The sequence below is a fragment of the Macrotis lagotis genome, chromosome 3, assembly GCF_037893015.1.
Source record: "Macrotis lagotis isolate mMagLag1 chromosome 3, bilby.v1.9.chrom.fasta, whole genome shotgun sequence".
Taxonomy (NCBI): domain Eukaryota; kingdom Metazoa; phylum Chordata; class Mammalia; order Peramelemorphia; family Peramelidae; genus Macrotis; species Macrotis lagotis.
The window spans coordinates 194,714,329-194,786,417 of record NC_133660.1 but is presented as its reverse complement, the minus strand read 5'-3'; the positions used below and the strand labels follow the sequence as shown (position 1 = coordinate 194,786,417).

The 72,089-nt window shown below is 38.0% G+C and overlaps 1 protein-coding gene across 1 annotated transcript; it reads right to left on the bottom strand.

Annotated features, from left to right (window-relative positions):
- Positions 1-19,204: 19,204 nt before the first annotated feature.
- On the bottom strand, positions 19,205-62,485 carry LGI2 (leucine rich repeat LGI family member 2). The gene is made up of 8 exons (XM_074229692.1): positions 62,289-62,485; positions 60,096-60,167; positions 56,090-56,161; positions 50,794-50,865; positions 43,575-43,646; positions 42,680-42,849; positions 35,809-35,973; positions 19,205-26,145 (listed from the first exon to the last, which is right to left on the bottom strand). Exons 1-8 carry the CDS (start codon positions 62,483-62,485, stop codon positions 25,328-25,330), a joined length of 1,638 nt encoding a protein of 545 aa, XP_074085793.1. The 3' UTR covers positions 19,205-25,327.
- Positions 62,486-72,089: the final 9,604 nt, after the last annotated feature.

Below are 72,089 nucleotides of genomic sequence, written 5' to 3'. Positions count from 1 at the left end.
AAGTTATATACAGGACTCCATAGGAAAAGGGGGAAAGGAAGATGCATACCAAGGGAGAAAAGGAAAAATGATGATAGTAAGATAGTGAGATTCTCTGTATGTTCTCATCTTCAATTGGCATTGTGCTGAGTGCATCAAGCCCTGGAGCGTTTTACATTAGAGTCTCCTAAATGAGATCCATAATCACTCAAGAGAATTTGCCCTAACCACCTACACACAGGAAAAACTAAGTGGACTGAGAATGATAATTGTTTATCCTATGATATACAATTGGATGTAGAGCCCGTGGAGTTGGTTCATCAGTATACACACATATGTGCATATATGTGTATCTATATAGTCATATATGGATATGCATGTGTACTTTTACAGTCATTTCATATGGACAATAAATTGCAAATGTCTAGAACTGAACAGGAAGAAAAAGTAGGTTAGATGTTCTTTGGGAAATTGTACAGGATTTTAATGATATGTACCCACTTGACATAAACCCCATATTTTTAAGAATAGCATCTTCCAGAGATCCTCTCTGGTAACTAATCAAGGCATAATCACACCCCTGAAGAGTCAAAATTATAAGTCACACAAAGTCAATGGGGAGATGTTTGTGTAAACAAGCTGGACCATATTATCTATAAAGAAATATACAAGAATAAAATAAATAATTTAAAGGATATCATCAAAGAAATCTTTGACCAGAAAATCAGAGCAAGTCATATTAAGATAATTGAAGTGTGATTTCTATGTGCTTCTTTGGTAGTAATGCAGCAGGTAAAAGAATTTATGGAAAGGAATAAAAGAAAAGTTGTGCAGATTGAGAAATTGTGAATAGGTTGTGATTTGCACCATCAGAAGGAGCACTCATATTGACGAGAGCACAGGGTACATTCAAGAATAGGAATGTGTACACAGGCATACCTACTTTGAAAGTCTTGCTAATCCATCTTGGAAATATAACTATTTTACCCACCTTTCAAGGATTAATTTGAACATTTTTTTGTAAATCATTTTAATTTATTTTAAACTTAAATACAAAATTGAGAAAAATATTGCATGTATACAGCAGAAATTTCATTTCAAGAAAATCTATATAATACATATGATAAATTGTTATCAAAGCTGCCCAGCTTTGTTTCTTTGTAGATTTTCTTTTATTCTCTTCTATGTTCTTTTTATTTTATTTTAAGGCCACAGTTAAGCATATATATATATATCATATATGTAAAACTATCATACTATGCTTATTTCCACTTGTCATCTGTTTCTCTGAAGGTGGATAGCATGTTCCTTCATAGACTTTCCATGGTTTTCTAAATCTAACAGCTCATCATTTCCTATACCACAACAGTAGTCCAACCCAATCACATCCTATCTGAATGATTGTCTATGAAAGTTTTTTTCCCAATTTTCTGTATTCCTCTCATTCTTGGCAATACTAGTTTTATTTATATAAGAAAATTTTAATTTAAAATAACTGAAAATTAGGCATTTTGTACTTCAACAATGCTCTTATCTTATGATATAGTTTAAGGTCTAATGCCACTGAATCTTTACATCTTTCCCCCCTGATTTCTTTGAAATTTCTGACCTTTTGTTCCTCTTTTCTCCAGGTCACTACTAAGATTCTTTCCTATTCTAAAATATCAAGATTCTAACCCTTGGTTATTCATCTGAACCCTCCACCATTTTGGACAATGACAATATTATTATCTGTGTATATGTATATTATGAAGAATTTTCAGAGAACCAAAAAAAAATCTACATCTTCAATGTACTTCCCTTATGTTTTGAAAAATGACATCTGCCATTTGCAACTTAGCCATAAAATTTTGTATTTGCTTTCTCTTTCATCAAGGGTCACTCACAACATGGATACTTGCATGAATTTGTTTTTAAATTTACTTTATGTGTCTTTTGGAGGAGACTTCCTTTCTATGGATGAGGAGAAGGTTGTTTTGTTGTTGCACTGTTGTTATTGCCATTTTTCAGGGCACTGGTCTTGGAGTCAGGAAGATAGGAGTTCAAATCCAGTCTCAGACGCTTGATACGTAGTAGCTGTGTGACCTTGGGCAAGTCACTTATCACTGGGGCCATCTCCAGTCATCCTGATTCATGTCTGGCCACTGGCTCCAGATGACTCTGGAGGAGAAAGTGAGGCTGGTGAGTTAGCACAGCATCCCCCACAGATGCTTGTTATGGCATCACCTTCCTGATGTCATGGTCTTCTTCAAGAATGAAGGACAAACATCAAGTCATTTTTTCAGTCATCACTGATTCTTCATGATGTCATTTGGGGTTTTCTTGGCAAAGAAACTGGAGTGGTTTGCCACTGTGCCACTTAGTGCTCAAGTAAGTAGCAAATAGTAGCAGTGATGAATGAAATTATGATACTTTCTTGAGTTGGGCATTCAAAAATTGAGATCTGTTCTCCAAATACCAATATAGCCCTATTCATCCATGTTCTACCTTTATTTCATGTGAATTATCTTTTTAATACCTCTGGATCTATAATTCAAGTTTTATCTGTACAAGTAAATACACACACACACACACACACACACACACACACATGGCAACATTCTCATTATCCAGAATAGTGAGGAGTTTAGATAAGTAACCAAGGGTTAGAATCTTGGCATTTTAGAATAGGAAGGAATCTTAGGAGTGACCTTGAGAAAAGCTTCTTAATCTTTATTTACTTATTTATTTATTTTGGTGAAATAGATTCCTTTGGCTGTCTGGTAAAGCATATGGACCCTTGGTCAGAAAAAATGTTTTTAAAAGAATAAAATAAAAGGAAAATAAAGGAAGCCAATTATGTTCAGATAATTATTTTTTCAAAATTCACAAACTCCTTGTTAAGAAACTTTGATGTAGTCCAACCCTTTCATCTAACAGTTGGAAAAACTATGTACTCAAAAGATGAATTGACTTGCCTAAGTAGGGACATGACACAGAAAATCCTGAACTTCCCTTTCCCCAACCAGGCAACTTAGAAGATCAAGCCCAGAGGTGGTCACACCAAAGCTGTCTCTGGTATTCCATATTATATCCATAATCTAGAAAGTTACTTGGAAAGGAATCCCAAAGAATAAGAGGTAGGAATGTTAAATTCACAATCTTCTCTATTCCCACCCCGTGATTGTGTATAATGTATGTATAGGAATCAACACTCTTGCCTGGGCTGAAAAAAGATTCTAATGGGGAATATAACCATGTACAAGCTATTGGGGTGTGTGTGTGTGTGTGTGTGTGTGTGTGTGTGTGTGTGTGTGTGTACATTCACACACACACAAAATAAATTGCTGTCTTAGGTTGGTGGTTCCCCACCATTAGTACCGTTACTTCTGATGGCTATTTCTAGGGCTGCAGGCATCAAGTGTCATCTTAGCCACACTCCTCTGCATTTAAATGCTCCCCCATAGCCCAGATTCCCCTATTCTGAGGGAGGTTTCAGGCCAGACTGCCCCAAATGTTTTCATTTCGAATGATGCATCCCAGCTCATTTTGGAAGCTTTTAAACTTCAGGGTGGACAGCATGGCCCTTGGGAATGTGCTTTCATGCACCAGGAGTTGATTTTAAACAGCAAAATATGCCGCAGTCAGTCATAGAGGGAAATAATAATACGACTTCAAAAGAACAGAGCCCAAAAGAAAGGGTGTTATTAATGGGGGAAAATTTTAAAGTCATATTAAAGAGCCTCAAGTCTAGTGGAAAAAGCCAGGAAATGGGAACAAAATTAGCATTATTATAGCTTTTCATGGTAACTTACCCTGGTTTTTTTTATGGTGGCTTAAAGAGAGAGAGAGAGAGAGAGAGAGAGAGAGAGAGAGAGAGAGAGGAGAGCCAAGATGATAACAATTTATCCTACCAAATACATTACATATCCAGAATGCACCTGAGATCGCAACTGTATTTAAAATGTTTTCTTTTTTATTTCTGCTTTATGAATGTTTATACCTCACAGGGGTTATTGGGAGGGAGAAAGCAGCATTTTGTGAGGAATAGTAAATAGTGAAGCATTTCTAAGTCTTTCAGGGAAAGGTGCCTTTTCAATACACAGTATTATGATTATTAATTTGCAGTTTAATATTCCAAACAGGTCTAGGTCTTAACAAAAGCTACACTGCTGAGGTGGAGCAAACACCTCTCCAGAACATTGTTGATCTGTGAGGAGGGTGAGTCACCTATCTGGCAAGAGCAGGTGGGAGAGTTCAAAACTAGGTGAACCATTTATCGTCTACCTTGTCATGTCTTCACACACAGGTTTTCATGACTGCTTGTTACTGTTTTTGGTAATATCTCCTGAACTTTTCCCCCCTAAGTCCTGTTTTTTATTCTGAAAGCCATGCCTCCTAACTTCCTACACCTAAAACCTTCTTCTGCTCCAGCATCCAGGGAAAATTTAGTTGTGAGGTGGGAATAGGGTAGAGGGTAAGAAGGGGATTTAAGATTTGCCTACTAGAGGATGGTGAACGTAGCCTGGAGGCAGAGTTTATGGGAGGAAACTGAAGAACTGGAATTCCAGGATGTTTAAAAGGATGAAGATTTGGAGAGGATGGCCATGAGCCATAACTAAAATTACTAGGGAGTAGCAAGAATGACCCAGAGGTCTACATCAACAAAGAGCTGAATGGGATGAACTTCCCCCCCCTCCCATTAGCAAGCATTTCTTTTCTCTCCCTCCCACATCCCCCCTACCTTGAACAAGAAAAAGAGTAACAAAAATCTCACAATAAATATGCATCGTCAAACAAAGCAAATTCCTACATCAGCTATATTCAAAAATGTATGTCTCCTTTTTGCATCTTAACTTCATCACCTGTCTCTAGTGGGAAGCTGCTTCATCTTTAGCACAATGGACTATAAAAGAGCAAAGATAGTTGCTGGGGGATGATGACAAATCTGGTGGCAGAGAGGAAGAAATAGGTCATCTCCTTTTCCTAGCACTGTGTAACAGATGGCCAAAGAAAAGGACCAGTTTGCCTTAAAGAAGATGTTAAGAGATGTGGTCACTTTGAAACAATGTAAGAGTTTAGAAGTACCAGATGATGAGAGGAGTATGAGTAGATATATAGAATGAATGGGACTTTGATTAACAACCAAAGAGTGTTCCAGAGGGCACAGCAGGAAGGGAAGGTAGAGGAGGGTACCGATGAAAATCTGTCCTGAGAGTTTAACTGTTCAGAGAGGGCAGTCAGGGAAGAGATAGCAGGGAATGGGGGTTTTGCCTAAGTCAGGAGTTCTTAATCTTTTTTGTGTTTGAATAGTCTGGTGATACCAACAGACCCCTTATCAGAATAATGTTTTTAAAGGCATGTACTATAGTATTACAAAAGAAACCAATTATATTGAAACACAGTATAAGCTTACAGTCCCCTGTGTCAATTAAGTCTGGAGAATAGTTCAATACCTTTTAAAGAAATATTGCCTCAATTGCTTAGAATATTTCTCCCACCACAGATTCCCTTTGGAAAAGAGGTTTAGGATCTCAGCATTATGCTATGTGAGGACAAACTGAAAGAACTGAGGATGTTTAACTAAGGGAAGAAAAGTCTAAAGAGAACACACATTAGACCTTCAAATACTTGCATTATACTTCACAAACTCATCATGTAGAAGAGTTCTTGTCTCCAAAGGGCAGAAGGAGGAATTGGGTAGAAGTTGCCAATATAGATATTTCAGCTCCATATAAGAAAGAATCTCATAATAACTAACCTTAAATCAAAGCTGGATAGGCAATCTAGAGATATAGTTGATCCCTCTTCCCTGGAAGTCTTTACATAACAAGATCTGGATAACCACTTATGGGGTATTCTTAGAGAAGATTTTTGTTTTGTTGTACACAAGACTGAAAGGACCTTGAGGTCCCTTCTAATTCAGATTCTATGTTTTTGTGAAAAGACACAGATACAAATCACATAGAATGAAAAGACATGCATGGGATTGTGGTCTGTGTTGAGGAAGGAAGTATTGCTTTCAAAAGAATCACAAATCCCCCCAAAGTAAACACATATACTTGGAGAAATACATTATAAAAAAAAATAGGCATGTAATGAAGCCTCCCTATCTTTTTTTACTCCATGATTAATGTGCCACTTCCATCATCCCAAAGGTCCAATATTTCTTAGCACAAAGAGTTGAAAAAAAAGAAGATATATGTACCTTTATTTAACAACTATTTGAGTACTTACTCAATGTGGTAGCTATAAAAAATGAGTAGCAAGGAGTTGATATTTAGAACCCAAAGGAGTTCTTAGGTTTTAGAGTTGAAAGGAAACTTAAAGATCATCTAAAACAACCATCTCATGTCATAACTGAAGAATCTAAGACTCAAAGAAATTAAGTGGCTTAGCCAAGATTATAGTACTAATAAACACAGAGTTCGAATTCTAACACAAGTCCTCTGACTCTAAATTTTGTACTCATTCCACTGTATCATAGGGGGCAGTTGTGGCAGGCACACAGGAAAAGATAATTAGTAACATATGCTATCTCTATCTAGTTGGAAGATGAGAATGTTATGCATGAAAAAATAACTAATGATATATGCTATCTCCATTATCTAGTTCTGAACTCTCACTTCTACTCCTATCCCAGTCCTTTACTCCTTCCATAAAATTCCCTTCTCAAAGTTTTTGTATCGGTTAGATCTCTACCAGTTTTTTGGTTTTGTTTTGATTTATTTGTTTTAACATTCTATGCTTCTATGAAGTAAGGTCATCTTTTTTCTATGTCCTAATGAATCTTTTGATACTAGATCCAAGTTGTTCTTTTCCATGTCACCAATATTGAATAATTCTCCTTGATTTGTCCACCTATTTTCCCTGAATTAGACCTTCCTTTTCTTTGTCTACAATACAGTACAAACATTTAATAGAGGCTTCTTTTTTTTTTCTTTTAATCTTTCTCTTTGTGTTTTCTGAAGCCGATTTCTTTAGAAGTCTCCAATTCCAACAAAATTTTATCTTCACCACGTTACCAACATAGAATATTCCCATTGTCTTTTTTTGTTTTTAGGTTTTTGCAAGGCAAACGGGGTTAAGTGGCTTGCCCAAGGCCACACAGCTAGGTAATTATTAAGTGTCTGAGACCGGATTTGAACCCAGGTACTCCTGACTCCAGGGCCCATGCTTTATCCACTATGCCACCTAGCCACCCCATCCCATTGTCTTTTGTTGTCTTTTTGTTGTACAATATTCCCATTGTCTTTTCCAAATCTCCTCATGATCAAGTCACTTAACTTCTCCGGACCCAAGTAAAGAGAATATAATTCCCCATCCTGCACTCTGCAATCCAGTCAAATGAGGAGATGAGACTAAGAAATCCTTTATAATACTTTTTAAACTCTGATATTATATGTTTTTCTGTTTATAAATGTTCATATGACCAAACTTCCATTGCATTTAGATTATTTCAGCCCAGGCAGACTCAGTCTCTCAACACATATGTCTGAGGGAAGTGTTTGTTCTGTAGTGATACATGTATATGTACATGAATGTGCATACGTGTATGTACAGATAGATGATAGATGGAGATAGTACAGATGATATAGATTAGAGACAGAGCTAGAGATAGATGATATCAATTGAGATAGAAATAGATGATATAGATAATATCAATAGAGATAGATGATATAGAGATAGAGATAGATATATTGATAGAGATAGATGATATTGATAGAGATGATATGATAGAGAGATAGAGATAGATGATATCAATGGAGATAGAAGATATCAATGGAGATAGATATAGATGATATCAATAGAGATAGAGATAGATGGTATAGCTATAGATATAGGCAGGAATGTTATACTTTAAAGTGAGAGACTTCCAGCTTGCCTTTCTCCATATGAGCAGTAAGTCTAGGAGGTTTCTGGGAAAGGTAATACCACTGAGCTTATTCATTGGACTATTTCATGGAGAGACTTGGTCTGTCACATATCTACTTATGGGAAGTATTTTTAGTGACAAGACAGAAGGGTTGACAAGAAACAAACATTTGGAACCAATCCTGAAGAGGAGAGCTCCAGTGTGAGACCCACTGTCAAACTAGGTCAGCCTCAGGCACAACTACTTTTGACAATTTGCTCCCGAAGGTGACCTGGGTCTGTGCATCACTTTGCCCACAAATAAGCCATCTGTGATCTTAGAATCACAGGACTCAAAGGGACCTTGAGAGACATTTAGCCCATTCCCCTGCCTTTAGGTAGGCCCATATCCAAACTAACCCAGAGGAATGAAAAGCTCTCCTCTTTTGTAAGAGATTCAATAATATTTCTCGTCACCCATTTCAGTGAGGGATAAATTCATTTTGAATTATTAAGTTTGCTGCATTCAAGGTGATTATATGGAGAAAAAATAAACTCAAGTTCCCCTGTTCTCACCCAGACTCCTTAATGAGGGATGATCTGATTCCCTTCCCTTGAGAGCTTGGGGTATATCTAATTGTTTAGGACCTTGACTTATCACAAGTGACCTTGCTCTTGCGGTCTGGACCAAAGACATGCTCAGAGAATGTTCCACCAATCCTCCCACCCAGCCTACAGACTCCCCTTCTCTGTTCTGTACCTCACTTCCATTTATTCCCTTTGATAAATGAAGAAGTTAAGAAATAACTACACTTTTGTTGTGTGGTCAATATTGTCTGTATCACAAGAAATTTTACAGAGAAAAAATGGATTAGAGAATTGGTGTTCAAACTTGTTTTCAGGGCCCCCTCTTAAAAGTTATAGAGGGCTCCAAAGAGCTTTTATTTCTCTGGGTTATATATAAGTTATCATATTAGCTGGTTATCATATTAGATAGTTATCATATTAGAAATTTAAAATCTTAGTTGTACATTGAAAATAGCTTTGACCTCACAGATTAGATCCTCTGAAATAGTCTCAGGGACCACACTTTGACATCTATTGGGTTAGAGCAAATAGCAAATGGGGTAGAAGGGATATCTTAAGAAAATAAGAGAAAACATTCAGCCCCTAATGTGAGGGGGAAATCATAAATCTAGGGATACAGTCAGCTCAAGGTGATAAGCAGAAATAATAACCAGAGAAAGATTGGTAACCTACTGCAGCATTTTTTTTAATCCCTTAGACTAGTCAAGAAGACAAGTCCATTGGAACGGATATAAGCCAGCTCAGGATGAAGACAAAGAACAACTTGCCTTCAGTGAATTTCCTTTTGGATACTTTTGCCACTGTATTTGTTGCTGCATTCCCATATCTCCCTCCCATTTTAGCAGTTTTACAATTCAAAAACATATTTCCAGAATGAAAAACTCTTCTTAATCTTCTTATTTATTACTCACTATCCTTAAAAGCCTTCATCTTATTTAATTTCAGGAAACGAAGTAAATTTTCATTTACCTTTTAAAAATCAATTCTGACCATATGAGAATAATACTCCTATGAAAAAATTCACACACAACCCCTTTAAGGCTTTATGTATCTAAGGGATTCAGAGAAGGAAGTGACCAAAAGGAAATTTCTGCCCAAGAGAATATTCTCCCTGGACTGTTGGTTTTAGTTTAACTGCTCTTAACACAAAATACTTTACAATAAAACTAACCCCCTCCTCTCCCTCCCTGAGCTAAATTTAAGTGAATCTTCAGTAGGAAACAAAGCTGAGGTGATGGGAGGAGGGATGTATCTGAATGTTTCCCCACAAATACAGAATTCATTTTTCCTATTGCTTACTTGGCTCAGAATCATATACCTGATAAGCAATTCAAAGGACATATCAGTAGGTCAGCCAATCAACATTTACTTTTTCCTTGCTAAGAGTTCCAAGGCAATTTGAACCTGTGCCACACAATATGCCTCTAACCATGCAAACAGAATGGACTTTTAGATGGATTCTAGCAATATCTTGGTGTGGATGCAAACTCCAGGATTCCCCATACTGCCTAGTCTCCCTACCCAAAACAGAACCTTTAAAACCCCTGCTCAAAATCCTAGGATCTCTTAGGATCACTAACTATAGCTTTCAGCCTTGGAAATAAATACCACTGGCTCACTAGTTCATCATTTTCTTTCTTTAAAATTGAGGTGCAGAGGTGAAACAGGATGTATCTACTTATTACAAAAATATAAAAAAAATTACAATATGATTTGTTGAACCCTAACTTCTGATAAATGAGCCTTCTAAGCTAAATGCAGACCTGAGATTGTTTGGAATGCACTCAAATTTCCCTAGAAAAACAAAACAAAACAAATCTCTGTTTTTGAACTTAACTGTTTACAGGTATGCCTTATTATTTGCCATTTCTCCAAAATGTATTTGTTCTTGCAAAACATCTTGCTTTGAAGGGTAAAATAAATTTTGTTTTTATTTTTGTTTTTAACACCTCAGTAGATAAAGGAAGAAAGAATTAGTCCTAGAATAAATAGGATCAAAGGATTTTGCACTGGGGATATCTTTGAAACCAACTAGTTCAAGCTTCTCATTTTACAAATGAAGACACTGAGTTCCAGAGTTGAGAAAGGATTTATTTGCCAAAGGTCACAAAGAATGAGAAAGAGAAACATTTTTTCAAATGGTTTCTGACTTCGTATATTCACCTTGGAGTTCCAGACAAGTTGTGAGTTCTTCCCAATCCCCAAGTGCAGAAAAAAACAGAAGTTTGAGAATTCTCAAATATCTCAAAAAAAAGTATTTTCCATTCCAGGGATATACCAGATCCTTCTTATAGCACAACGGTGTTCCAATACATTTATATAGCATAACTTGCAGCTATTAAAAACCACGGTTTTGCTTAGGGGGATAAATAAAAATAAAAAAGCAGACTGTTCACTTATAGAAATGGCCACAAGAGGGAGCTCCTAGGGTCCCATGCACTCGAAAGGGAAGAAGTGGGGAAGAGCCCTCTACAAACACAGAACATTGAAACTGAGAAAGAAAACTTGATTTACAAAGTCCAACATTGTTAGTGGTGCCTCTTATCTGACCCATAGAAGTTTCCTTCTGCACCATTAACCTGAATTTCTCTCTGGAATTGGGATTTCAGGCCTATCAGAAGGAGCTCATTGGTTTTTAGCATCAGTTTATCTGGGGGGACAGCTCCCCATTTCCTAAGGCAAAGAGAAGAAATTCAGAATAAACAACATTAGAAATACAGAAAGTGTGTAAAGTTAGCATGGAGCCTCTGACCCTGTTAAATGGAGGTGGAAACCTGGATGGCAGTTGATTATTTCAAAGCACCAATCTTCATTTCACAATTGCTTCCAGAGAATGCTGTTTGTTATCTGCTCATTCCACAGGATATGGCTGGGTCTTTTTCAAGCTATGTTTGAATGGTGTCTTCATTTTTTTCCCTCCAATCATTTTGCTAAATACTTTGGAACATTATGAGATTGTGGTTAATGATAGACCATAATTAAGCTTAAAGCAAATTTTCTTTAGGAGTAAAAAGACTCTGAACTAGTTGAGAATCCAGATTTTTTTCAGACTGTAATTTGCAGCCCTGTCACAAAGCAGGTACTTTTTCAGCATGGAGTCCAGTGATGAAGAAGGAAGCCTATTGGAGGGATGTAGAGTTCTCCTTGCACACAATATTCCTTCTATGGGAGCAGAATGGACTCTTAAATAGCTAAGTATAGCTTGGGCTGATTACAGGCCAGATACTGCTATTGTACATCATCAGTTATCATTGTCAAGGCTGCAATTTCATCGGGATGTTTCTTTGTCAACTACTCACAGCTCATTTGAGTACAGTAGTAAAAATATATGATAAGCCCAGAGACCTTTTCTGATAAGACCCATGTCCCTATCATATCACACAATGGGTTTCAACAGGTCTATGGCTTTGGAAAGCTTTTGCCTCTAGAATGATGTTTCATTCATATATCTTAACTCCAAAAACCTAGGGTAACGGCACTGTCCTGAAGTTCAAAATAACTTTGAAGGAATATCCATGGTCAACTAGTCAACTGGAAAGGAGTACCCTGAATAAATGGGGAGCACTAGGAAGAGAGCTGGATATTTAGTTTGTAGACCCCCACTTATGCATAAGTGGAATATGCCATTTATGCAGTGAAATCTAAGTGGTGCTAAAATAACTGACCTACCCTAGTATCTGAAATGTCATCAAATAGAATCCTAAAATATGAATTCTAACCATGGAATTCAAGAGTTAGAAGGAAATTTAGCTGTTATCGAGTTCAGATGAGACAATTGAGCACCAGAGAGGCAGGTTATGCAAGTTTACATAAATGGAATGGCCTTTTAGGGATTGTATTTGCAGGTAGAGGATGTTTTCAGAGATTGACTACTTTGATTTCTGGGAAATATCATTCAGTGTCACTTCTATAGGAGGCACTAAAATCATCTTGAACTTGGGACTGGAGAGAAGATTTATTCTCAGTTTTTCAAAGTGAATTGAGTGAGCTTGGGCGAAGTGATAGGATGAAGGCTGAATAGGGAAGATTGAGGATGGGGGAGGTTGTGGCTGATTGGCAACTAGAATTTTTAATGTAAGTATATATTTTTTAAATTACATGTAAAGATTGTTTACAACATTCATTTTTATATGATTTTGAGTTCCAAATTTTTCTCTCTTCCTTTCTTTCGTCCTCCAAATGGCAAGCAATTTGATATAGGTTATACATGTGCAACATTTTTATATTAGACATAATTTAGAGAAGAAAGAGAGCAATAGAAAGAAACCATGGGGGGGGGAAGCTAAAATAGTATACTTGATCTGTATTCAGCCTCCATCATTTCTTTCTCTGGATGTGGAGAGCATCTTCTAGAGTGTTTTGGAATTGCCTTGGATCAATGTATTTCTGAGAAGAGTTAAATCTATCATAGTTGCCTGTTGCATACAATGTTCTCCTGGTTTTGCTCACTTCATTCAGCATCAGTTCATGTAAGTCTCCAGATTTTTCTGCAATTTGCTTGCTCATTATTTCTTATAGCACAACAGTATTCCAATACATTTATATAGCATAACTTGCAGCTATCAATTTGAATAGTTATGTGTACCACTGCTTCCACCTCTTGGAACCCTGACGGATGTGGCTGAACACTTCTTTCAAAACTTCAAATTGCTGGGTTTTCTCCTGGCTTGAGGCAAAGACATATGGAAGGAACTTCATTGTTTTGATTTTTATAAATCCTTCTTGTGAGATACTCAGTAGCTAAAGAAAATTAAGCCATATGAATCTGGACACTAAGTCCAATGACCTAGGGATAGCAGATTTAAGTAGTGGGAAGAGACTTAGTAAAAGTGGCAGCTAAGTGGTGCAGTGGATAGAATGCAGGGCCTGGAGTTGAGAAGATCTGAGTTCAAATGTGATCCAGCAAGTTACTTAATACTATTTGTCTCAATTTCCTCATTTGTAAAATGAACTAGAGAAGGAAATGATAAAGCACTTCAGGATCTATGTTGAAAAAATCCTAAAAGAAGTCATAAAGAGTTGGAAACAACTAAAAACAACTTAACAGAAATAATGACCTCTAATGAAAAGAGATTCAATGGCTTGCTTAGGGTAACAAAATCATGACTTGAACCTGGTCTTCTTTTAAACTAACTTTACTAACTAACAGTGTATAATCTTGAGCAAATCTGTTATTTTTTCTAGCCCCAAGTTTCCTTATTTGCAAAATCTGGATTTTTGACTAGATGAATTCTATTAATGTTAATAACATTGTTCAATTATTAATATAAACTAAAACCACATTAGATTATTCATTTACTTTGATAAATTTGCCCTTTTAAGAGTCTCCTGTTAAAATCAAAACAAATCCAAGGTAGATCACTCCTTGTTCTGTTATAATCTCTGCATCTGATCTCTCTTTTCACTACATTCTCCATATACCAACTAAATTTATATTCCTAAGGCACAGATCGGATCATGGGACTGACTCTTCCACTTAAACTTTGATGATTCCACCATCAATCTCCTCTTCCTGGCATTTAAATTATTTCATAACCCAACTCCTTTCATGAATTGCCTAGAATGTCTTCCTTCCTCACCTCTATCTTTTGTACCTCTTATCTCCCATCATGGTTCATTGCAGGTACCATCTCTTTCAAACCATCTTTCCTGATTCTGCTTTGTTGGTATCTCTAAGCTCCAATCATTTTGCATTTATTTTGCAAATATCTTGTATATCCCTATCTGTGAACCTTCTATAGGCCTCTTCCATAGTAGACCACAGAATAAACTCCTTGAGGTCAAGAGCTATCTATCCTGCTTTTGTACCTGTCTCCCAAGCACAAAGTATAGTGCTTTGCAAGTGCTTATGCTGTGGCACAATAGAAAAGGCATTGGACTAAGGGTCAGGAAACACATGAGATAGTTTTGAGAATAAAATGAAATGGTGCTTTACAAATGTGTAAGGGTGGAGTTAATGGACTCACTCAATCATATCATCCTATTGCACTTGAAGTAAGTGATAAAACACCCAAAGGAACATTATCAATCCTAGATCTTAGACTAAGTAAGAAAAGTACATGAAATTGGATGTTGCATAGAATGTTACATAGGAAGAAGGATTCAGATGAATTAAGGAAATTTGGCCACACTCCAAGGGATCATCTATAAACAAACAGATCAGGTTAGGACTGGAGTCATTCAAGAGATTGGAACAATAAAACTTTTAAGGAGGAACCACATAGAGGATAAATGAGAGACATTGCTTCTGCCTTAGCTTTAGTTTCCTTCCCTATCACCGCTTTTGCCTGGAGGAGGAGCTGATCAGCTTCAAAGAGTCTGGAGGATGTCGGACATTCCATCAGCATCCTGTCCTAGAAACAGTCCCAGACAAGCTAGTGACACTGTCTGCATTGAAAGTCAAAGAAAGACTGGGTCTTTAAATTCATAAGGAACTAATAAAGAAACTACACTGTGCCTTAGGGAACACTTTGAGTACCCCAAAATGGAAGGAAAGGGCATCCAGCAATAAGAAAGAATAAATTACTCCTTTGTTATGTGTGTTTTCTAAGTTTGATGCTACTTTCCCCCCAGACTCTACATATATTTGTTGGAATCTATATTATAGACTTTTGGGAGGGAACTAACTGCTCTTACTGTATAAACTTAGCAAATACTTGTTTTTAAAAAATTACTTAAAGTTGGTTGGTTGATAATTTTGGGGAGAAGCACCCTAGAGTTGGCTTAAATCAATGATTGCATTAGAGAGTTCATGCACTCCTCAGGGATATCCCTAGGACCCTTAGGGCTAGATGTAGCCTTACTCTCAGACCTGAGTCGCATGTATGAGAGTAGGAGTTGGGAGAAGAATCCTCTTAACTTATATGGGTTACGTAAACTTTAAAGCACTACATAAATATGGGTGCTTATTAGTTTTTGTCCTCACTACCCTTTATTATCCAGATTGTGGAGGCAAGTAGAATGGTCAAGGCTAGCAAAGGTCCTCCTAACTTTGGCCAGGCTCTGTGGCGCAGAGATGTCCTAGGGCTTCTGGGCTCCCTGTGGCATCCGCAGGTAGACTGTTCTTTCCTCTCGGTGTTGTTCCCCACCCCTTGCTGCCAGTTCCTGGTGTGATCAAGTTCTCTCACTCCAGCCTCACTCCTATTTAGCACTGCAGTGACCCACATTGGATAGAATTCTGCCAATGGATCCTGACAGCAAGTGCCTTAGAGCCATTCGGACACTGCTGGTGTTAATGAGGCAAGCTGTCTTCTCAGATTGCTAGACCTCACCCAGGATTGTTTTGGTCCTGTGATTAAGAACATTGCCTTGGCAGCCTCCATCCATTCCTACAACTGGCATCTATGGAGTCCTGGGACCTGGACTCAGTCTCAGCTCTGCCACTCTGACTCTTGGGAAATCACCTCCTTTCTCTGTGCCTTGGTTTCCTCAAGTGGAAGATGAGGTTTGGCAAAGTCACCTAAAAAAATCCTTCTGGTTTTAAAATGTTATGATTCTCCAAGCCAGTAAACTAAAGCAATTGTGTTATCTATAATGGTGGGAGTCTGACTGTGATTATAAGAGTTTACAAGAAGAGTCCTAGATTTGAAAGCAAAGGCCTTGGGTTTGAATCCTAACTATATACTCATTTAACTTCGCCATTGCTAAAATTGTCTAGCTCTAATCCACATTTTTAAAATTTCTCTGAAAAGCAAAGTGTATAAGAAGAACAGCTAGGTGGTGCAGTGGATAGAGCATAAGCCTTGGAGTCAAGAAGACAGGAGTTCAAATCTATCCTCAGACACTTGAAACTTATTAGCTGTGTGACTTTGGACAAGTCATGTAACCCTGATTGCCTCTAATCCAGGGTCTTCTCCAGTCATTCTGATTCCTATCTGGCTACTGGATCCAGATGGCTCTGGAGGAGAAAGTGAGACTGATGAGTTTAGCACAGCCCTTCTCACTCAAATCCACCTCCCTGATGTTGTGGTCTTCTTTGAGGACAAAGGAGAAGCATCATCATTATCATCACCATCATCATAAGGATAGCAGAGTTGACATGAGGAACTCCTGTGTTCAAATTCCCTTTCAGACATTTACTTGCTGTGTTACAATGCTGTGAGCAATGAACTTAGTCTCTCTAGTTTCTTTATCTGAATAAGAGAGATTATGCTGTCCCAAGAAGTGCTTCTCTCATTGTCTTATTGTGAGGTTCAAATGAAATAATGTATAGAAAGTACTTTACAAACTTTAAAATGCTATCTGACTGTCAGATATTATTTATGAAGGGAATTGATCTGAGAGCCCTTTAGAAAGCTGCTGCAGAGAAGCAGGGTTGGTTCAAGCCATCTGATGAATAGCCCATTCATTTACCATTTTCCCCTCCTAGCCATGTTGCTAATGTACCTGTTTCCCTGCTCCTGGGCTCCAGCTGGCTCCAGTGGCCAGTTAGAGGAGCCATGCTTGGCAATAGGAACAGCTTGGATCAATAGCTGTGACCTTTTTAAAAAAATATTCTTTACTTCATCCCCACCCTCATTTCATATCCCATAATCTATATGCCCCTTTCTCTCCCCAGGCTTGTTGAAGGTGCTGAGGCCACTTGCTGGTTCTTGAGTTTGCAAGTTGGTGAGAATATTGAATGTTCAGAAGAGCTGGGAAGGCTCTCATCACTGTGGCAAGCTGTCACTGATCTTGCCTTGGATCAGCCTCCCAGGTGTGAACCTGTTCTGACTATGTACACTAAGCCCATATGCCTCATTCCTAGAGATGTCTCAGGTGAGAGCAGAGTTCATAGGAATGGAGAACTGGAAGGGATCATAGAAATTATGTAGATGGTGCAGAGGGGAGGGAAGGACTGAAAAGCAAGAAGTTCTGTATAAAAATCCTGACCCTGACATCCATTAGCTGTGTAATCTTGGACAAGTCACTTGAACTCTTTCAGCTTCAGTTTTCTTATTTGTAGAATGAGTGGGTCATGTCACACAGATACTAAGACTCTTTCCACCTCTATATCTTTGATCCTATGATTCCCAAGATGTCTTGTGAGGTTTCAGACAGCAAAATTTATATTTCTTTGGGCAGAGCATCCACAGGTAAGGTTATAATTCTTTATGTGGATAAAGAGAGAGAGATGGAAGGAGAGCAGGGAAGGAGAGGAAAAAAGAAGGAAAAAAGAAGGGAAGGAAGGAAAGAAGGAAGGATACAAGGAAGGGAGGTGGGAAGGAAGGAAGAGAAGGAGAAAGGGAGGAAAGAAGAAATGAAGGAAGAGAAGAGAAAAGGAAGGAGGGAGGAAGGTAAGGAGAGTGGGAAGGAAGGAAGAAAAGATGAAAGAAGGAAGGACTGGTTCCTGTATGTCTACCTGTCTTTTAATAGTTCAAGTTATATTTCCCTATGTGATGTAATCACTTTCTTTTTGACTTATTTTCTGTATAATTCATCATTCACCACTATGTGAGATCTTTCCTATTTTTAGGTGAGGCCTTCAGTTCCAGATGGAGATAGAAGCTGTAGAACACAAAGGGAATGCTTAACAAACAAACAAACAAAAACTCTTAAGCAGCTATTAATATTTAATTAATACATGGAATAATACATGTGTGATTCACAAGTTTAACCTGGCAAACCATGGCAAGTTATTAAATCTTTCAGTTGTAGAAGAATCATATCAAAGATCACATTCTCATCCTCTAGGAAGCCTGTGGAAACAAAAATTGTCTCTCCTCTGGAACTGAAGGTCCCACCTCTGCAATCTTGGGCTCTGATTATTAAGCATTTCACCTTAACTTGCTTTGTCTAAGGACCATCATGCCACTTTCCTGACATCTTCACGCCAAGCTATCCAGAGCATATCCTTCTCCTCTTACTCCTCCCCCCAAAATATCTCCCTACCATTCCTAAAGGACATCCTAATCCATTGCCCATTAATCCAAATGCCATTCTGACTCCTTTCTCCAATACTTTTCCCTGGTCACCACATATGTTGTCTTCTTGATTAGGGAAGGGAGCAAGAACTATTTGTTTGTATTTGATCATTCCCTCCTTCTCTTACACTTAGCACAGTGTCTGAAGGTAGATTAGATGGTTGGCTTCTTATTTCATTTTCTTTAGGTGAGCGTTCCCACTCTGCACTAAAGAAAGCCAGTGGCTTCTCCTCTAGCATTACAGAATTGCCTAGCACAGAGGTGTCAAACTCAAGGGCTACAAAAATCCTATGAGGAGGGAACAAGATTAAAATGTAATTGGAAAATCTGGGACAAAGTGAAGAAAAACACAACTCGAATAATGCTAATTTGTAGTTTTCCACATCAATATATATTTTCATTGATCCATATCTATCTGACTTTGACCCCACTGGGCTCTAGGAGTGAGAGCTAGCAAATCTTTTAACCCAGGTGGAGTCATATGTGTCAGAGAGTGCCCTTGAACCCTGGCATTCTTGCTTTGTATTGACCGTGCTATATCTCCAGGTGGTACATAAATGTTTTTTCATTAATTCAAGGTAAAATAGCTAACCTAATCCTGATAATAACTATTTTGTACAAAATTCCTTTCTAGGAGAAACTCTGGAAAAGTTAACAACCTTTAAATCCATTTCCTCATCTAGAAAATGGTGATTATTATTTGCACCACCAATTTTAAAGGGTTATTGAGAGAAAAGCAAATGGTAAATCTTAAATGTGCATTTGTTAAATAGATGATGGATAATTACCATTTATTTCCCTGACTTTCCTTCTGCCAAGCATGGGGTTCTTTTGCTGGGGGGGGGGGCGGGTCTTGAGAACTTTGAAAGATGCCTTCTTCAGAGTCAACCTAGGCACTGTTTTATTTTGAACACTCTTCAATGAGCTGGTTGAAAGGAAGTGGCTGTTTCCAGGTACTGGAAGGATGCTGACATTTATATAATATTTCACATTTGTATAGCATTCTATAGGTATTATTGAGTGTCAGAAAAACCCATGAATCAGGTACAATCAGTATCATTATAATCCCCATTTTACAGAGGAAGAGATTGAGTCAGAGTGGTTGAATTGAATCATCTGTCTTTGATCACACACTCAATATATATCAGAGACAGAATTTGAATCACTCTTCCTAACTCCAATTACATCATGACATCCATGATACTGATGGCATTAGACATTCACCTTCAAAGTCAGTTGAATGTTGAGAGAAAGGGATCCAGATTAAAATAAAGTTTGGAAATATTTAACAAACAAAATAAAACATAGAACTATACATGCAACAAGATACAGAATACTTTTAATTTGTAGTTTTCTACCAGCACAGGCTTTATGTATGGTTTAGTGACTCCATTTCTAGTGGAGTTTGACTCCCTGCTGATTTTTCAATATGATTCTGAAGATACACCTAATAAATACCTCCTAATAAAAAAATGACTAAACTTCAAAGGCTAATGGGTTCCTGGATCAGTTTTGTCAATAGTGGTTTAACTTTGGACTAATCACTGATCCTCTCTAAGCCTCAATTTATGAGCAGACTAAACTTGATGACCTCTAATATCCCTCCTCTCTCTAAGCCAATCAGACCTGAAGAATGGAGCTGAATTTCAGTGAAAGGCTTTCTGTATTTGCCACATCATCTTAGGGTGTGTCTTCAACTTGAAGTTCAATTAGACCAGTAAACATAAACCAGATTAATCATGAGCTACTTTTTATTCATATTTTAAGGGTACATGGATTTAAGAGGCAGATAATTCATTGAATCTATTTGCCAAAAAGAACTAAATTTATACAGTCTTAAAATGCATTCATTGTAGCCTGCATACTGTAAAATGTACTTTTGTATATAAACTACTGTTATTATACCTAAGCTATGCATTTAAAATACATAAAAACTGTACCAAATGGAATATTGGCCTATTTTATCACAGTCCTGATACATTCCTGATAGTCAAAGGACATTGATAAGGGATGCATAGTTTACTACTAGGAAAGAGTTAGTTAGATTATGCTCTAATAAGCCATAGAAACAGAATGGGGTTATTCTCAGGGATGGAAGCTAAGCTTTCATCTGGGTTAGAAACTTAACAATAGAACCCCCTTTTAACACTGTATCTTCTTGATCTCACTTAGATTGCTTGTCTACATTAATAACTGGGAATGCTACCTACCTGCTTGCCAGTTCTCTCTAGGATGATTCTGATAGTCTTAGGCAAGGGAAAATCTTTCAGTTCCCTAATGCTGTGTGTTCTCCCTCTTTCACCCTGCCTCCCACCTTCTCCAACCTCCCAGAGCTCCTCCTGGCCCCCCATTCTCCTTAATGTCCTCCCACACTCCACACCACTGGGGCTCCTTCCATGAACACCTTCATCTTTTCTTTGTACTGTTGACCTGAAATCTTCAGTTGGCCATCTTCTAATGGAGGAATTATCATCCCAAGAAAAGCTGTGTTTGTGTGTGTGTGTGTGTGTGTGTGTGTGTGTGTGTGTGTGTGTGTGTGTGTGTGTACAAGCGTGTGGGTTGGGGGTGCCGATCTCCCAACAGAAGAGTCTATTTCCCTTGCTAATGTGATTTTCTTTAGAGGATATGTAAATAAACTCCCCTCCTACACACCTTCATTTCTCTTTCGTGATACCCACAGTGGAAGAAATTTCCATCGTGACTGCTTCTAGCAGCCAAACCTCTAGCATCCCACGCTGATTTCTTTCCTAAAAATAAACAGTCTCTCACTCTGCAGGAGAACACCACAGTGTCTTTTTCTCCTGCCCTATTCCCCAAGAGCGAGGACAGGCTGGGAGCTATTCTCTAATATCTTCAGTGCTCCTGAGTTTTTTTCCATCCCCCCCCACCCCACCCCGGAAAGTCCTTCCCATCTGACTCACAATTGGGTGCCCCACCAGCCAGGCCCTCATGCATGCTTTCCTCTCTCTCTTTCAAGAAGAAAAGGTTGGGTGAGGCAGGAATGATCTTTAGAAAGTAGAAGGAACTTGTCACTGCTTGCTGCTTGGCAATATTTCCTTCCAAAACATGAGGGCTTTGTTGTCGGTGCCACTTTCAGGGGTGCTGCTGCCTCCAGGGTAAGAGAAAACAAACACACAAGAACCAGTCTGGTCCAGAGGAATGAAAAGCTCTGGCAAGAACCCAGGGGACTAGTTTCAGTGGGTTTGTGGCAGGGGGCAAGTCACTTTCTTTGCTGGTCCTTTGGGTCTTCATCTTAAAAACCAAGGGATGCTCTAGATGATCTCTAAAGGCAAAGAAGAATGGGAAGATCATCTCGTCCAATTTCCTCCTTTGACAAATGAGAAAAAAATTGAGGCCTCAAGTGGGGAAGTGATTTGCCCAAGATCACAAAGTTCCTTTTGGCTTGGGAGTCAAAAGATCCAGGTTCAAATCCCACCTCAGACACACAGTAGCTATGTGACCCTGGAAAAGTCACTTAACTTCTCTGTATCTCAGTTTTCTCATCTGTAAAATAAGATGGTTGGACTTTTCAAGGCTCTTTCTAGCTCTAAATCTATGATTCTATGAATTTATGATTGTAAGTCAGCCCTTTTCTTTTTGTTTCTTCACCTGCAAAATAGAGAGACAGCAACCTGCTCCCATCTGAACTGAAAAAAAACAACAAACTGTGATGAATATCAAATGAGCTAAAGTAGGTAAAAGAGCTCTGAAAGGATAGGAGGTGTTTTTTGGAAAGGCATTATTATTATTTTTTACAGCTCCAGAGAACAATGATGTTGAAGAACTCAAGAGGATGTTTTTTACCTGCTATCTACTCTCTACACATTGAGGTTTTTAAGTTGTGGGCTTTAAGGTAGGTGGGTTAATTCACCCAACTACACAGAGACTCTCTAAATAAGAAACCAGGGCCAAGGGTTCTCAAGGGTTCTCAAGTGTTATTGAGGGATTGGCTCTGAGAGGTCTTGGCCTGGAAAGAGGAGCAGTCACTAATAACCCTGACCTCTCTCAGGTGATGGGCTCAAATATTTCTGTCTCTGTCTCTGTCTCTGTCTCTGAGTTGCTTTTGGGAAATAGAGTTTCCTATAGCAAGAGTCATCCACAGTAAAAAGCTTTAACAAAAGCTAGAACTTTTCTTTCTTCTTTAAAGACAAATCATTTCCCTAAAGGATACAAAATATAAGGGGTCCAAAATATAAGGGGTCTTCACTCTCTTAAAAACAAAAACAGAAACAACCTCCTTTGCCCCTTCCACCAAAACTCAAAACAAATATCTTGGAGCTAAAGGGGAGTTTGTTTTTTGCATCTTCTATCACATACTTTTAAAATATTGTTAATGATAATAGCTAGCATTTGTAGAACACTTTTGTGCTTGCAAAGCACTTTACACATTAGCTCATTTGATCCTCACAGCAACACTGTGAGGTAGATGTTCTTATTAACCCCATTTTACAGATGAGGAAACAGGCTGAGAGAGGTTAGGTGACTTGCCCAGGGTCACACAGCTGGGAAGTATCTTAGGCAAGATTTTCAACTGATCTTCTTCTTCTCAATTCCAGTTCTCTATTCCAGCATTCTATCCACTGTCCTTCCTAGGTTACTTATTATTATTTCCCCTTACTAAGGCCCATCTGTTCTCAAGAAACAAATGTTTCCTGGTTTCCTGGTGATCCACATTGTGTATAAAATCTAGACCCTTTTTACTGTCAGAAAAGGAACTGGGGAAGCAGTCAGTTGAGGCATTTCCATGAGATTATGCATCTTCAGGTATGCCCCTCACTAGTACCTGCAATATAGAATAATGGAGTGAGCTGGACTGGGCCATGAAGTCTTTTTTCTTAAACTCTTCCTATGCTACTTGTCCAGTTTGCTACAAGAGCTAGACCAAGGGATGCCCAGAATTAGGAAATGTTCATTGGTCATCTTCATAGTGAGAGAGCTGTAGGGTGACTCAGGTGCTCCCGAGAGGGGAGATGTGGAAAAATCTGGGACTTGTGTCATCAGTTCCAATAAAGCACAGAAGATAAAACTAAAGCAGGAAAGAAAGAAATCTCAAATATGCTTAGGGGAAAACTTGGAAGCAGACTTCTTCTCGTGTATTAATTTAGGGCTCGCCTGGAAATAAATGTCAAAGTGGTAACACTTCTGGTTATATGTGAGTTGGTTCATTAGATCCACTCATCTTCTGGGCTACAAACTCTTTGCCTGCAGTCTCATAGTGCACCCAAGGGTGCTGCTAGAACATGGCATCACCCTCCTAAGGGCTGCTGCCTACAGATAGCTCTGTTTATAGGCAGTAAACACTCATATTTGCAGCTAGTTGTTACCTATCCAAGACTTGGCAAATGGACTTTAAAAAAAACCTGGAGCAATAATATTGTGCTAACTTCACTGCTGGAACAGAGGTGGTTGGTTTCCTTTTATATAGGCAGTCCTAAAAAATCTTGCCTGATATATTTCAAAGAAAACTAGAGTCATAAACTTTGTTAACCATGCAGAGGATCCAATGAGAATCCTCCACAAAACTGGGGCCAGAGGACAGAAAAGAAAAACTTCATTATGAATTCAAATAAGGCTTATTTTAATCGGGGACAACTTGGTCCTGTGAATCATGGAACTGGTCTCTATGACTCAGCTAATCTGGCTCAATATACAGTCCCTTATGATAAGCCTAAGGATCCTGTGCTCCCTTCCTCCCTCCCAGAATTGGAGGTGGATCAGGCTGTGAGGACTCTCTAGCCCCAGAAGATGGGTGGCTGTGGTTGTTAAGCATTGCTGTTGCTAAGCCAGGAAAAGAACTCTGCTCATTGAAGGGATCCAGGACTTTTACAGTTTGGCACCTGAAGACCTTATGTTAGGGGCTGGTGGGGGTGATGAAAAGCAGAAAAGATGGATCAGCAGTTCACTGTATTGCTAACAGCAGCATCTCCAAACTCCAAGCAGAACTATAGAAAAGTGGTAGATACATGTGGGTTTGCATACATATATTATACAGGTACATTATCGGTAGGGGGAGAGAGGAGCATGCAAAAACCAAAGGACTGCCTATGACTTTCTAAGTAAGCTATCTTGCATGAAGGATCCCCTATGACTTAATATGTTTCTCTAAGGACAAAGCTCTTTTAGAAAAATCTTTATAATGATTAACAGCAGTGAACGGAGGTGCCTGCCCCCCCACAGGATTCATCTCTCTGAGGGTCAAATATATGGCATCATTCAATCTTTGGCCTATCAGTTGGTTTACCCAACAAATTCAAGAAATTATTTTTGAGGAAGCAGATACTAGGAATTCAACAATTTTAGCTCACACAAACTACTATTAAACACTTCTGTTCTCCATCTAAGCCAATTTTGAAGCTCCAATGAAAGGCAGAAAAACCTTTAATGCTCCTGCCATATTTCTAACACATTTGTGGCTCTAAGATAATTATTTTTTTCTTGAATAGTAGACAAAAAATTTCAAATACTATGGAGTTAATATGTTTAGTATGTCACAACAGTGTGAATTAAAACAATATCCTTCATTGTATTCAAAGAAGGATAAAGGAAGACTGGACATCATTTCAGGAAACCAAGCTATCCCTAAATAGCTTTGCTGAGTGTTGACATTGTAACATTTTATCAGCAAATGTTTTTAACTGACTTTTTCTTTAAGCATTCTTACTGAAACAATCACTAAAATGTAATGGATAGTTTCCAAATTTTTCATTTGATTATCAGAGCTGTCCCAAATGATCCAATTTTCCCCTCCTTTATTTAAAAAAAAATCACATTTCCTTTCTTGAAGGTAAGAGTTAATGTTGATAGGTTGCAAGCTTTTCTCAATAATTACAGGCTTTCAAATGTCTTTTAAAATGAGAGTGGACATGTCATGCAGTTAGCCAACTAAACGCAATCCCTGATTAAAATATGAGTTCTAAAAGTTCTGAAAACTTCTAATGAGTTCCCCAGTCAGAACTGTGGCTTTGTTCTTTTTTTTCTCTCTTAAAAGCCAATGTCACTATCTGTGAAACTCACTCCTTATGCCTTCACAAGCTCAAATCCACAATTATATGTTCAAATATTTGTGTTTTTCCTTTGAAACTGGAGGCAAAAAAAAAATCTCGTCTGTCTGTGGATACAGCTGTGAATGAACGAGGTGCCTGCACATAGATCTCCTTAAACTTTCTGAAGATTTGCTTCTCCTTATCCCACTGGTAAATCTGGGAGAAGGTGTAGTCACTTCCCAGTGCTAGGTAGTGATTATCCTTAAAGGAAAAGGGCTGAAGGGTCATGGCCCCCCTCGATGGGAGAGCCTGGATCTCCACAAACTGCTTACTATTCCACTTCATGACTCTGGAGTCCCCAATGAACCGAGTAAGGGAAATATATAGGCTGTTCTGCATTCTAAAGCTCTTCACGGCCAATACATCCTCCATATTGGGAATGTCACCATGCGGGACAAACTTCTTAGAACTTTTATTCCACTGCAGTATGATGGGGACCTGTGAACGACTGGAGAGGATTAAATGGGATTTTCCATCTATATCAACAAACTCAGCATCTGTGTCCCTGAACCATTCATGCAGAGATTGGTACGAGTAGAATCCTTTGCTATTCCATTTATAAACGGTTGACAAACCAGCTTTAGAGCTATCTGCAATGATAAAGAACCTTTCATCGTCGATCTGAAACAGCTCTATGTCATTGGGCTTTGAAATCCGGGAAACTTCGATGTCTTGGAATTTGACAAACTTGGTCCAGCTCTCATCATACTTGTATATGTGTGAGCCACCAAAAAGTTGTGCCACCACCACAAAGACCTGGTCTTCAATCAGGATTGCCTTACATCCCACTATAGACTGACCTGTTCTCCAAGACAAAAGGGAAGAAAGGGTGTTAGTGCAGCTATGGTTTGATTCACTTAAGATAGTTACAGAAATTACTTTTCAAGTACTTTGAGATCCCTCAGAGAAAAAAGAACTCCTTTGTAAAAACAAAACAAATGGTTTTCACATTGTTCCTTTGTCTTCACTCTTAGGAGCCCAAGAAGGTAAAAGGGATTGGGGGTGGGGGGAGCATAGGATTTGTTTTTGGTTGAAAAAATACAGAAAGGGAAAAAAAGAACCAATGACTTAAGAGATATTTATGTTCTTAGTACAAGTCTCACAAGCAAAAGAAATTCAAAGTAGAAAATTGTGTCAACTATTCTGATAAATGAAAAAAGAAATCCCTCTTCTCCTCACCCAAGTTGTCTTTTAAAAAAATTATTTGTCTTGATTCTACTGTACAATGATTGCTAAATAAATGAATTAATGGGTGACAAGGGATGACCTTTCTATGACACATTGTAAAGTTTATAGTTAACAAAGAACTTTAGATATGTTCTCTCATTTGTTCCTCCCCTAAACTCTGTGAGGTAGTAGCAGCTTTGTTATATGTCCTTTGATTATTACTGGAATTCTTATTCCCACTTTACAGATGAGGATGTTGAGGATGGTAAGAAAAGTTCATGACCTTTTTTTTTTAATGTGATCAGGCATAGCTAAGAAGTGTTAAGAGGCAGGATTCAAACAAAGGCTTCTATTTGTCTGGAAAGAGATCCAGTCTTCTTTCCAGTAATTGTGAGAGAATGAATGAATGAATGAATGAACAAATGATCTGAATTGCTTATATCTAACACTGACAACCTACAACACAGCAGGATGGTACATGAGATGATTTTCCTAGGCAGACGTGGTTAACATCTACTCTGGGCCATCACCACCTCTTTATCATACTGCTGTTTCCATCCCCTGGTTACTTCCACCTTCCAGACCTATGCATAGTAAGCAGAGTAGCATCTGTCTTCTGAAAAGTTGCTGACTTTTGATCTAGGAAATTCAATGAGTATATTTTCCTCAATTCCTTGGACATTTGGACAAAAGTGAGCTTTGTTCTTGGAAGATGCAGGAACTCTTCCTTCATTTCTCCTTTTGCCTTTCCCCAGAAGCTCAGAGCTGTTACTTCCAAGGAGCACTCCTTAAGAGTATTTTCTTTTACTGTTTGGCTTTGCTTCATCTTAATTCAACAACCTGCTTGACCTAGGTCCCCATAGTGCAGAAGCAGCAGGGAGAAGTGCAGGGCTCAGCTGATCAGAGGGACAACCTGAGCCAGCACTTAAGCAACCAAAGAGCTGATTTCTCCAGCTTCTCCCAGGAAAATACTAGTTTTGTGGAGGCATCAGCAATCCTAGCTACTTTCACTTTAAGGAAGGAGTTCTTATTCATGAACTTGGTTTATAGAGATATATTGGTAAATATATTTCAACATAATTGGTTTCCTTTGTAATATTATGGATTTTATTTTATGTGCTAAATTTTTTTTTTCTTAAAATGGCCATAGGTTTCACCTTCAGACTTCCAAAAGGGTCTATAATTCACACACAATTGCTTAGAACCCTGTTTTAAAATGTTAAATGAAAGAAAGAAAAGAATTAAACCAAGATAGCATCAGAAATCAGAGAAGATGGGAAATCACACAGATGTAGGGAAGATGAACTCAATTTTTTAAAAAATCAAGTTACTCCATTTGTTCATTTATCTTTGCTTTCATTGAAGAGATTTGGACTGAGAACTCAATTAACTAAATCCTATAATCCCCATTAGTATGTTTTCTCTATGCCTTTCTTGAAATCTCCCCTGCCAATGGAAAGTGCAGATTTTATTCCCCAGAGGTTGGGGGAGGTGATAAGGAGGAGAATCAATAAGTAAGGTGAACTTGAATAGCTCTTCAAAATTACTCATTTCAAAAACATGAACAAAATTGTCACCAACTTGATATGCAGAAAATGTGGACACCACACAAGCAGACTGAGTAATGAGGGCAGAGAATGTGCCATAGGTGAATAATGACTTGGAATAATATGGACATTATAGGTAAATAAGGTCTGGGAAAGATGCAAATTTGCCCTGCTTCATTTGAGTCCTATGCAAAAGGAACTGAGAACCCATCAGAGTCAAGGAAGCCCCTGTAGTCAGCACATCATGTTACAGGGGAGGGGACTCCTGACTCTGCCTGGGATCAGTCCATAGTCATTGAGATGATAATCAGGATCAGCATTACTCAGGGAGGAGAGATTGGCCACTTTCACCTTCTTTGTTTTCAACAACTTAATTATTGCTCCTTTTCTCTATTCATTTCTCACTGTCATTACTACTGGTATTTTGAGTTTTCTTAATTGTAGTTTCTCTCCAAGGATGGAAGGACATACCCTTCACCATCCATCATGCTGCCCTTATGACCCAGGTGAATCTTGGGTTGAGTGATATTTATAAAATATTTGAAGAGATGCAGATAATATTACAGAGAAGTTCAGATTTTTCTTCTTTGCACTAGGGAAGGCAAGGCAGGACCCTGGACAGAGTCCTCTTTTCCCTTCCCAGGATCCTTTTTTTTGCTTCCTTCAAGGCTATGTGACTTCCAGAACTTTCTGTTCTTTTGATAAGTCAAGAGAACATCACATGAGGAATTTTCAAAAATGAAGAATAATCCTGAAAAATAATTAGAAGTAAGCACTATTCACCTTATGGTCCCATCCCAGATCCCTACAGATCACATAATAGAAGGAAAAATTATGAAATAGAAAGTAGGCAAAATAGGCAGGGAACTGATTTCTGTTTCTCCAAATAGGGAACAGCTGCAATGGTACAAACTGTATAGATTTTGCTTCACCAAAGGTGATGATAAAAGGATGGGTAACAATCAATGAAATTAATTCAAAGTCCTCAGATCCCTTCGTGTTTTAACAGAACCAAGAAAGGGACAATGACAAACTCTGGTCACTTGTCCCTATCATCTTTTTTTTTTTTTTTTGCACTTTTAGAATTTATTAGTTTAAGTTCTTAGGACAGCCAGCTTCTCTCATTAGATCCACCTGCCCTAGAGTGTGCTGAATTTGCATTTCCAGAATGGAGCCGCTGTTTCCAGGAATGTTAGTTCAGCACTAAGAGACCAGATGGCCTGACAACAAACATAGGAGGCTTATTTGAAATGGCATCTTTGGAGCATCAGGATGTGTCTCTTGCAGACCTCTCAATATTGTGAGATTAGGCTAATTAGCAGCCCTTCTTCCTGAGGGGGTGAAATGACATTCTCTGGGAGCCCTGATGTCCCTACATCTGCTACAAAGTCAATCCATTCCTGAGAAATTCCTAGGAGTTTCCCATCCTGAAATGCTAGTAAGAAGGGTTTCTAATTGTAACTGGAAATTCCTGCTATCTTCCCTAAGAGAAATTTGTAAAATGAGAGTAGGACTAGACCATTTTAAAGACTCTTTCAGCTCCAGACCTGCACATCTTTGACATCTCCACCTGGATGTCACACCAGCATCTCTAATTCAACATTCCCCAAACCAAGTTAATTTGTGTTTCTCTGTAAACCTTTTCCTCCTCTGATTTCCCCTTTTTCTGCTTCTAGTTATTACCATTAAACCCCAAACCTCATTGTTACCTTTGAGTCTTCTCTCTTCCTCATACTATTGACTAGACCGGTCATCCAATAAATTATCAACCATGGAGAGCCTTTTCCACTAAAGCTCTCCCATTCACTCCTTCCATATTCCCATTGTCCCCCTGCTACAATGATATTACCCCTCACATGACCTACCAAACTCTTTTTATGAAACAAATATGATATCGATACCTAAATCAGGAAGAATAAAAACAGAAAAAGAAAATTATAAACTGCATAATCCTGCAGATTGTATAATTAGGCAGTTTATAAGAAGTCTTCCTAACTCTACTCTGTCTCTCCTTCCTACCATTGAAAGAACCATCTTTTCGATACATAATTCTGTTCCTATCATTCCTTTGCTTTAAAAAAAAGTTGGTATTTTCTTTATGACTACTAAGTAAGGTTCAAATTTCACTGCCTGCCATTTAAAGATATTCACAAATTGGTCTCATCCAAATTTTCCAATTTTATCTTATGCTGCTTCATCCCCTTAACTTATTCTATATTCCAACCAAACTAAATATTTTCTGATGCCTCAACAGACCCTGAGCTTTTTTCAACTTGGTGTTTTCACTCACACAGTGCCTTCCACCTTGAAATAGCTTTCTTGTCCTTATATAATCTCTACCCAGCAAAGGGCAATGGAGTAGTACACCTGGAGTCAGGCAGACTTTAGTTCCAATTCAACCTCAGACACTTACCAGCTGCATGATCCAGGGCAAATTCCTGAACCTTTGTCTGCTTTTGTTTGTAAAATACCTCCCAGGGTTGTTGTAGGAACAAAATGAGATGCTTGTAAATTGGTTTTCAAATTTGAAAACACTATATAAATTATTATTTAATCCTTTAAAACCCTGTTCAAATGCCAAGTCCTCCAGGAAAAGATTTTCTAGTTATCTACCTTGCAGAGTTGAGATGAGGATAAAATGAAATATTTGTAAAGTGTTTAGCCCAGTGTCTGTCACACAGAATGCTCATTCTCTTCCCCTTACCTTTTCCTCCTGTTGGTCCTTCACCCTCAAATAGTATACTGTCTTTAATGAACTTGGAATGTATTCTTTTGAATTAAAAGTGTCTGTGATTTTGTTAAAATCCCCCTTAAGACTATAAACTTCATAAGGGCAGGGAACATCTTCCCTTGAAACTAGCATAGTGCTTTGTTCATGGTAAGCACTTAAATGTTTATTGATTAAATGGACATTCAGTTTTAAGATTCTATGTTTTTATGAAATTCTCATGGGAAAATGCCTGTTTTTTTTGCCTCTTGATAGTTTTAATATTAGTTTAATATTAGTTTTTAGATAGTTTAATATTAGATTTTTAAACTAATAATCAAGAAAGTTTATAAAATACAGGGTTTAGATGCTATCACATTAATAAGAAACAAGGGGAAAAACTAAGAAGACTACTCAATTTTAAGAAGAAACAAGACACTAAGATTCCATTGGGAATAATGGAAGAGATAAACTAGCAAATCTGGCTCCAGAGGGCTAAACATTGTTGGATTATTTCTATTTTACAAATAAGATCCTGACAGAATATCACTGAAGCCTAAAGGAAGGTCCAAATTATCTAATTAGTCCCAATCTATCTGTCCATGAGATAGAGTATCAGAGTTATAATCCCAGGTCTGTCCCATATAAGCTATGTTATCGTAATTATGTCAGTTTACTTCTCTGGATCTCAGTTTCTTTATCTCTAAAATGGAGTTAATACTATTTGTACTACATTCTTTATAGAGTTATTGAGAGGAAATGGCTTTGTTAATCCCAGGACAAATTTCCTAAAAGCAATTGTCCTGAGTATTTTGGCACGGAAGTATTTTACTATATAAAATGCATCTTGAAATTAGTGACTTATTATTGTACATGTACAATTTTTAACGAGACTGTTCACTGCATGGGGAAGGGGAAGGGAGGGAAGGGTGGTAGAAAAATGCAGAATTCATACACTTGCAAATGGATGAATGTTGAAAATTACCTTTACATGTAATCAGAAAAAGAAAAGGAAAGTGAAAAAAAGAAAAAAGAAGTTGGTGAACTTGGACCAGGAATTTTTTTATTACGTGGATATGTGTCTATATATGGATATTCACTCATAAATTCCCCATAAGACATACACATACACACCCTTGATCTCCTAGATAGCAAACTGAGGAAAATTTTTAAAAGAGGAATCATTTACCCAAGATTAATGAGAAAAGTCAGTATTAAATTGTATAACTATATGGTAGCAAAATAACCTAAAAAACAAAAAGCCTGAAAACAAATCAACTGGAGAATGAATAATAGAACAAATTATACTATGTGAATGTAATAGAATATTTTTGTGCTGAAAGAAACAATGAATATAAGGAATTCAGAAGAATTGTATGAAAGAATAGAGTGAAGAACTGAGAGAACAAACTACACAATGATTCCAATAATTCATATGAAGATAATACAAAAGGGAAACTGAACTCAGCTGAACTACTCCAGAGAATAGATGATTAAATGAGTATCTATCTATCATCTATCTATCTATCTATATCTATGTCTATACAAATATATGAATGTAGGTGTATACATACATATACATTCACACATATTTGTATTCTCTCCTCTTGGTAGAGATGTAAGGGAACTATGGGCATAGAGTGCTAGAAACATAAGAGTTGCTTTGTTGGCTTTACTCAACTTTTCTTTATTGCAAAAGCAAGGTCAGTGTCTGTGTTTATTTGTGAGTGTGTGTGTGTGAGAGAGAGAGAGAGAGAGAGATGGGAAAGAGGGGATATTAAGAAATGACATGTAAATGGAGGCATTAAAAATAGTCTTTGCAGAGCAGCTGACTGAACAGAATAATCTTGCCTAGTCTATTCTTCTTTACTATAGCAAATAGCCTTAAGGTATGCTTATTTAAAATTAGATAATTAATTTTTTAAAAAAAATCTTACTTCATAAATAGGAGTCCTAAATAAAATTAATGTGACTCTGGAACCCAGTCCCATAATCCTAATGATAACAGTAATAGAATCCCAGATCTAGTATTGGAAGGAGCCTCAGAGACCCTTCAGTCCAACCTCTCTACATCATAATTGCTAGTATTTATAAAAATTTGCAAAGGATTTTATCTATATATATATATATATGCTCATAAATACATATATCTGCATGTATGTATACATGTATCTAGACACACATGCACGCACACACACACACACACACACACATATATATATATATGTATATATATATATATAAACTCTCCTTTGATCTTCAAATTAATACCTATTATTAGTCTCATTTTACGGATGAGGAATCTGAAGATTAGAGAAGTTAAGTGACTTGCCCAGGGTCACACAGTATCTAAAGTAGAATTTGCATTCAGATTTTGCTGAGTCTAAGACCAGGACTCAATCTGACTACCAAAAAAACTAAAATAAAATAAACTTAAATATCCTATTTAAAAATGTTTTACTGCACAGGTTGCAAATGTGTTATAAATAAATCATATCACTACTCCATCCATTCATGATTAGGATTAGTTTGCTCACTCAGTTGGTTAGAAACCTGTGCTTCAAGGACAGGGGTTCAATCCCCCTATGAGCTAGTTTATTTCATTCCATTACATGATCATAGATATATATTCTTACTGTTTTTCTTCCAAAATACTTGTCCTTGGACATAGGGGGGAGGAGGCAGTACTACTTAACAATGTATGAAGAGGGGACAACTAAGTGGTGCAGTGGATAGAGCACCAGCCCTGGAGTCAGGAGGATATGAGTTTAAATCCAGCCTCAGACACTTAATAATTACCTAGCTGTGTGACCTTGGGCAAGTCACAACCCCATTGCCTTACCAAAAAAAAATGAAAGCAACAACAAAAAAAGAATATATGAAGAGGCCAATGCAAATCCATCACACAACTTAGAAAACAACACTTATGTGCCCTATTGATGGGAAGTCTCTAAAATTATCTTTACAAAAGAAGAACTTTTTAACCAGTCTCAAAACTCAAAGTTCCATGGATTCAAATGTTTCAAAATATGGGATGAAGAGCATATATTATCTTTTTTTTTAGGTTGGTTTTTTTGCAAGGCAAATGGGGTTAAGTGGCTTGCCCAAGGCCACACAGCTCGGTAATTATTAAATGTTTGAGACTGGATTTGAACCCAGGTACTCCTGATTCCAGGGCCGGTGCTTTTTCCACTGTGCCACCTAGCCGCCCCTGAGCATATATTATCTTGGACAACTATCTTAAGGAGAGTGATGGTGTGAAGAAACCTATTTTCTCAAGACTGTTAAATGATTAACTTTATATATAACATATGTTGGTGCTGTTTCAAAATCATTGTGGCCTTTTAAGAAGCCAGCAGGCCAAATCATTCACCCAGCTTCCACTTGAAGGGTCTAATTGAAATCAACTGAGCACAGTGACATCGCCACAGGCGATGCAGAAAAAAGAAAAAAAGAAGATAGTTGCAAAGAAATTTGTCTCAGCTCAGGAGAGAGGTTCCAAACTGGTTCTTGCTACCTAAACAAGATGAAATCCATTGCATGGAACCACTCAAGTAATTTTATGAAGGTGCTTAGGTCAGGATCATGCAACTAAGGGAACTAGCTCTATTACAAAATGGGTTAGGGTAATCTTTCATAGTTTTATGAGTAGAGAGGATGTCCGTTTTCCCATAATAGGGAAAACAAAACAAAACAATTAAAAAAACCTTGATTAAAGTAGTAAGTGAATTACATTTAGAATCAAAAGAAGAGCCTTGCTGTTTACCTGCTGAGAGACCTTGTAGAGCAGGGGGTTAAGAGAATGGTGGGTTGAAGAAGTAAGAAGGAGAGGATGGGGTGAGGCACTGAGAGAGAGGAATGCTATGAAAATCTGAGACCAGGGGTTCTTGATGTACTTTTCACCTCTAGTATTTTGTGACTATGAGTGGCTATTTTTTGGTAGAGCTAGACCATTAGTGTGGCGAAGGGGGTGAGTCTATGTCATGACTAGGAAAAAGAGTTAGTTTCCCCCCAAAGTGATAACTCACTGTGGTAGCCTACAAAAAATTTGGCTATTTAATGGGCTCTTGTACTAGCTTAGATTAGCTCTATGATCAGAAGACTGTGTTTGCTGGAATAATAGCTCAGTAGGTGCTGATGTCCTCCAAGATAGAAGACATAGAAGAGTATAGGATTAATCAGTATGGGGTATTCTCCACCCCCTAATGTAACCTGGAAACATTTCCATGTCTGCCTTTCTTTCCTGTGTTCTCCAAGTTTCTAGAATCAACTCAGACTCAGTCAAGTCTAGTTATAAAACAAAAAATTGGTTCCTGGACTGCCCTAATTGACCTGGTATCCCTAGAAGCTCCACAAAGTCATCTGGGGAAATATGGGCACAAACCAGGAAAGGGCTAATTACCTAAATTAGGAGGCTATACTTCTAAAGAGGTGTAGGGCAATTAAGCAATGCCCAGTTAGCCATAACTTGAAACCAAAACTTCAAGGTCAAGGGGGAGGATCAAGTCAAGAGACTGGAGATGACTCTATGATCTATCACTATTCCTGGAAATTTAATTTAAACACATCCTACTAATAGTAGTTGGTGATAGTCTAAAAAATGATACATTTCAGGGGCGGCTAGGTGGCGTAGTGGATAAAGCACCGGCCTTGGAGTCAGGAGTAGCTGGGTTCAAATCGAGTGTCAGACACTTAATAATTACCTAGCTGTGTGGCCTTGGGCAAGCCACTTAACCTTTGGGCAAGCCACTTTTGCCTTGCAAAAACCTAAAAAAAAAAAGATACATTTCCTTTTCTTCTTTCTTCATCCCACCCAAAGCCTCATTTGATGAGAGTCACTAGAGAATATTTTCATCATTCCAGGATGAAAGAACAACATGAAGCAAAAGCAAGAGAGAAAATGTTTGTTGTGCTTAACTAGAATACATTTACATGGTCTAACATCCAAGATCTCCCTTTATGACTAAAAATATTTCTTCTCTGATAGGCCTTAGACAACACTGAAAGTTGATAGATAAAACCAATTAGGGCAATAAACATACCTGTAATATTGTCATAGCTTCTGAAATTCATTTCAATGTGGTCCCACTCTAAGACCATACAGTTTTCCATACTGGGCTGTGCGATGGCCACAAAAACATCATTCTTAGAATTGAATGTATCCACAGAAACCGACTGGTAGGGCAAAGTTTGATGCACAACAAAATCTAAAACCAGAAATTAAAAAAAAACAATGAACATAAAATTCACTTGCTGGAAGTACCCACAGTCACTTATCTTCTACCTCATTTATCAATAGTACTATCAAACTGGAAAGAAAGAGATAAGGGAAATAGAACATGTTTAGACTCACTAAAAGCATCAAAATAGATTTCACTGTGGGGGATCCTGGAAAGATTATGATTTGCACAGGATTTTCAGTCTATACTATTGTTCCTATTAAGTTTCCCTCTAGGTGAGAGGCTTCAGAAGTAAGTTGAGGGATTTCAAATCTTTCTAATAAAATTGGCAGGAACAGCTTTTTAAAGTTGGGTAAAGAGAGTATATGCCACAGAGGCTGCACATCAAAACTACAAGCTGAGAAGTTGAGCAAACCCTGTGCATTGTGTCAGATTTTGAAATGGAATCACGTCCTCAAGCCTCAGGTGCAGTCTATTGTTTTTGTTCAACAGACTCATTTCTGTGAAGTCAAAAATTGAGAAAAGGCAGTCTGACATACCTGTTCTCTCAGATCCTGGGCTTCTGATGGAAAAACTGTGGCTAATTAGTGAAAACAATAGCATAGAAAATACTAAAAAAGGGAGGCTGTCAAACTTAGGTTGGAAAACCTGACCTGTCTTATAAGAATCAGGCAATAGTAGTGATTATGGAATCTCAGTGACATTTCTTTTTTATTTATGCTTCTTCAAGAAGAAACTAGTGACTTGCAGGTTAATCAGTGATGAGGTGTAGGAAATGACTTGAATTTGGTTACTTACTGACACTGGCTCTATAGAGAAGTTGCAGCTGCTACAGAGATATGAGGAGCCATAAATGATTAGTTCTCATTATCATCTCATTTGCAAATTATTTTCAATGGTGGCAGTTCAGTTTTCTTCCCCGTATCCCTCTATAAAAGACACCTATCATGGAATCATTTACTGGCATGCCTGTGTGAGGATTAGGTGAATATTTCCTAAGAAGTGAAGTTGGATCGTATTTATGTGGTCTAGAGAAACCTAGGGCTGGAAAAATCTCCAAAAAACCATCAAATAAATACTATCCTGTGATCAATGATTAATCTCTAAAATAAATTAATAAATTTTATCCAAATGTTCTCAGGGGATAGGGATTACAATTCCATTTATTTTTTGATTTTTACAAGATAATAGGATTAGTGACTTGCCCAAGTTCATACAGCTAAGTAATTATTAAATGGCTGAAGCCGAATTTGAATTCAGATCCTCCTGACTTCGCTGTGCCACCTAACCGCCCCAATTTCATTTATTTAAAAAATTCCTAAGTAAAGAAACTCCCTCTATCAATGCAGACTGGTTTCTCTGAAACCTTTGGTCTTGCTAATAACTTGCCAACTAATATCAGAGATGGAACTTGAACCCAGGTCTTCTTGGATTTAAAGCTACTTCTCTTATCTACTATTCTGCATTGTCCTGGCTGTTATCAGGGCTCAAGTTAAATAGCGGCTAACTTTTAAACATTGTAGATTGATGGCATAATGGTAAGAGAATTATGCCAAGAAGGAGTCTCTCTCCTATACTCCTCCATAAATCAAAATCTTAGTGATTTTTTTAAGATCTGGCACAAGCCTCCATGAAGCTTTCTGGGACCACCCCAATACAATGTTCCTTCACTTCAGACTCCTTACTGTCTCTACCACTTGTTGAGCATGAATATATATTCTCTATTACTAATTTTTAAAATGCTTATGCCTTATCTCCTCCAGTATATAGAGAGGAATTTGAAGAATTTTTTTGGAAGAAATTTGAAGAAACTATTCTGCTTTTGCACACAGTAGGTATTCAACAAACACTTGTTAATTTTATTTTTGGTTGGATTGTCTCACTGAAATCACTTCATAAGTGGCAAGGTGGAGGAAAGAAAGAGGGAAGTATTTAGGGAAGAGTTTGGGGAACTGGGAAAGAAGGAAGAGAGAGAGGGGAGATAGAAAGAGAGAGAGGCAGAAACAGACAGAGAGTGAGAGACAGAGAGACAGAGACAGATGGAGAGAGACAGATAGAGAATAAGGAATTGCACATGACCAAAAATGAAAAGGGAAAGATGAAATAAGTGGAATAGAAAATGAGGGAGGAGTTAACTAAATAAGATAAGTGGTAGAGAGGCAAGGAAAGGGAAATAAACAGCTGAAAAGATATGGTTGGGGTGAGTAAAAGAATTCCAGGCAAAGAGGTAGGGATGAGGGAAGAAAAGAGCAAGAGAGAAAAATCAAATAGACAAAGAAGTCTGGGCACAAATGTTAGAAAATATGCTCATTTCACCTATCACTATATAACTGTTCCAGACATAATGAAGCTCATATTCTGCTGGTTGTGACAGTTTTAAAATCCTAGTGCTGTTTGCCAGTCAGACTTTTTTTATCATATGGACAATACATTTTTTCTTTGTATCCTCCTTACTCCTAGCACTATGCCCCCCCCCCCCAGGACATACTCAATAAGTCAGTTTTCAGTCTCTTTGTGACCCCATTTAGGGTTTTCTTGGCAGCGATACTAATTTGGTATGGCATTTAACATTTGAGGAAACTGAGGCAAATAGGGTTAAATGACTTATCCAGGTTCACACAGCCTTTAAGTATCTAGAGCCAGATTTGAACTCAGGAAGATGAATCTTCCTGATTCCAAGCCCAGAGCTCTATCCACTGAAACACATCATTGTCTACTCAGTAACTACTCGTTGGCTTAATGAGTGTTGGCTTTTCCTTGTATAGGATTTCTCAGTAAAACTTGGGTTCTTAGGAAAAAAGTCAGTAGAGGCACCTGTCCTCTATTTAGTCAGCTGCTGTTGTCAGTAGACCCCAGCTGAATGAATTGATGCTGGCAGGGAAGAGATGGCTGGAGCAGAAAGGATATTGCTTCAATTCATAATAGACAGGAAATGATTAGGTTAGTCTAGGCTCAGGAGGTAGGAAGAAACCAAAAGGGATCAGGATGATGGTAGAGTAAGCTGTCCATCAACAGAAAGGAAGACAACACTAATAAAATTTGGAGTTCAGATAATTAGGCTATACTACAGTTACTCAGCAATGAGTAAAACCAAGTCCCCTCAATCCAGGTTCTTCCTGCTTTTGCTGACAAGGTTCATAGAAAAGAAAGAACAGAGGGCTTGCCAATTTTCTTGTAAATATAAAGATGACAAATGAAAAAGTGGGAAGGAGGGGGAGTTGGTAGCAGTAACATATTTGCTATTCTAAGGTTGTGTAGAAGGATACAAAGAACACAGTGTGTTCTTTTAATTTACAACAGAGATGACTTTCAACTTTCTTTATTGGGTTCCCTGTTTTATAAGTATAATCCAAATCTGCCATAAGTGCCAAACAAGTCCCATCTCACTCATAATTCATGCCTCTTCCTGGTTCACATTGGTCTCCTAACTACGCTCTTAATTCTCAGACACATTACCATTCCATTAAATATGTGGTTCTTTTAAATGCTCAGTTTTGTAATTCAGCAGTAGCTGTGGTCTTTAAAGACTCATGAAATTAGAAGGTATAACTGCAAAAAGAGGAAGACAATTCAAAAAACAAATTCTTGACACTTTATCCTTTACTGGTCCTATTATGTCCCCCCATTGCTGAATCTTTTTTTGTAAAAGTGTTTGCATATATTTCATAGATACTGAATATCTGGCATAACGAAATCAGTTAATGGCTGGAACTGTGAATCTAATTCTTAATGGGAGACATTTAGACAAAAAGGAAGGATGAAAGGAAAAGGTGTGTGGGGGATTGAAAGCATTTACATAAAATCCCTCATTTACCATTAAATCTCATTTAGCACAAGCATACTATTCTTGAAACTCTCTCAAAGACTGCATATATTGGCATGACTTCAATTCATAAGTGATAAAGTATTAATAGGACTCTCTGGAGTCAGAGCTGCCACTTCTGTTCTCATTGGATCAAGTTCATGATGTCAGTGGGGCTGTTATAATTTAAATCTGACTCCCACTGGATTCAACAGAATTTCACGTGACTATTTATAGCACACTTACTAAATAAATTATACATGATATAGTTCCTATTGGGAGAAAAACTGCACATTAATGCATCACTTCTGTTTGCATTTTCATTAGCTCCTGAAACAAGGGAGACACCAGTGCAATTAGGATGCAAAATTCACTCCCTCGAAGGAATATGGTGTCTTCACCTTACACAGGTAATACTATGAGATAGCTAAAATTAGTCTCAAGCTAAAGGGGAAATGGAGCTGTGAGCTAATATGCACAGGTGACACTTCACAGCAGAGACTTGTGGTGTTACTGGTTTCTGTCGCTTTGTCATAGGACAGTAGAAACAACAGCCCACCTCTTTTCTATATGGGCATACAGGATGGTATGCTAAAATGCTCCCTTTCTGAAAGTGTGACTTGGGAAGAAAATCACACACGATGAAAGAGACTCCTTTCCAAATACTTAGCATAGGCTCTGGCTTTGGGTTTTCTGTTTTTCTTGATATTTTTCCTTAAGATAGCTCCTCCTGGAGCCTCAGAGGGAGAAAGTAGTGTCTGAGCAAAAAAAAGAAGCCAATAACTTGTAATTTCTTGACCTAGTTTTTACAATGCAGTGCTCTTGTGGTTTGGGCAGATCATAATTTTTCTGTGCCAATTTCAATGCAAGAGAAGAAACCAAGACTAGGTGGCTGGTTCCTGTTTCATAGGAGAAAAAAGCAAAGCAGAAGATTGCTCCCTTTTCCATTTGATAGTAAGTTTTATGACAACAGGCTCTAGAAGCCAGTCAGGAGCTGCCTAATTTGTGTTAACTAATGAAAAACCATTGATTTCAGAAGATTTAAAACCCATTCTTAGACTTGTTATCCCTTGCATTCCAGATTAAGGGCAGACTTCAGGTGCTGACCACTTTGGACCAAGTCGCTTCATTCCCAGGCTACTTCAAATCTACCATGTCCCAGCTACTATGCTAAGAGCTACAGAAATATTGTTTCATTTGATTCTTTAAAAATCCTGAAAGGGAAGTGCTATGATTTTGTCCATTATATAATTAAAGAAAATGCAGCAAATAGAAGTTAAATGACTTGCTCATGATGAGATAGCTTGTAAGTGTCTGAAGGCAAGTTTGAATTCAGATGTTGTACTTTTTGGGGTTATGCTTCAGGAATCTCTCCCTACTATAGAGTCTTTATGGGTGTCCAGATCTCCCTCTACCCCAAGGAGTCAGGAAGATGGCACCCTTCCAGGTCATTAGAGAGACAACATTAGCATTCTAACATTCTAAAGTTGACAAAGTATTCATATTCCAGGATACATTGAGAGAAAGGGGAGTGAAAGTGTGCATTAGGTCAAGCTAATTACTTAGTGCATGTCTCTCCACTTGAGTGTAGAGACTAGGAAAGGAGAGAAGTTGAAAAACTGGAGGTCAGACAAAAGATCCAGTGGGTGGGAAGGAATCTTTGCCATGAATATCAATGGTCAGTTGGTTTCTGATAGATAATAAATGGTCTCCCTGGTAGTTGGCAAAGGTTTAAGACACATTTACATTAAATCTCAAAGGATCTAGGCACACAAAGAAATTCCTATCTATACATGAATGACAAGGAGATCGGGACCTTCCTGAAATTCTAGGTTTTCCATTAGACCAAGACATTGCTTGCATGGTCATCTATTAACAAAGGTTGAATTCTATAATTTCACTTTGTTTTTTCATTGAAAGGACCCTGAAATAACAAATGCAGGGAATAGGGTTCAGTAGGGAAAGTTCAGATGTGATATGAATCCAGAAAATGGATTCAAGTACTGACTCAGCCACCTACTATGTGAATCTCGGCAAATCATTTCCCTCTTTCTGATCCTCAGTCTCCTCCTGTGCAAAATTTCCAGATAATGTCCAGGGACCTCTTCCAGCTCGTGCATCCTGTTGTATGTTTTTGGCTCTGATTACCTAGTTTCATTTTTTTCCTTGAATTTGCATTCTTCCTTCTCTTGGCTTTTCCTTTAGCATGCCCTGGGGCTTTGGAGATATCAACTATCAGTCTGAATGCTTATTTTTTATATATTTGGTAAGCAACTTCCAAGCCATTCCTTTATTGATTCACTTTATCTTTAAAGCTTGCCTTAAAAGAGGCAAAAACTCAGATCTTTTCATCTTGAAGCCATATAACTGATATCTTCTTGCAGTTAATATTTTAACTTTGTTATCTGACTACCTTCAAAAAACCACAAACTGGAACCCTGAGGTTATATTCAGAATATTACTTTGGGAGGAAAATCAAATTGTCATTTAAAAAAAAAACTTTCTCCTAAATGTACAAACACTCATTGTTGATCCACTTTCTATTTTAACACTAATTGCAATTTACCTAACCATGCACTTTCACAAGGAGCTGCCTGATTGATTTATTGAGTTAAAGGGCTGACTAATGAAATAGGAAGCATAGGGCAGATCATGATTAGACCTAGTGGAATTTTAATTCCCTGCCTATTTTAATATTCTTTTGGAATAAAAATTCACCACCAATTCTTTTTCTTTACCCCTAGTGTGTTAACTTCACCTAGAATTGTGAAATTTCCCTAAAAGTTTTAATAATAGAACATCTCCCCCTTTGAAGATTCTGTTCCACTCCCCATAGACATTCTAGCAGAGAATTAAAAAAAAAAAAGAAATGGTTCTAAATATGAATCTTCAATCATTTATGGTGTGGTTAAAAAGATACATTCTGAATACCTGTAGTGGTGCATTCATAATCAAAACTGGCCACATCATTTAACTTCTTTTCCTGATATTCTGGTGGACCAATACACAGGACATCAGAAACAGTGGAATTTGTCATCTTTAACCACAAATACAACCACTTGGCTTTGCAGTCACACTCAAACTTATTGCCCCTTAAATCTCTAAAAAAACACACAGAAATAGACATGTTTGAAATGATTGGTAGTAATGTAAAACAGTAGCACTGTTAGTACCCTAATATAATTAATTCTGAAGACATTGGATCTGGGTTTTGAAATTTCCCAATCATTGCAACCTACTTCTTTTTACTTGTCACAGCAACTTTATTTAAAGGTCTTCTGGGTTCAGGACTTTAGTTTTATGGTAAAGAGAGTGCACTTATTGCTCACTGAAAAAATTCTATTGGGATGATGTATCACCCTCTCTTCAAATATTATTGAAATCTTCACTGTTCCATGCAAAACAAGTTTGGTATGAGAATCCTATTGACACAGGTTCTCACCCACTCAAACGGGACATAACAGGACAATATTTCACAAGCACAACTGAAACATTGAGTTGTCCAAACCAAGCCTGGTCAAAAACAGAAACTGACAAACACCATAAAATAAATGATAGCCAATAGCCATATGGGGATGAGAGTGGGGGATTAGAGTAGAAGGGCCCACCTCTAGAGTCTAAATTAATCTTAATAAAAAAATGCATTTGAAAATTACAAAAACTAACACAATGTACACTGTACACACAACATACAAATGAATAACACAATTTACTCTAATTTTATCATAGCTTTTAGCAAGAATGCAAACAATAGGGGGAAGGGAAAACATTTAAAATCTATAATTAACTGGACCATAATAATATAAATGTGGTTTGCATTACTTACAGCTCAATCAGTGAATCTAAATCACTGAAGACATCCCTTGGAAGTGTTTTTATGTGGTTATTGGCCAGAGAGCTGGAAGAAGAAAGTCACATTTCAATATGGTTATTAACTTTATTCCTCCTCATTCTAAAGTCACTTAAATAAAGCTAATGATGTAAAATAAAAACCCAATGACTTCAACTCAGAAATATTCAACTTGGTCAGTCGATGCTGAAATTAGTTATACACAGAAAAAGTATGACTACTCAGACTGTAATTTAGGAGGATTCTTAGGGCAATAATTCACAATTATATGATAAAATATGATTGCAATCATTAAGCAGTGTTAGACATCTACCTCTTTCATTCATAAACGATTTATAAAGCATTTCATCTGTTAAAAAATCCATATTCATAAAATGGTAGCTGGAGTAAATAACCTCTAGCGTTTTTTTCCAACACAAATATGATTTTATGACATTGTTCCTTTAAGGAATTATACATGGTCCATTCACTATCATTTTAATACCATGAGAATAGAGACAAGAAAGGGTTTTGAGAAAAGGTTCAGTAAAGTATCTAGTTGCAAAGTCATTTTTATGTTTTGGTTTCTAAGATTTGCATTTGTAAAGAAACTAAATCTTAATAGAACCCCCCCCCTTTTGTCCTGAGCTCTTCAGAGAATGGCTTTTTGTGAGAAATTATTTTTCTCATTAACCAAAAGTTGATTTTTAGCACCAGAACCAGGAGGAATCTGGGAAGTTGGACAATGCTTTTACTAACCCCAATCTTCTCTCTGGAACAAAAACTGAGATTTTTATCACCAAAAAGTGAATCCTCCAGCAAGGCTGGGCTACATATAATCTTTGAAGAATCAAAACTGAATGTGATCCAAAGGACAACGGAAAGGTAAGTGAACTACAGCATATAACCTATAATGGCATGTATGCTAAAAGAGATATCTCCAAAATACATTCAGTTATTCTGTTACTGGAAAAGGAAATGGGTCAGTATTGAGATTGGTGCTTAATATATGGACAGCCTGAGGACTACACTGATATCTATGGGAAAGCATTTCAGCCTCTTATCTACCCAGTATACTTGGTAGCATTGGAGAAAATTCAATCAGAACAAAAAAAGTGTGAAAGTATACCTAGATTAGGGGAACCCCATTGGTGGGCTCATGGAGCCTTTGAAAAACTGAAGTAGCCAAGATTAAATGGAGATACCATTTCTGCTTCAACTTATTGTTTAAAAAAATCTTTCTAGATACTTCCCTACTCTGCTAAAGTGGTAGGGAGGGTCCATGAATGTGGAACATTGTATATGTTGTTAGATTTTTTTTTTAATGTATTGATTGTTTTGTTGATTTTTGCTGATTTTTTCTTTTTTTAAAAAAAATTATTTGTTATATGGGACAGCTCTCTGGAGAGGGGGAGTTTTTACTTTGCTTTTTTCTCCCTTTATCCCAGGATACAGGATCAAATTTAGGCAGCTAGAAAACAAAGATATCAATAAAAATTTAGTTTTTAACATCTTTCTAAGCTATCCTAATGTATTTACTGGAAGAAGGACTGTGAATTGATCCAAACCTTCAGGAGCAAAATGAAATTATGAAAAAAAAGTTACTAAATTGTTTGTATTTAATAAACCTTTTACTGGGATTATTCCTCCAAGGAAGTCACTGACAATAAGAAATACCCCATGTATAGGAAAATATTCATAGCAGTACTATTTGTTAATACTAAAAAAAGCAGGAAACAAATCATGAATATAGCTATTAGGCTCTAGCTGAACCAAGTATGGGCTCTATAAATGTAATAGAATAATCTGTGCCATAGGAACAAAAAATATTTAAAGTCAATGAAATGTGAGAAGCCTTGGATGAAGTGAGTAAAGAAAGTAAATGCAGAATATATACAATGACAACAATGTAAACAAAGACAAGACCCAACAGTCACAAAACTCAAGTTGAACAATAGATGATGCCAGCACCAAATTAATAAAGTTGAAACTTGAATCCTTCCTTTCTGTTAAACATAAATTACAAAAGTGGAAATCCATCTATGCTATCATTTTAAATAATTCTTTTTGGCTGGTTTTCACTTACTACTTTTCAGAGAATGTACTTTACCTGGGATGGGGGTGTTGTTCATAGGTTTGCTAGGATATAGCTACTGTATCAAAATCAAAAGTATCAAAATTTAAAAATAAAAACAAATTAAATAACATTTATTAGTACACTTCCCCCCTGATTAAATAGTTTTTAAGCACCACAGTTAACCCCTTTTTCTCATGATTCAGGATTTATAAGCATTGAATTATTATTCTGAACATAAGGTTGCTTAATAGATCAGTTGAGAAAGTTTAGGTTGAAGATATTTTTAAAACACCCCCCCCCCCCCAAAAAATCCCTGATTTGGATAACTTTTCGGGAGTGGTAATTGCACTCCTTCTCTTGAAAATAAAGGTATTCAGGTGATTTAAGGTAGGGCTAAATTGGATTCCAGCTAATTGAGGTTACATAGTCTTAAGATTCTGAGGAACTAAGGTCAAACCAAATTAGCCACTATCCCTTGTATATGGGATATAACCAACCCACCAAAAATTCTGTTGCCAAAATTATCTAAAATTGTCTACCTCAATCAAACTCAAAGTTAGAGGACACCTCAGAAATCATCTAATTCCCCTTAAAGCCTAGAAAGGGAAAATGATTTGTCCAATAAGTCATTGGCTCTCCATTTCAACTAAAAAAAGTCATTTATTTGATTTCTGAAATGAAATAACTGTAAAGGAGATTTTGTTTCCTTCAGGATTTTTAAATTTAGGAGAAAGCAAATGCCCTAAATGAGAGTCACAGAGTGTCAATGTCCCTTTCACATTTTAAAATGGGTTTGCATTTCTTTGTGAACACTGCAAGTTTCACATAAATGTATAAGAATGTGGTTGAGGTTCACTAAGATGAACTACAGAACTGAATGGTAATAAACAATTCAGACAACGAGCAGGGTAAGTCAAGAGGAGTTTTTCAAGACATCTGTGAATCTCCTTGCATTAAAGAGTTCATAGGGACTTTAGATGTTATCTAGTACAATCCCTACCTAGAATAGAAATTCCTTTAAAAACCAGGCTCCCATGAGGTTGTGTGATACCTGTGTGTGTGCACATGCATATAGTAGACATGGAAAATATATGACTACAAGAAGAAAAAGATATCAGAAGGGCATGTGGAAGCAAATGAAGATCTATTTGGTTCTTACTTTGCCAAATTTAATAGACACTTAAAAATTGTAAATTTTTTGCAGGTTGTGGTTTTCATCTCTAAGTTTTTTCTCTATTCATTGATCTGAACAAGTTATTCCTTGATAATTATTAAACTTCAAATGTAAAAGTTACCCCCCCAAAAAAAGTAGTATCACTTTTAAAAAAAATTAATGTGCCCAAAATTACTTTTCCAAATGAGTTTTGGTACTTTCAAAATAGTCATTTAGGATAGCTATCTGTTTATTATTATTTTGAAGTGCTAGGGAGTATATTGCATGAAAAGCTAGACTTAGAGTCAGGAAGGCCTAAATTCAAATATAAATTCAGATATTTATGTGCTGTGTAACCCTGAGTAAATCACCTAATCTCTCAGAGTCATCTTCCTCACCTGTAAAATGGAGACAACTATAGCACCTATCTCACAGAGTTGTTGATTCAGAAGAGATGATATAAATGCAGTGCTTTTCATTATTATTAATATTAATAATAGAAAAAGTTTAAGATTTGAAGTTCAGGAGACTTGAGTCTAAGTGCCAAATTTATTATTTAAGGTTCTTTCACACTTATGGGCATCTGTATCTTCATTTATAAATGGGAACAATATTTACACTTCCTACATTTTGACTGATGTGAGGGAAATACTTTTTAACTCTTATGGCACTAAAGACATATATGAGTTGCAGTTATTGTTATTAATTTTAACAAAGTTGCCATTCAACAACTTTTGAAATTCTTCATTAAAGAAACACTCTCAGTCCTATAGTATATTCTACTGAGTAAAATATCATGGGAAAGTGCAGAGGAGGATGGGGAGAGTGTCACAGTCTTTATCCTTTAAGGATAGATTTGATTCTTGGGAACAGCCAGAAGATATTTGGAACAAATTTTATGAATAAGGGGGTGGTCAACTTGTATAGTGCCATTTTAAGTAAGACAAAATGTAATTATAATATTATAAAGTCATGTGATGTTGGGTTTGGCTTTATTTATTTATTTGTTTGTTTGTTTTGCATGTTTTCATTAATGACCTTTGAAGGCAACTTCAAAAGAGGAGTCAGAAAAATGCTTTCTGCTATGATAATATTATTGGAATCAACTTAAAACCCTTGGGATACTACTTAGAATGATGAAACTCATCTGAAATTGTGACTCCATTTCTTTTTTTTAATCCTATCACTTTATATATCATGTCATATATAGTCAACAACAAAGGTGAGGGCTACAATTCATCTCTTTAGTACCCCTAGTGCCAATTACAGTGCCTTATACATCCTTACATTTTCTATTGTGTTTTATGGGGGGAGGAGGGGGGGAGATAATTGTGATCATTTATAAATGGACTTGTCCAGGGACAGGAATATGTTAGTGACTGGAGCTTACCAACCTTTTCCATCCCAAGGTTTGTCTATAAATTTCTCAATTTTCTGTTACCCCCACATATCAGAGGAAAGAGAGTTTCCATCTGCACTGTTGAAAATCTGTGCTTAAATGGCAAAGACTGATCTGTGCAGCTGGAGTTGGAATTCTTTGAATGGAATATTTTTGACTACATAAACATGAGATAAAGAGAAAAGTGGGAATCTAAAAACAAGTTGTTAGTGTTCCTATCCTATGTTCCTTTCCTATCCCTTCTTCCTTATTAGAACATAAACTACTTTGGGTCAAAGGACTGTCTTATTTCATGTTTACCTCTTAGTTCATCAAACTTGACATCCTTCAGACTCAGCTAAAGTCCTGCTTCTTCCATGCTCTAAACTAGTCTTTACTGAGCTTTTCCTTATTAGATTGTATAAACCATATCATTTAGTTTTCAATTACAAACTGCCCTGTATTTTTTTGCTCTCTCGTGTGTTATAATCTTGCTCAACTAGAAAGTAAATTTTTTAAAAAACTCTTTTGAATTTATTTATTTAGTATTTTATTTTCCCCCAGTTGCAAGTAAAAACAATATTAACATTCATTTTTAAAGAAAAGTAAAGGCTTTAAGGAAGAGGACCCTGTCATTGTATTTTTTTTTTCTTTCACTGAATCTAGTAAAGTGATGAGCATGACATCAATAAATATATGTTGGTTCACTGATTGTTGAATCAGGCATTCCCAGTTGCAAACTATTCCCTGGGTAAGTTAGATGCCCTTGGAAGCTATGTTTCTATGCTAGAATCTACATTTAGTAACGATGGAATTTAATTCCTCTATGAAGTACCTAGCCAATCCCCAGTTAAACACCAAAAAATTATAAGAGCATGGATCCCAAAGGGACGATCTTCTCTGTTTCACACACACACACACACACACACACACACACTCACTTCTGCCTAAACACAGAATTTGTCCTCCAAGGCTGCATAAGTGAATTAATATAAGTGACTGGATCAGTTAGACTATTTTTTTAGTCTAGCCCAAATCAGCCAGTCAAATAAATAGTTATGACCTTAATTAATGATCTATCCATAGCAATGGCAAAAAGGGGGGAACACACTTTTTTTACTTGTAATATAAGAAATTTGGACTAGATGATCTCTAAGACCCCTTCTAGTTCAACCTTGTGATGACCTATAATTATTTAATATCCACTTGAAGACTACCCCCTGCCTCATTTAAGGACACCAGGACTGTCTGTTCATAATTACTGTTTGCCAACTATTCAAAATTGTTTGCTTACCAAAACCTGTTCTTGCCAACAAAACTGCTTTGGCTGAGCAATGCTTAATTCAGATTGCAATTCCATGGAAGAGATCCAAACTTCTTTATAGGATAAGGAAGGCAATAGGATATGGGAACTTGCCACAGGAGTTGACTCTGAAAAGATTCCAGGCCCTGGAAAAAGGGAGGCCATCTGGGAAAACTAATATTAACCCAACTGTAGACCTCCAGAACACTTTCTAAATTCAATTTCTGTGTCATAAATATGTTTTTCCTAACCTTCATTTCCCTCTCTCATGCTCTTTCATTCCCTTGGTATTCTTTCACCCTACACAGGGCTCTAAAGTTGCTGACCTAAGAGTACTGAACAATGAGGACAATCTAATGGACCCAGCTAGAACTAATTTCTCTTAAGATAACTACATCTTTTTAAAGGGCATTTTCTCCACACTATCTCCTCCTTTAAATTATCTTTTTTTGTTACATATAGTTGATTATTACTGGCAATGTTATCTTCTTTAAATGCCACAGGATGCTTTCTTCATATGGATATGCCCTAGTTCCTAACCAGAGACTGGAATATTTTTACATTTTCAGAAATGCATGATCATTTAAAGTTTTCCTCAATTTTCAAAAAAAAGGTATTTCTGCTTCATTCTTAAATATTAAGTCAAATCAATCTTCAGATTTTTTAAAGAAAAAAGGTCATTAAAGAAGGTACAACTCAAGTAAATTCCACATTAAATTTTTTTTGCACTAAATTAAAGAATTCATTAAAATGGACCATGGTATAAGAGAAGAGAGTTCAGGATAGAGAATTATAAAAGATGTACTCACTCTTCAATGTTGGAGAAGTCATAACTTTAAGGGGTCTTTATTTTCTCATCAGTCTAAGGAAGGGATCATCTTTAAGGTCCTTTTTATTTGTAAAATTCTTCTAATTTGGTTAAATTGAAGATTATTCATTGAACTGGTTCAAGGTTTTATTTTCATTGAAAAGGAAAACCTTCCAGTTCTTTCCCCCTCCACTTAGAAACAAGCCACCTCCCTCCCCAATGTGTGACTGGTGGAAAGATTGGCCCACAAAAGTGATCAGTCACAATGAATGAAAAGAACAGGCACAACAGATTCTCCAGTCTTCAAAACTGGAGATCAGAGAAAGGTGGAAATGGGAAAATGATACAAATTAGCAGATGTCTCTGAGAAAAAATTGGATTCTTTGAGGGAGTAACTATCACACAGTAATAACTGCCTATGTGAACAAAGAAATAACCCAGCCAGATGCATCTCACTCAGCACATCAATGGTCCCCAACACAGTTTAAAGGACTTACAGGTGAGTCAGGTCACGGAGCCCACGGAATGCATTTCTTGAAATGGTTTCAATTTTGTTTCCTTCAATGAATCTACAAAGAAAAGCAAGCATTGTTAACTGCATTCTATCATCTTAACAGCTTAAAAATTATTTTTCATGGTGGTCCATGACTGAATAAACTGAATAAAAAATATCTTTAAGGAATTCCAGTTTATGTACCAGGAATCCTCAATGAAGGGAAGTTGAATGTGATTGTATGTGTGTGTGTGTGTGTGTACACAAGCATACATGGGTGTGTGTGTGCTCCTTTTAATAGTGGCATGAAAGCACTGAGAACTGGAGACAATGTAAGTAAGAATGCTTTGAAAATAATAAATCTTATTTATGAGCAAGATGAAATCATCACAAGATTAGAATATTTCTAGGTATTTTCCTTTCCTCAAATCCACCTATGTTTCAATATCTCTTCCTGTTAAGATAATTCAGTTATTGCATAAAGACCCTAGTCCAGACCTTTACCTCATATAATACTTAGGACTACTACAATTGCCTCCTGGCTGGCTATTCAGTTTTTGATCTCTTCCTTCTCCCATGCATCCTTTACTGTCACCACCTGAGTCATCTTCCTAATGCATTATGGTTTCATCATTTCTCTACTTAAATCCTTCAGTTAATTGCTGAATAAAGTTGAAACTCCTGGTTGGCATTTAATGCTTTTTCCTCAAACTTCAATTAAGTGCTCCCACCTTCTCTTATACTACTTTCCTTCACATTCCTTTTATTGATAAACTAAACTACTTAGCATTGCCCACTATTCTCATCGTGTCCTGCCCTATCAAACCTCTTCATTTGTTTTGACTGCTCCATAGAATGAAGTCATTCTCCTCTCCCTTCTTTCCCCTTCACCTTCTTTTATTGAAGTGCCTTCCTTCCTTTAAAACCCAAATGAGATAGCAACTCCTTCATGAAGACTTCATGACTACCCCCAGGGAGCATAAGAAATCTGGAAAAATAGAAAGGGACTACATTGTGCAATGCTTTAAATGCTAAGAAAAGAGTTTAGATTTGATCCTAGAAATAGTAGGGAAGCATTATAATTTACTAAGTAGGTTATGATATGTTTAGACCTCTACCTCAGGAAAATCACTTTGGCAGCTGTGAGGAGGATAGATAGGAGTGAGGAGAAACTAGAAGGCTATTTCAACAGTACAAGTGAGAGGTGATTAGGACTGATTTAGGGAAATGACTGTGTGAGTGAAGAGAAGAGGACTATAGAAGAAGTATTGGGTAAACTGAAATTATAAGAGTTGGCAACTGAATAGATATATGGGATGAGTGAGAGTAAGAAGTCAAGGACAACACCAAGTCTGCAAACATGAAGGATGATAAAACTGTCTTCAATAGTAATAGAAGAGTTTAGAAGAAGAGTGGGCTTATAGGGGAAAGATAATAAGTTCTGTTTTGGATGTATTGAGTTTGAGATGCCTATTTGGCTTCCAGTTTGAAATGTCAGTTTGGTAGATAATAATGAAGGACTGGAGCTCAGGAGAGATTAGGGCTATGGTGGTGGTGGTGGGGAGGTTATTGGCAAAGAGATTATCAATGAACTCATGAAAGCTGATAAAAATAAACAAGTAAGAGAACATACAGAGAAAAAAAGAAAATAGAGTGGAGACTTGGGGAAAACCATTCCTTGCTCACAAAGAATTTATGATCTAGTAGGTATATAAGACATCATTGCTTGTCTACAAGAAGCTTGTGATCCAGTAGGAAGTTACCATCCTGCCCACAAAGAGATTATGAGCTAACAGAAAGTCCCATTTGGTACATAATACATTATTCCTGCCCTCAAGAAGCTTATAATATTATAGGAGGTATCTTTTGATCCATGTCACTTGTCCAGCTTGCAAAGCAAACCAGCAGCTCAAACAGTGGCTACAGAAGGAAGCAACTCCCTGCTATGGCTAGCATATAAGAACTTGATTTGTCTCTTCCTGTTTATTCCAAAATTCAATATGTAGAATTTTTCCTATATGGAATATGATTTAAGGAACACATTCCATATCCAAGTCTCCTGTAGTTATACTAGTAACTCAGAAATCCTTTAAGGCATATTTTCTCAAATTCCAGAGTAGAGAAGCAGGATAATGTAGTAGAAGAAAAATTATTGAATTTAAAGTCAAAAGATTTGGCTAGTAAAGGACTTTGTAATCAGAGGCACATCACCTACTTTTCTCTGTGTTTCAGTTTCTCCCTTTTGCTAAAGAGATTAATAATATTTATCCTACCTAGCTTTTGGATGCCAGTAGCATCAAGTAAAATTATGTTGAGAAAGCACATCATAAACCATGAAACACTATAGGTGTCACCTACTTTTGCTACAAGAAGTTCATTCCTCTAATTTACCAACTGTATAGTAAGAGTTACAGAGTGAGTAGGTGTTCACTGAGGAGTACCAGTAACAGCTGTGTACAGCTCAAATCACAAAATATGATTCATCTTCTGAAAATAAACAACACACATATAGAATTTTAATTTGGTTGTATCTCTGGCTCTGAATTTTCCCAATGTTAAATAATATAACATGACTATTTGGCTAAATGATGCAATTGCTTAGAAATTTGGTTAAAGAAAAGGCATCTGGAATATATCTGGAGGACTTTGACCAGTTGGATCACCTCTGGAAAGAGTGACCAAAATTGTTAAAGAACCAGAGACCATTCCTGTTCAAAAAGGTTTGGGAGAGTTGTAAGGGAAAATGAGAGTTTGGCATCAAGTATATGAGGAATTGGTCAATATAACAGGGAATGGGTCTTTTCTACTTGTTAGAATTAAGACCAATGGCATGTTTTAATTCACACCAATTAGAGTTGTCCAAAAGTGAAATAGGCCACCTCATGAGGAATCTGGCTTCACTGGAGCTTTTGCTGCAAAACCTGGATGACCACAGAAAGGATTCTTCAGTTGGAACAGATGTTCTTTGAGGTCCCTGTCAACTCAACTTTTTCATTGCCTGAGTCAGTCAAGACATATGTATTCTGAATACATTCTGAATAAGCAAATAACATGAAATTGCTCTCAAGACTTAAAGGCCACCAGAAAAGAAACAAAGGGCGAGCCAAACATCCTTATCACCTGTACTACATAAATGTAAATTACCATTATTATTGACTATTTTTAATTTTTAACTTTATTATTATTATTACTATTATGATGATGATGATGATGATGATGATGATGATGATGATGATGATGGATGGAAAGGAACAGAGTCCTGTGATTTCATCAGTTTAGGAACCCCTCTCATCCAAGATGGGTCAGTGACTCAACTTTGACTGTACCAGAAGTAGATCTTGAACCCAAGGTTTTGTGATTCTGAGACCAAAACTCTATGTAATATGCTACAATGTCTCCATTAACATTATTAGGTTGTTTGGGGTAGCTAGGTGGCACAGCGGATAGAGCACCAGCCCTGGAGTCAGGAGTACCTGAGTTCAAATCTGACCTCAGATACTTATAATGACCTAGCTGTGTGGCCTTGGGCAAACCACTTAACCCCATTGCCTTGCAAAAAAAAATTATTATGTTGTCCATGGAGTTGCCAAGGTATACATGGGATTTGTATTCTAATAAGAGAGCACTACATTGAAATTTTAGTTCATTGGACTTACTTGCCATTTTACTTTGTCTTGAACAGGACTATGGTCTTGGGGAAAGACCTGAATGCAAAAGAATGTCACCACACTACTCCACCATTATATTCACTATCTATAAAGAGATCTTGGTTTATAAAATCAGAAATTTATGATATTAAAAATTTTACAATGATATGCTGTATGGATTATTTTAAATTCTTCAAGGTTCTGGTTTCTTATTCTAATTCTGTTGTTAATGTGCTCCTTCTATGACATGAAACTAATAGTTTTGTATATACATACATTCACACTCACTGACTCTGATGAAACTTCAAATTCATGTTATGCTACATATCTAATGCAGAAAATAGAATGGGAAAAATATTTCTTGAAAAGTTCTTTTTTTTCTTCCATGCTGAAAATTAGTACAGAGGGACTTATCTCGTACCCAGCATGTATTTAGAATTCTAAAATAGACCTGTTGATTGCAGATAAGAAAATAGGCAAGGTTTTCAAAATCCCTTTGAATGCTAAGTAGGGAAAACCAACCTGATAACAGGATTAATGTTATTAAAATGTTTAAAAGATTGCAGGATGAAAGGACTTGAGGGGAAAAGACATGAAAGTGGAAAAAAGAAAAAGGAATTTGGTGTGAAAGTAGAAAATAGAGAGGAGGTTTTAAATCTGAAAAGGGAGAAGAAAATTAGCAGAGCCAGAATAGCAGAGCACAGGAAAAATCATAAACAGGATGAAAATGGACAATCAAAACATGGATTGTGAAGTTTTCCCACAAAGATGGGAATAAAGGATTCAAGAAGAAGCAGCCTCTAACATCCTTTGTCTCTATGTCTCGCTGATATCAGCAAATCATTGAGAAAGTTAAAAATATCCAACCTAGGAGATTTCATTTGTGCTTACTGCACACTTACCTGAAAATTAAATTCCATTACTGGATGAGGATCGCCCCTTCTCTGCTTACTTCCTGCCTCCCTTCTTTGTTCTCTCTTTCACTCACTATTGCTTCAAAGCCTGGCATGGGCGCCCCCCCCCCCCCCAGCTAAAAGTGTTCTGTTTTCTCAACTATTCTTAGTGACTTTACCGTCTAAGGTAAGGAATTTTAATCTGGGTCCACAACATTGGGAACTCAAGGGAACTGTGGATCATGGAGTTTGTAAATTGGGCGGGGAAAAAATTTTCCCCACTAACTCATAACTAAAATTTAGAATTTCTTCAATTATTTAAAAGCATCATTTGAGTCTTTTAGATTATACCAGACTGACAAAAAAAAGGTCTATGACATGCAAAAAAAAGCATATCCTGTAACATTTTACCCGAATCTCTCTTTTCCCCGCTAACGTATTCTATGTTACATTAGAGTCCTAGCCACACATTTCCCATTAGGCCACAAGCTCCTTGAGGACAAGAATTTGTATTTCTCAGCCTTGAATCAGCATAGAGCATTTTGCAACTCATATAGGTCCTTAATAAATATCTTTTTAATTAAATTAAAATAATAATTGCAGCCTATATGATGTTTGAAAAGAAAAGCATTGAAATGAGAAGAGTTCTTTTTTTCATCTTCTTCACTCCTAGGCTTCCCAGAAGACAATTCCCCGAAAGTAAAGACCCCAGAAACCCTCCAAAGTATGTTGAATTTCCCAAACACCAACTTGAACTTACAGGTACTCCAGGTGAAAGAGGCCAGCAAAAGCATCATCTCGTATAACCGTGAATGAGTTAGAATTCAGCAAACTGAAAGGAAAAACCAAAGACAGTCAAATCCTATTAGTAACCCAATTATAATCTTTCTACTTATTACTGGACCTATCAATTGAATTTTTGTGTCACTCCATAATTAGTAGTCATTGATATCTTTCTGGGGATGATAGGATGCTCCCAACACTCAAAGATCAATGACTAAAAATAATTCCTCATATTTTTTATCACCCTTTTCCCTGGTAATGTTAATCCTAGAATGCTTTCACCTTGTGGCTGTGCATTGAATATTATTTGACGGTCCTCAACATAATTCAAAAATCACTGTAGAACCATACACAGCTAAACTGTTAGGGAAAGAGCTCTGGATGAAAAGAAAAAAGACATGGACACTAATTCCCATTACATTACTTACTATGTGACCTCAGGAAACATATCTCTCAGTTTTCTCATGTACAAATGCAGGATAATATAACGTCTGCCTACTTCACAAGGTCATTGTGAAACTCAAAGGAGATTCATAAGATCAGGGAATTCGAGAGTTGGGATTTTTAAAGATCCTCTACTCTAATCTAGTGAATGTACATGGGTACAATAAAGAATGAAGTACTTAACAATGTAGGTGGTCCAGTGAGCTAAGTTCTAGGACTGTAGTCACAAAGATTCATCTCCCTGAATTCAAGTCTGTTCTCAGACACTTGATAGCTACGTGATTCTGGGGAAGTCACTTAATCCTTTTTGCCTCAGTTTTCTCATCTGTAAAATGAACTGGAGAAGGAACTAGCAAACCACTAATATCTTTGCCAAGAAAACCCCAAATGAGATCTCAGACTCAGACATGACTGAAAAATGACTCAACAACATTTAAAAATGTATAGCTTTATTGTTATTCATAATAATAATAAATGTGTTATGAGCAAAGAATGCTAGAGTTAAATGAGATCCAAAAATAACTTAGTTCTGGAAAGAAACTTGACTAAGAGATTGCTGTGTTTTATCCAAGGTTAATAAATTAAAATGAGTTAGGGGAAGAACCCAGTTTTTTTTGCCTTCAAGTGTTATTCTTTCCTCTCTGACATGTTGACAGGGCAATAAATCACCCTACTAAATATCCACTGGGATAATTTTCCCATTGAAAATTTAATTCTAATATTTTGATGACCTTCCATTTCTGTGATTTATCAGTTATATGCTATTTCTCATCTATACCAGTGAATTTAGTTTTCAATATATCTAATTTGGATAATCCTGAAAATGTGTTATTATCCTCATTAAAGAAAAACTTTTTTATGTTTTTGCAAGGCAAATGGGGTTAAGTGGCTTGCCCAAGGCCACACAGCTAGGTAATTATTAAGTGTCTGAGACTGGATTTGAACCCAGGTACTCCTGATTCCAAGGCCAGTGATTTATCCAGTATGCCACCTAGCTGCCCAAAGAAAAACTTTTTAAAAAATGTTCCACAAATTTGAAGTTGCAATTGATTTTTAAATTGCATATGTAATTATTTCTGCACATAAAGTCTATATCCTGTTCAGGAAGATGTATGATTTTCTTTCACATTTCAACATAAAAATCAGTATGTATTCATTCCTTTCCTAGTTCCCTCTAATACTTTGCAGAGTTCCCATTTCCTTCAAGATATAAAACAGTTACTAAAGAAAGATTGTGATATATGGGAAAGAGTACAGATTTGGGATCCCAAACCTCTTAACTGTATAACCTTGAGTAATACACTTAACTTCTCCATTACTCAAGTTACTATGTGACTTAAAAAAAACCCATTTAATCTCTATGGGCCTCAGTTTCTCTTCTCTGCAAATGGGGGTAGTAGATAATGCTTACCCTACCTACCTCAGAGGAAATCAAATGAGATATGGATATGAATAATAATAGATGGTATTTAATACAGCTTTTTTCATACATTGTTCTCATAGTCCTTAGGATAATCCTTCTCACATTGGAAGTACTATTCACTGCACCCTTGGATCAGCTGGTTCCTCTTAGCACCTCCATTTTAAGGAGGATAATCAGTCCAAACATGCCTTCATTCCTCTCCTAAGAACTTTCTCTATCATGCCATAAACTTCATGTGAGCCCACTCCAGCCTGGTGCTATTTCTTATATTGTAAGTAGCCTCCAAAAAAAAAAATGAGATTTCTCACTTTGATTGCCTTCTTCCTGCCAGAATGTACATTTTTTAAAGAGAAGGTCCAGGTCAAACAGGTCTTCATTCTTCTCCTAGGCACTCTGGACTTCATGAACTTTCTCTACAATCTCTCCCCCTCACCCCCTGCCCCAACACCTTGTACCAGGCACCTTCATTTCTGTCCCTCCCTAATCCTTTTTGTGTACTGTCTTCCCTTATAGAAAGCAAACTCTTTGATGTCAATAGCTGTCTTTCCTTCCGTTTACATCTGTATTTCCTGCACTTAGCAGTGCTTGCCTAGCTCAAAGTCAAGGATCAAAATATGCTCCATATCTTGGTTTGTTGACTTATTAAGTGATTGCTGTGTGTCAAACTAAACCCAACTAATCCATCTCCTCTACTTTAAAAATGAGAAAACTGAGATCCAGAAAGGCTAAGTGATTTTCCTCAGTTCACGCAGGTATGAAATCGGATTTGAACTCAGGCCTTCTTAGGGTCCTCAGACTTCAAAGTCAATGCATTTTCCACTGTAAACTTCCTATTTAATTTTCTCAAGTATTGGCTGACATTCATACAGCTTTGTATATACCTCATTTGAGTCTCACATGTTCATACTAGGGATATTATTATTATTATTATTATTATTATTATTATTATTATTATTATTATTATTATTATTATTTTCATAGGAAAACTGAACTAAAATATTAAGTGAGGAGATCCAGGTCACATAGTCAATGGTGGAGACAAGATTCAAATACATAGCTCCTTACTCCAAATTCAGTATTCCATACACAGCTGCTTTGCAAACTATGAAGCATTTACAGATGGGTAGTCCCCAGAAAAGGTATGATGACTAGTGACTACCAAATTAAGAATTTATGACCAAAAAAAAAAAATTGGAACATTAACTTATACTCATTCATGATTAATGCCTTTATTTTATTTCTTAAAATCTGATCATTTTAATATCAAATAAGGGAGCGTATGTAAAAAGACTTTGTAAAATGTTAGGAATCTAAAAAGGGAAGGCATTTTCATTTTAATTATCAGCTATAAGATATCATGCTCATTACTTTAATTTTCCTTTTTATCACCCTTTTTAAGGGTGACAGTTTAAGCAACTGCATATATCAGTGATTGCATTTTTACTTAATTTACTCTTAAAAGTTATACTAGTTGTTTTTAAAAGTTTTCATCACTGAACAACATCAAATGAGTACCAGAGCATGGTACAGTGTGTAGTTCCTAGGTACCCTTAGTTATGGATACATAACAATGTAAGTAACCTTCAAGGGATGGGAGGTGGGGTGAGGGGGCATGAGAGAGCCAGTAAAGAGAGTTACACTGGGCCTCCAGGAATCCTCAAATAAGGCTGTTCCTCCAGACTGGTTATGACTCTACCACTTACAAAAGCTCTCAGAAATTGACTTTCAGCCCACTCCAACAATGAGATCTTAAAAATGAAGTAAGGGAGTGAGGGAATCATTGTAGGTCACACTAAAGCTTCCTTGTGACATTCATTCCCATCTCAATTACTGCTGGAGGCATTTGGGGGGAGATGGAGGAGGAAAACATTGTCATAAAGATCTATAATTAAGGGGGGAGGGACAAAAGGAAATAGTTCCAAACAAATTTATGTGGCCCCAAGGAAGGAAGGAATGAAAGAAATCATAGTGGACCTGCAGAACGAAGACTCTACTTGTCAAGTTAAGCCTGTTTGATTGATGGGTGCTGCACACCAGAGGAAAGAGGGAGAGGCTAACACAGGGGCAGGGATTGAAAAGGGAACAATAAATATATTTGGGGCATTTCCATACTTACAGCAATTGCAAGGAAGGTAGATGAGAAAACATTCGGTCCTTGATTTCAGAAAATGTTCCATTTACCAGACTCCTAAAAGGAGGAAGAAAAAGGCCAACAAACCCCAAGAACAATCTCTAGCATTCTTCAGAAACATGCTGGGCAGTGCAGACAGTTTGTTCTATCCCTCCCCCCCATCTGCTACCACCTTTCCCTCATTTCCTTCCTCTTTACAGTGAGGACATTCATGCCATTGCCTCGAAGAGTGGGCTGCACAAAAGTAGCCTATGTCTCCTCAGATGTAACAGGAAAGTAGAAAAGCAAGCAAAGAGTTGGTGGATTTGATCAAAACTTAGAAAACCAAGTCTTACTTGTAATTCAAGTCAACTTCCCAATCTTCTAGGCTGATCTGAAATGATCTAGCCAATTGCTTTAATCTTGCCTTTGAATTTCTTTGAATAGCTACGAACTTTCACTGGGGGAACTATGATTTCTTCAGGACAGGAAAATACTGGCAGGCAAATACCCTCTATTTAAGCCTATTCCAGTTCCCAAGAGGCAGAGGAGTGAAGTAGATAAGACCATGGTCACACAACACAACTATTGTGTGTTGGATCTCAGGTTTTCTAGACTCCAAATCAGGAATGTCATTTTGGTAGGCACCCTCTCATTTACTAGACAGGAAATAGAGATGGGAACCATGATGACATTGGGATCTCCTGAGAAAGGAGACTACCAAGGAAAGTCTGAATCTCTGCAACCTTTAGTCTTTGAAAGTTTCCTAGGACTGTGAGAGGTTAAATGGTTTGCCCAGGGTTACACAGCCAGTATGTATCAGAGGTTAGAATTCCATGAAGTCAGGTCTTCCTGACTCCAAGGTCAGCTCTCTTAACCATTACAACAAGCTTCCTCCCCATCCAATCCTAATAAATAGGAAAACTCTAGAACAAGTACCACTTCTTGGGAAAAGATCTGTAAAATTCTGAAAGTATGGCTAAAGGAGGAGAAATGATCAAACAGCCATGAAAGTTGGAAAGGGCTAATGATACTTCAACTAAAGTATGCTGTGGGAGGCAAAACTTTCTACCAGGTAAAAGTCTATGTTCATTTCAGTCCATGTTCATTAGATCTATTTTGGTCCAGGTGACCTTGACTTAGCCCCTTTATCTACCCTGCTTCATCCTTCTTTTTCTGCAGTTTGACAATATGAAGAATCTAAAGTGATATAGTCAGGGGTCACAGTCAACTTTAAAGAAGTTGGTCAAGATTTCCCATCACAACGGGCCTCTCCTCTCACTGGCCCAATACTAGGCAGAGGAGGAAACCCCTTAGCAGATCTCTTCTCCAAACTTGAAACATCTTCATTCTCAGCTTCATGCTGAGGACCTCTTCCAAGAGCAAGAGAAGGTATGCTGTTGCCAGCCAGGTGTCCCTGGAATCCTCTGATTCAACTCCTCTCCAAGGCTGACTAGCCCTTTATCAAGTAGACTATTGGAGCAGAAAATGACCCTCGGTCTTGAGGGGTACCCGTTCATAACCATTAGTCATTCCTACCCATGGAGCTTGAGATCACTGGATTCAAGTGAGGGTAAGAAAGCCTGCCAAGAAGGTGGAGAAAGGTCCCCAAGTTTCTCCAGTCTAGGAAAGGTAGTCAACTTCCTGAACTGGGTGGAAGGAATGGACAAACCCTGATAAAAGCTGCAAGTCAAGCCTCCACCTGGCCACTTGGCCATCTACTCTGCCCCTTCGGGTGGCTCCCACCCCGATGTGAAAGAATCCACTCTGGGGGCTTTCGAGGGTTGGCACCTTGGCGCCTGAAGGTCGGGAAAAAGCAGCCCCAAATGTGGAGCCCCAGGAATAACACAAGTAGACTGACGCTCATCTCGAGGCTTCCCCAGAGGGGCTCAGGGCTGCTCACCCTCCGTATAGACACACACACACACACACAGACAATAATAGCGACACAACATTCAGCAACTTAGCGGCCACTGGCCAGAGTCGAGGGCGCGCCAAGCACCCACCTGGGGGCCTTCCGCGCGCCCTCTCCCCAGCCCACCTCCAGCACACCCCCCCGATCCACGCCCCACTGCCCCCACAGAAAGTCAAGGAAGACACAAAGGCGAGGGGGTGGGGGAGGGTGGGGGGCTCCGGTCCCCGAGGAGGGAGCGGGGGGCGACGCGGGGGAGGAGGGAGTGAAGAGGAGGTCCCACTCACAAGGAGCTGATGTCACCCGGGACGATCCTGGGCACCCAGGAGGAGCCGACGCAGATGATGGACTCCTTGGTACAGCTGCAAGTGGCCGGGCAGCGGACCAGCCGCCTCACCTGGGCGCGCTGCAGCAGGCAGGCGGCGGCCAGCAGCAGCAGCAGCAGCGACCCCCCGCCGCCGCCGCCGCCCCTCAGCAGAGCCATGCCCGGGCGGCCGGGCCCCGCGCCCCCGGGCCCCGCGCCCGGACCCCGCCGCCGCTGGGGATGCTGCCGCCGCCGCAGCCGCGCCCGCTCACGCCGCCTCCGCTGCCTCCGCTGCCGCTGCTAGTCCAGGGGTGGCAGCCGCGGGTGGGGGAGCCGGAGCCGCAGCCGGGCAGCATGCTGCCCCCCGGCCCCCGCCCCGGCGCTGCCTCCTTCTCCCCGCTGGGCTCCGGCGGCGGCGGCCGCTGCCCCTGCCCCTGCCGCTGCCCCTGCCGCTGCCCCTGCCGCTGCCCCTGCCGCTGCCGCTACTGCTGCCCCTGCTGCCGCTGCTGATCCTGCTTGCTGAACTGACTCCTTCCTGACATCAGCACTTTAGCTGCAGCCCGTTTCTGGCCAATGAATAATGTATTCAGGGCTCCTCTCTAAAAGTGGGGGTGGGGTGAAGGTGGTTGGTGTTGGGGGGGTTAATCCCCCCAAGAGTTCACCGCATCCTCTGACCCCTTCTCTCCGGCTCCCTCCGTCTTCCCCATCTCATATCCCAACCGGTCCCTCCAGCCTACTTGTCCTGGAGCTCCAAGAGGTGGGAAGAGAAGAGTGGCTGACCTTGGGAAGGAGAATCTGGGCACCTCTGGGAGACTGGTGCCCCTTCTCCACCTGCCCACTGCCACTCAGACCCACTTCAAGATTAGAGCCCTCGAAGGTCTTCTAGCCCAACCCCTTCAGCTCACAATGGAAGGAAATTAGACTCAGGTTAAGGGACTTGCCCAGGATCACTTCACAAGTCAGACTTCACTCTGCTCCCACCATCTGCCGAAGGAAGTTGGGAGATACCTGTTAGAGTTCAGGACATTGTAAATTTTTAGAACTGGAAGGGATTTAAGGGATTATTATAATCTAATGGCATAATAAATGTTAAGTTACTTTAGAAACTTAAGTATTTATCCAGACCAAATCTTTCACTTAATTCTTCAAGAAGCTGAGGCCCCCCAAATGGAAGCAACTTGTCTAAAGTCACATGGATATTAAGTGAGAGGTCTTCCCTAGAGGTCCCCATCCCTGGAAGGAAAATCCGGATGTCATTGCATTTTAGAATTTGAAATTTTCCAAGTCCATAATAATAACTAGCATTACATAGCCTTTTAAAGTTTCCAAAGCACTTAATAAATGTTACTAATTTGATCCTCACAAGAACCCTGGTTGGGGGGGGGGGGGGAGAGGATATGTCCCATTCTTATGTCCGTTTGGTAGAGGAGGAAACTGAAGCAGAGGTTAAGTGATTCACTCAGAGGCATACAATTAGGAAGTATCAGGCAGGATTTGAATTCAGACCTTCCTGACGCCCAAGTCCAATGGCTGGCCACTTAGCTGCCTCAACATTAGTCTACTAACAAGAAACTAGAGTAACTCAGGTTGCTATGGAAATGTAAGTAATTACCTTGTTCATGTCAAATGAAGACTTTTTTTTCTGTCAAATGAAGATTTCACAGAAAATTGATCAGGTTTGGAAGAGTAAAATTCTTTGACCAAGACCACCTAGGTTAAGTGTGAGTTCTAAAAGCCAAACCCAATTTTCTGACTCCAGATCCAGGCCTCTCTCCACTATATCGCTGATCGAAACATCAAGTCTCCAAAACTGGACAAACTGAAGCACCATTAGTAGGGCCCTCAGGTATTCAGGGATGTTGTACCAGTGGTGTGGAGGAAGAAGAGGAGAGAAAATTATAGGGCAGCCACAAATGAAAATGTATGTAGGACTGACTAGACTCGTGTATATGGTATCAAACACCCCTATGGAGTTATGGCCCTGGTCAGGGAATAGAAATTATGGGCACCATATTTTGAGAAGATTTTTTTTAAGGTTTCTTTAAGGAAGAAATGTGAAAGCCACCATTGTGGCCCTGTGCATCTGTTTACTTTCTTGGTCTTCTTGGAGTCAGGGCCCTGGAGAATTGCACAGGTTTTAAAAGCATACTGGAGCTATTGATGAAAACTCTAACCTCATAATTTGTTGGCAGGAAAATGCTTCATTTGTGTATTTACACATAAGCACATACATTGTTATCCATAGAGTCAACATGTGATTTCCAAGAGATCTTGTGGGGAAAAAGAAACAAATAGAAAAGAAGCTTCACTATTCTGCATGTTCAGTTTTAGCTCACAGTAAGGAAAACCCCCACCAAATGAACTGAAACATAACCAAAATGGTGAAGAATAGGAATAATTGTCCACCCCATTGAGAACGCTAGAGATAAGACAATGATAATCACCACCCTAATGGGATTTTGGAACAAATGGATTTAGATTTTTGACATCATCAGACAGAAGTCCCTTTACAAAGCTCTATTGTCATCAGAACAATTATAATCCTTTCTAGAGCAATCTCGTGATCAGTTGGGACAACTGTTTACCAATACAGACTGTGAGAGATATGATATGGTATTAGAGAGGTATCTGAATACTGGGGCAGCTCAATTCAGTTCCATTTATAAGCTTTTACTTCATGTACCCACACTTAGAGATGCTAAAGATATAATATAGAAAAGGAAACTGTCCTTAGCCTCAAGGAGGTTAAATTCTTTTGGCAAGGATATAACATGTGTAAAAGAACATTCAAAGTATAAAAAAGATCATTGTAAGAGAAAAAATGTGCTAATAACTAGAAGCATTAGTAAAAGAAGGTCGACATTTAGCTGCATTTCAAAGTTAGGGATTCTACCAGACAAAAGTGCATTCCAGATACAAGAGGTCATTTGTACAAAGGTACCAAGGCTGGTGATGAAATAGTATGGATGGGAAATAAGTGGTAGCTCAGTCTGATTGGATTGAAAGGGAAATGAAAAGGAAATCACATTTTTTTTAAGTTGGAAAAAAATAAGTGGGAACAACATTGCAGCATGCTTTAAATGTCAAGGTGAAGAGTTTGCATTTTATTCTGGAGCAATTTGAACCCACTGAAGATTTTTTGAATAAAGAAGTAATCAGGTCACATATGGTTGGATCTATATTTTAGGAATATCAACTTGATAAAAACTCTGCCACATTGATGAGGTAGGGAGGGACTGGATTTTGCTCAAAATGACCTAAATGGTTATGTTAAACACCTAAAGTTCATGGTTTATCACAGCCTCCCTGTGATCTCAAATGGCATTTCTTTTGACTGGGAAAATCATCTAATTTCTCATCTTATGTTATTTTAATGTTTGTTTAGTCATTTCAATCACATCCAACTTTGCATGACCCCATTAGGAATTTTCTTGGCAAAGATAGTGAGTGGTTTGCCATTTCCTTCTCCAGATCATTTTACAGATAGGAAACTGAGACAAAAAGGGTAAAATGACTTGCCCAGCATCATCTAGGTGGTAAATGACTGCCGTTATATTTGGACTCAGCAGGAATTAATAGGGAAAAAACCCCCACACATTTGGAGTCAGGGTAAGTGACTTCTAATCCCAGCTCTGCTATTCACTAGCTCTATGACCTAGGACAGAAAAATCCCTTTATTTTTCTTGGATTCTAGAAGCCTCATCTTTAAAAATAAGGAACTTGAACAACATAATCTCAAAGGTTCCTTCTAGCTATTATTTTTCCATCTCTGCTTTACTGTTGATAGTAATGATTAATAACTGCCTTAAAAGAAAACAGGGGCTCTCAAGAAGTAGTGTGGCATTTTATATCTATCTACCTATCTGGATTTAAGTATGCATTAAGGAATTTTGCCCCAACCCCAGGTCCTAAGCTCATCAGAATGGGGGGTGGGGTACTGGATTCTGGCATTTCCTGACCTGCATTAGATAAACAAAAGTTTAGGGACAAAAAAGATCATCTTATATAAAGGGCAGAGTTGCAGAAGTGTAGCCTGCCCCTCCCATATTCCTAAGAAAAACTCCAAGGTATTTTGGAAGGTCTTGGAGCTAGTTGTCAGAGATATTATGGAAGAAAATCTCACCTCAATCTAAATATCAAGTCAGTCTTGGGGAGTTCATGCTGAGGAGGAGTAAGGTGACTTTTTTTTTAAAGAAAAAGAAAAACTTTGATCTAAGAGGTTCTCTTCTCTACTGACTGGGAATAGCTATGGTCCTGGCTGATAAAAGGATCTGAACAGTCTGACTTTCACAAAAGAACAGCAGCCCTCTCTGTGGGGGAAGAAGTCTAGCAGTAGATGAGAGCAGAAACTCAGCAAAGAAGCCCAACAGCAGAATCCAGTAGCAGCAGCTCAATGAGGAAACAGAGGGAGTGAAATAAAACAACTCTAGGGAGAAAGAGCAGGGGAGCAGCATTAAGTTATCTTGGGGAGTATAGCATGAAGGTCTATGGGGGATGGTGACCATTTTGGTGTGTAGAGAAGAATTACTCCTGCCTAATACTTTCCTTTTCAGTGTTGATTAAATGCTCCTTTATTTTAAATGACTTTTTCTGAGATCACATTAATTAACTAATATGATCACATTAATTAATTAATGTGTGAGATGGGATTCAAGCCCAAGTCTTCTGACTCTCCATCCCATGGTTTTCCCTTATAATATGTATTAAACTAAGGATTGTAGAATGAACCCTCTAGACTATAGGAAAACCCTAGAATGTCATTTATTATAAACTATTTGAATGGAAAATTGTAAATGAGAGGGAGGGGGAGGGAGGGAAGAGAGAGAGAGAATTGAGTACTTGCTAATGTGCTGAAATTAGTGACCTTGTAACCTTGTTTGAATGGAAGTTCTGGAAAATTGTCTTTGGTTATAATTCATAGATAAATAGATAGGTAAGTAGGTAGACAGATAGATAGATAGATAGATAGATAGATAGATAAATGGTTAGATAGACAGATAGCTAGATAGCAAGATACATAGGTAGATGATAGATAGATAGATAGATAGATAAATGGTTAGATAGACAGATAGCTAGATAGCAAGATACATAGGTAGATGATAGATAGATAGATAGATAGATAGATAGATAGATAGATAGATAGATGTGGTTATTTGCATTTCCCCCAATTGCATTTAATACAAATTTTAATACTTGGTTTTTTTAAAGTTTTACATTCCAAATTCTAATCTTCACTCTTTCTCCTTCACTCCTTCCCCTTTTCCCTGAGACAGCGAGTAAACAGATATAGGTTATATATGTGCAATCTTGCAATACATTTTAATAGTAGTCATTTTGTACAAGAAGACTTGAATAAAAGAAAAAGAATGAAAGAGTTGTTATAAAGTGGAGGGTTAGGCAGTAAGGTGCATTTAAGAAAAGCTATGAGACAAAAGAAGAATCTAATAAGTACAAGGAAAGGGACCAAACCAAGTGAAGTTTTTAGTGGACTGCAAGTTCAACATGAGTCAACATGGAAATCTAATAAGTTATTAAAATCTTGAGCCACATTAAGAGAAATCAAACTTCCAGGAACAAGGAGGAGATAGGCCCATAATCTGCCTTACTACCAAAGACACTGTTGAGTAGAATAAGTCTTAGACTTGTCCTCTTTGGCCTCAAGGGCAAAACTGGAATGTTCCACCAATGAATAGAAGCTGCAAAGAAACACATAGAGTTGATTTAAGGACAAAATTTCCCAGCAATTAGACTTATCCAAAAAAATAATCACTGATTCAAAAGGTTTTCAAGTAAAATACCATCCATACTTTGGGGGATATGAGTTGAACTAGGCAGTCAGATAAGGAAGGTCCCTTCCATCTCTGAAATTCTATGGTTCTGTGAAGCCTCTGAGAAATCTGAAGAGGGATAGATCATTTTCAATGAAAAGACATGTCCGGGAAGGTTTCATAGCTTAGACAGATCTTGAGGTGGACCTGGGAGGAAGTGAGTTACTTCATAAAGCAAGGATTGTATGAGGGGTGACCATTTCAAGAATTTACTATCAGCAAAAGCTGGAGATGAGCCAGGGTGGGATGAGAGAGGTGGACATTAGACAAATTTGTCTTCCCTCATCCTAAAAAACAAGCAACAACAAAAAATAATTTTATCTTGACCCCACAGTTTCCTCAAACTTTTCCTCCTATATAACTCTTTTCCTCCCCTACCTCAAAACTCTTAGAAAGAGTAATCATTGCTACCGCCACTGAAGAAAGAGTAATATTGTGACCTCCTCTCCTTCATGCCTCTCTGACTTCTTACCCTTTTATGATGGCTTCTGCCCTATAATGCTGCTGGGATTACACTTTAAAAAGGTCTCATTGTTCTCTGTTATAGTAATGCCCTAGACTCTAGGATGCAGGGACACCAGTGATAATAAGCCCAGAGACCTGACAGCATTCTCCTCCAAGCCTCTTGTTAGATTGGCACAATTAGACATTTTTTACATCTCACTATCCTAATCTGACTATGTCTTCTCTGCTTCATCATCTTTCTATCACCTAAATTAAATATCTCCTTCCCCAACCTCTAAACCCTGTTCCTAGTCTTTAATGATCCCATCCTCTCCTAAGGGTTTAATTATTATCTCATATCTATATATCCAACCCCAATCTTTCCCCTGACCTTCAGTTTTATATCTTCAATTGCTTTTTAAACATATTTGCTTGGTTATCCTACTGGCACCTCAAACTCAACATGTCCAAAATTGAACTCATCATCTTTGTTCTTAAACATGTACTCACTTCCAAATGTCCTCTCTTTGTTAATGGCGTCACTGTATTCTTAGTCACCCATACTGGCCACCAGGGTTATCTTTGACTCCTCATTCTCCTTCATAGTCCTAGAATATCTCTGCTCCATCTTTATCTGCTCATAAAATCATTGCCTTATTTTAGGTCCTGTATCTCTTCTCAATCATAGAAGATGGTTGTGATAGCTTCCTCCTTTGTTTCCCTGCCTCCAATCCTTCTCATTCTCCAATTAAGCCTTCACTCAACTGAAAAAAAATAATCTCTTTACATTGTTTCCATCCTATACATTGATGTAAATTGAATGTGTTATAAGAGTAAACATAAGAGTAAACATAAACCTCTCCCTGCCCAAGAAAATGAGAAACCTCAAGAATAGAGAGAGACAAAACAAATGTACTTCAATCTATGTTCAGATTCCAATGGCTCTGTCTCTGGGGTGAGTTGCTTTCTTTATCATAAGTCCACCAGAGAAGTTGCTTCAATATTTTTCCCACAGTTGCTGTTACTAGCTGTACCTCCACTCTATTTCTCCCTGCTCTCATTTATTCTTTCTCTCTCTCCTTTCAGCCTGGCCCCTGTCCAAAAGTGTTTTGAATCTGAGAACCGTCTCCCTCGATCTTCCCTCTCTTCTATCACCTACTCCCTGCTTCCCTCCCCCCATTCCCCCTTATCCTGTCCCTTTCTTATTTTTTCCTAGGGTAAGATAGATTTCCTCACCCCATTAAGTGTGTGTTATTTCCTCTCTGAGCCATTCCTGATGAGAATGAAGGCTCACTCATTCCCCCTTGCTTTCCCCTTTCCATTCCATTGAAAAAGTTTTTTCTTGGGGTGGCTAGGTGGCACAGTGGATAGAGCACTAGAGTTAGGAGTACCTGTGTCCAAATCCAGCCTCAGACACTTAATAATTACCTAGCTGTGTGGCCTTGGGCAAGCCACTTGACCCCATTGTCTTGCAAGGAAAAAAACCTAAAAAAAAAAAGCTTGTTCTTGACTCTTGTATGAAATTTCTTAGCTTCTTCTTCATCTCTTTTTACTTCCTCCCAGAACTTTTCTTTATCACCCATTGACTACATCTTTTTACTATATTATATTACTATATTATAACATTATATTCCACTCCTTCCTATGTCCTGTCTATATATGCTCCTTCTAACAGCTCTTATCAATGAGAAAGTTTATATGAGTTATAAATATCTTCTTCCCATGCAGGAATACAAACAGTTCAATATCATTAAGTTCCTCATAGTGAGTCCTTCTCTTCTACTCCCTCTATGGCTCACCAGAGTCCTTTACTTGGAGATCAAACTTTCTATTCAGCTCTGGTTGTTTCAGTAGGAAAGTTTGAAAGTCCCTTGTTTCATTGAAAGTCCATCTTTTCCTCTGAAAGAGGATGTACAGTTTTGCTGGGTAGTTGATTCTCGGTTGTAAACCAAGATCTTTTGCCTTCTGGAATATCATATTCTAATCCCTATGAGCCCTTAATGTAGATGCTGCCAGATCCTGTGTAATCCTGACTTATGGAGCCTCCGTAGTTGAATTGTTTGTTTCTGGAGGATTTTAGAATTTTCCCTTTGATTTGGGAGTTTTGGAATTTGGCTATAATATTCCTGGAAGTTTTTCTTTTGGGATCTCTTTCAGGAGGTGACAGGTGAATTCTCTCAATTTCTATTTTACCCTCTGCTTCTAGGATCTCAAGAAAATTTTGCTATATTATTTCTTGAAAAATGAAGTCTAGGCTCTTCTCCTGATAGTGGTTTTCAGAAAACCCAATAATTTTTACATTATTTCTTCTGGATCTGTTTTCAAGGTAGGTTGTTTTTCCAATGAGATATTTCACATTTTCTTCTAATTTTTGGCTTTTTTTAGGAAGAGTTTTATTTCTTCCTGATTTCTTTTTTTCTCTTTTTTTTTCCTGATTTCTTGCAAAGTCATCAGCTTCCTTTAGTTCCATTCTGCATTTGAAGGAACTATTTTCTTCAGAGATCTTTTTTATCTCCTTTTCCAGCTGGCCAATTCTGCTTTTTAAGACATTCTTCTCCTCATTTCCTTTTGTTTTGCTTTTCCCATTAGGCTTAAACTGGTTCAGTATTTTTTCTATATCTTTCACCAAGCTGTTGATTTGGTTTCTATGATTTTTCTGCAGCATTCTCATTTCTCCTCCCAATTTTCCTCTATCTCCCTTAATTGCTTTTCAAAGTCTTTTTTGAGCTCATCCATAATCTGAGCCCATTTTCTCTTTCTCTTGGAGGTTTGGATGTGGCAGCTTCGATTTTGTCATCATCTGAGTATGTGTTTTACTCTTCCATGGGACTAAAGTAATTCTCTATGGTCAGATAATGCTTTTTCTGTTGTTTACTCATTTCCTCAGCCCAAGGCAGCACTTCCAAGGCTTTGGGGTTTTTTTTTTTGGGGGGGGGGGATACTCCACTGGGACTTTTATTCCACCAAGGTCTTATGCTCTTTTGCCTGTGCTTGATATGTAGATGGTCCCCGTACTTCCCTCTGCCCTGGGGTATAAGGAGGATCCTGCTATCTTAGTATGGAAGCCCAAACTGCAACCTGCATCTGAGTGTAGTCAAACAGCAGAGTCCTACCCCGAGGGAGAGCAGAGAAATCTCTGCAGTCTTCCATGACCCCTTACCATCTCTGGGAGTTCAGGCTGCTTTCTTCAGATTCTAGCTGCAGTTTCTGCAGCCTGTGCTCCCTCACTCCACACTCATCCTGGTGTAGCAGAGTTCTCTCACCATCCCTTCAAGCTGTTGCCGGTGATCTCTAGGCTGGGTTGGGCTAGACTGGGCTGCACTGTGGCCTCCGCTTTTTTCCCAACCCCTGGTCCTGGTGAAACATACCTTTCCCGTAGACCTTCTACGTTATCTTGGACTGGGAAAATATATCACTCAGTCTTTCTGTGGGTCTGCCCTCTAAATTTTGGCTAGAGTCATCATTTGTTGGTTTTTGGAGTTTGGGGGGGAAGGAGTTCCTGGGAAATGCTG

Bases quoted from the DNA above. Each gene is read 5' to 3' on its own strand.
- LGI2 (XM_074229692.1), bottom strand. From the start codon at position 62,485: ATGGCTCTGCTGAGGGGCGGCGGCGGCGGCGGGGGGTCGCTGCTGCTG. The intron at 60,168-62,288 runs GTGAGTGGGACC...TCCTCCTTTTAG, and splicing joins CCGGGTGACATCAGCTCCTT to GAGTCTGGTAAATGGAACAT. The intron at 50,866-56,089 runs GTAAGTTCAAGT...TTTTCTTTGTAG, and splicing joins CTCTTTCACCTGGAGTACCT to ATTCATTGAAGGAAACAAAA.